At 37.0% G+C, this 72,089-nt stretch overlaps 2 protein-coding genes and 1 pseudogene across 3 annotated transcripts; 1 reads left to right on the forward strand and 2 right to left on the reverse strand.

Moving 5' to 3' along the window:
- Positions 1–22,951: 22,951 nt before the first annotated feature.
- LOC132297858 (small nucleolar RNA R71) lies at positions 22,952–23,049 on the reverse strand (annotated as a pseudogene).
- A 26,444-nt stretch (positions 23,050–49,493) lies between these two features.
- Positions 49,494–53,805, forward strand: LOC132295533 (myb family transcription factor MOF1-like). The gene is made up of 6 exons (XM_059793828.1): positions 49,494–50,149; positions 50,350–50,426; positions 50,559–50,595; positions 51,233–51,413; positions 51,594–51,888; positions 53,389–53,805. Exons 1-6 carry the CDS (start codon positions 50,023–50,025, stop codon positions 53,665–53,667), a joined length of 996 nt encoding a protein of 331 aa, XP_059649811.1. The 5' UTR covers positions 49,494–50,022; the 3' UTR covers positions 53,668–53,805.
- An 8,182-nt stretch (positions 53,806–61,987) lies between these two features.
- LOC132295534 (uncharacterized protein At4g15970-like) lies at positions 61,988–71,772 on the reverse strand. Of its 2 annotated transcripts, XM_059793830.1 has the most exons (5): positions 71,292–71,771; positions 66,289–66,654; positions 64,044–64,525; positions 63,782–63,900; positions 61,988–62,383 (listed from the first exon to the last, which is right to left on the reverse strand). In XM_059793830.1, exons 1-4 carry the CDS (start codon positions 71,583–71,585, stop codon positions 63,846–63,848), a joined length of 1,197 nt encoding a protein of 398 aa, XP_059649813.1. In that variant the 5' UTR covers positions 71,586–71,771; the 3' UTR covers positions 61,988–62,383; positions 63,782–63,845. The 2 variants fall into 2 exon arrangements, with proteins under 2 accessions (XP_059649813.1, XP_059649812.1); XM_059793829.1 differs by lacking the exon at positions 63,782–63,900 and having other exon boundaries at positions 71,292–71,772.
- Between the last annotated feature and the right edge of the window lie 317 nt (positions 71,773–72,089).

Consider the following 72,089-nt stretch of genomic DNA (forward strand, 5'->3'; position numbering starts at 1 on the left):
GAACTGAAGATCAAGAATCTGATGGCTTATAGTGATTCACAACTAGTTATTCGACAAGTCAATGGGGACTATAGGGCCAAGGATGAGACCATGGAAGCATACCGAACTGCGGTTCTGCGTGAGGCGAAAGCCTTTGAGCAGATCAGGTTTATCCAATTGCCGAGGGAGTGTAACGAAGATGCCGACCGCTTGGCTTGTAGTGCATCCAGTTCTAGAGATACTTTAGCTAGGGTCATCCCGGTCGACATACTGATCCAACCTTCCATTTTTGAAGAGCTGCCTAATCCGAGCACTCAACATGTTAATGTTATACCATATGAGCTGAGCTGGATTGATCCAATCATGGCTTACATACGTAATGGTACACTCCCAGAGCGTAAGGACGAGGCAAGAAGAATTAGGTCCAGCGCAGCAAAGTATGCCATTGTGCACGATCTGTTATATAGACACTCCTTCTCGGGTCCATATTTGAAGTGTGCTACCCCTACAGAAGCTAGACAAATTATGCGAACCATTCATGAGGGAGTATGCAGAAATCACTCCGGAGGAAGATCTTTAGCACACAAAGCAATGACACAGGGGTACTTCTGGCCAAACATGGCACGAGATGCAGAAGAATTCTCTAGAAGATGCGATAAATGCCAGAGGTTCGGGTCATTGATACATCAACCACCTGAAGACCTGCACGTAATAGCCACCCCATGGCCTTTCGCGCAGTGGGGGATGGATGTGGTTGGCCCTTTGCCGACTGCAAGATCGCAGAATAAGTACGTTCTGCTAGCTACTGATTACTTTACCAAATGGGTAGAAGCAGAGCCGTACCCTAGTGTCACCCAAACTCAAGTAAGACGCTTCATCTGGAATAATATTATCTGTCGTTTTGGCGTACCAAGGTCAATCGTGATGGACAATGGAACCAACCTCGATAGCAAGCAAGTGAGAGAGCTGCTTGAGGAATATGGAATCAATCAGAAGTTAGCAGCAGTCAATCATCCCCAGGCTAATGGTCAAGCCGAAATCACAAATAGGACAATATTTGCTTGTATCAAGAAAAAGCTGGAGAATGAAAAAGGCAAATGGTTAGATGAGCTACCGAACGTCTTGTGGGCTTACAGAACAACCCCAAAACGGCCAACTGGAGAGAGCCCAATCGCTATGGCCTATGGCACCGAGGCGATGATACCAGTCGAGCATTTGGTTCCAACTGTAAGGAGCTTGGCGTGGGATCAAGAGCAGAATGATAGAATGCTGAGGTTCAATCTTGATTTGTTGGAAGAAAAAAGGGATGCGGCTGTAGTGAGGCTTGCCTCTTATCAACAGACACTTGTGAATAGCCATAACAAGAAGGTGAGGCACAGGGTTTTCGCTCTTGGCGATCTGGTTCTGAAAAGGAAGGTGGGAATAGTCAAAAAGATGTTCTCCCCATGGGAAGGTCCGTACAGAATAGCAGAAGTCATAGGGAAGGGAGCATACATCCTAGAAACTATGACAGGAAGGGTGGTCAATAAGCCATGGAATGCCACGTCTCTGAAAAGGTACTACCAGTAAAAGTAGAGTAATTTCAAGCAATATGTACGCTCTAAATTGCATGCTTGCAAGTGTACGAAATTTCCATGCTTTATAAAAAGTCTCTTCTTTGTCAAAAATTCACACTCTTCCCATTCAGCAAGTTAGTGGCAGCTGGCACCTAAAGCCGAACGCCAAACACTTGCTCGAAAAATGAAAAAGCCAAGTGGCAAGAGGCGTTCAAGCCGAACGCCAAACACTTGCTCGAAAAATGAAAAAGCCAAGTGGCAAGAGGCGTTTAAGCCGAGCGCCAGGCATTCAGCAAGCTAGTGGCAGCTGGCACTTAAAGCCGAACGCCAAACACTTGCTCGAAAAATGAAAAAACCAAGTGGCAAGAGGCGTTCGAGCCGAGCGCCAGGCATTCAACAAGTTAGTGGCAGCTGGCACTTAAAGCCGAACGCCAAACACTTGCTCGAAAAATGAAAAAGCTAAGTGGCAAGAGGCGCTCGAGCTGAGCGCCAGGCATTCAGCAAGTTAGTGGCAGTTGGCACTTAAAGCCGAACGCCAAACACTTGCTCGAAAAATGAAAAAGCCAAGTGGCAAGAGGCGTTCAAGCCGAGCGCCAGGCATTCAGCAAATTAGTGGCAGCTGGCACTTAAAGCCAAACGCCAAACACTTGTTCAGAAATAAGTAAGAAAAGGACAGAATAGTGACATGGCCGAACGTTAAACACTTATAAAAATACACTGCAAAGCTGAAAATAGAAAACTCAATGAAGGAAAGTGATGCTGAGTAAAAACATTATCATTCATAGCCAAAAAGGCCCCAAGGTACGTAGTACCATACATGCAGATTTAAAAAAAAAAAAAAAAAAAAAAAAAAAAAAAAAAAAAAAAAAAAACTGCTGCTATTGGGTTTCAGTTTTGATCTTCCCTAGACTGTAGCTTGTCATTCTCGCCACCATCTTCCTCTGGACCATCGAGATCTCCATTCCCATCTGCCCTATCATCCTTAGAAGGGGAGTCGAGATGAATCACCCCCTCAGCAGGCATAGGTCTTTCGGCAGCAACAGAGGAAGAGGGCACGATGGTAGAAAGGGGAAGAATGTTCAGAGGATGAAAGGGTGGGACAATTCCTGAAGATGTGACCTCTATGCATTCAATAAAAATGTTCTCGGCTGGGTCTCATGGTGGATTTTGATAATTGTTTGGGGGGTGGATGTCCAGAGAAGCGTCCAGTTCATCAGGACCTGCGCAAGAACATGATTCACCTTCAGGGGGGGAACGGTCAACAAAACCGTCTCTGTACCCTTCAGCATACCGGATGTTCATCAGGGAAGACCGTTAGTTTAGAAGTTTTTCTTGGGAATTCGCATGCGATAACCGTTCAGCAATGAATGAGCGCTGAAGGTCTCCCTTTTCGACTCTGAGAGAGTCCCTTTCTGTTAGAGCCACACTCTTCTCAGGTTTTAAGATGTCAACCTCATCATGAAGAGAATCCCGCTTGGTCTTCAGGGAATCCCGTTCAGCTCTGAGGGAATCCCTCTCGTTTGCCAGACTATCTCTCTCTGCCTTTAGGTCAGCAGCTCCCTTCTCTGAGTCCCTAAGCTTAGACTCCAGCTCAGCAACTCTAGCCTCAAGAAGAGTCTCTACTTCAACAGACCTTTTGAGTCCTACAGAGAGGGACTTAAGTTTTTTGTTCAAAGTTTCAATTATTTTTTGAAAAGTGAACATCCCGAACAGAGTCTGCATGAAGAAAAAGAAATTCAGGTCAGACTAATTACTAAGGAATTATAATTGAAAAGGAACACAGTTCAGTAGAAGAAGAGTCACCTCCATAGCAGCGGTCGGGAACCGTTGGAACATCTCACCAAAGGATAGCTTGTTCTGGATTTCAAGGTCTTTGGGGGTCCAGAAGCCCTTGAAGAAAGCAAACGAGGTGAGGGGGTCTTTGTATATTGAGTCAGTGGGGCCAATGGTTGATCCATCTTCACGACTGAGCAAAGGTCGCCATGGAAGAACGGATGGAATTGGACCAGAGGTTCTGGCCGACTCGCCTTCAGGAATGAAGAACCGGGCAGGGGGCGATGGTTCAATAACCCTGAAGAAAGACATCCTGATCCTTCGGGTCGGTGGGATATCACTCTGATAATGACCGCCCTCAGGCATTGGCCTTTTTCCCAAACTCTTTTCCGATAGAACAGCATTAGCTGGCCCCCCATTGTCCTCAGAATTTCCAGCATCCTGAGTGCTCTCTGAAGAAGTGTCGGACGAAATGCTTGATGGCATAATGACGGGGGCAGCAGGACGGACTTCAGCAATATAGCCCACAACAGGGTTCTCAGTATGGGTGAGCTCGGAGGGCGCATCAGCAGAACGGGTTGAGACTTGAGTCGCAGCTGGGGCAACCACAACTTGCTCTGGGGCAGAGACAGCATGGAGAGATGATGTGGAAGCAGGTGTAGGTGATGGAATGACGGCAGGAGCGTTAGAAGGGGTGGAAGCAAGACGCCTCCTCCTGCTGAACAATGGGATCTGAATGTTCTCCATTGTAGACCCTAAAAGAGAGATGTCAGAAAGATTATCAAATGTAAGCAAATCAGTAGCTGAAGGGACATCGTTCAGCACGTTTTCTTGCAAGGTTTCTAGCCTAGCCCTGCAGACGCTATAAACTAATTCATCATGGGGAATTTGAAGGCATCTACAAAGAAAAGTGCAAAAACGGGGAAGACAACTTTCACAGTGGCATTCGGAAGGATGTGTTTTCAGCTTTTTATAGCCAGAGACAGAACATGCTCCGAAGGAAGAAGGGATAGGGAAGGAATGGCCGAGCGGAGTCCGCCAATTCCCGCCAACCACAATTAAATTCCACCTCCAACCTTTTTCAAATGAGCTTTTATCAGTACAGATTGACCGTTTGTCAATAGGAAAGAAGTGATAGTACAAGTCGTTTTGTGAAATCTTGTTAATCCGATAGCAGAGGAGAAGGTCAATAATGTCAAGATTGAGAGCCCTATCACGATTCAAGAGCAGGAGGACTGAAATTACCCTAAGAAAGTTTGGGTTAACTTGCAGGGAGCATAGCCCCAATTTGTTGAAAGCATAACAAAAGAATGGGTGTACGGGGAACCTAATGACGTTCAAGTGAACGGCAGAGAATAAAACTTCCCCAGGAAGAAGACCCTCACCGGATCTCTCGTCTAAGTTTGTTGGGTAGACTCTGAGAGAAACATCGCGAGGGATACAATTCTTGGATCGAATGGCGTTCAGGTTAAGGGAAGTCATGAAAAAGGGGAAGAGTTCTAGGCAGTAAAGGCGTCTCTTAAGGAGAGTTTTTTTAAGAAAAGAAACTAACCTTGAAAGTTTGTGATGGACTCAGTAACGGCACAATAGCTAAAAATCGAAAAGGAAGGACTTGCCGGAAGAACTTGCTGGAGAAATTAAAAAGGATCGCCGGAATGTGCAGGAAAGCAACGGGGAGTAGAAGCAAGAGGTAAGAGAGAGGGTGAAGGAGAGAAAGATCAGAATTTATAAAGAGGAGAAGTAAAAGCGACATGGAACTCCAAAGGTCAAGGCAAAAAGTGGCGCTGCAGATCTCAAAACCTGGGTTCTCGTGCCAGCCGTTCGATTCCTCGAGTTATTGCTCCAAGCCGTCAGACCAAGATCGTGTCCTTTCAATAATCTCACCCTCATTAATGAGGAAAGAGATTATTGGGGGCAGATGAGGATACCAAAATGACCCGGGTTTGGTGTGATCCACATTGTATAGGACGGGTCGGATGTGGACGAACGAGATAAAGCAAGTTCGCGCCGTATGGGCCCAGGTCCATAAAGTCATTTCAGAAGCCCATGATAAAATGAGAGAAGTCGAGTCCAGCCAAAGGCGAACAAGATAGGACCAGCTCAGTGGAGGTTGTAACCGTCTATAAATAGAAGGGATTGAGAGGGAAAAGGGGTTGAAAAATCATTGGAGTGTAAAGTTTCTCTCTCTACAGTTAGGGAAAAATTCTTTGTACTTTCAATTTTTAAACATATTGGTGATTATATTTACATTCATATGTTAGGAAAAACTAATCAAAATTAATTATATATACATATATATAGGAAAAATACATTATTATTTTATTGTCCTATCTTATAGTATTCTTATTCTATTTTTTAAATTTTTTTATTTTATGTATCACTGTATCCTGTATTCGTAGTTCATAAAATAAAAGAGAATTCTACAAGAGTAATGCTTCTTCTATGATAGCTTCCTCATGATAATAGATAGGAGTTCTCCACATTTAACCAATGAATTGAAAGATGTATTAAATAATTCAATTGATTTTTCACATATCTCAAAATAAATTATTTTGATTCAACAATTAAATATGAAGAGTTCATAACTCTTTTAAGTTTTAAGTGAGCATATTACTCTTTCTATAATGTAAAAATATGACCACTTGGTAGCTTGTTAATAATTTTTTAGGCTAAAAAGAGATTTATGGGGACTTGTCATTTTACTATTTTGCCCTTAAGTTATTTTAATACTATTTAAATAAATATTTAAAATAAAATTTGCATTATAAACATAAAATTACAATTTGACTTGTCTAGCTAGTCATGGCTAAATGTATATAATTAAATAACTAAGTTGTTGAAAAAAAAGAGAAGACAATTGCAAAGACAAAATTATTAATAGGTATAAGAATACTAATATTACGCTCTGTCTGGTGTGCGTTTTGTTTTTGTCAGGTATTGCAGCAGTGAACATTAGAAAAACGCGTTTGATAAAAACTGTTTTGTTTTGCATAGTGTTGAAACATTTCGTAAATAGTAGTGAAAAATTGATGTTTTTGCATTGTAACATTTAGTACTATAGCGATGAATAATAATTTTTTTGTTTTTTGTCTTATAAAAAAAAACTCTAAAATGATATTTTTAAACTAACCATTATATTTTTTAAAATTGCAATACTTTTATACCAAATATGCTCTTACAATTTTGCTTATAAACATTTTGCAACAAATATCGTTACCAAATATATTTTTGATTATTATTCAAAATACTCTATAACAAAATACTTATTTTATATTGAGTTAAAATAAAAGGTTAAAAATAAAACGCATATCAAATAACCCTTATTTGATTTTGATATTAATATATGCGTGTGCGCGCAAACGTGTTTTTATTTATTTTCTCCAATTTTTTGGGTCACGCCTATGAGTGACAAATCCGAACTTTACCGATTTGTGTTGAGGGAGCATTTTAGGCTATGTCTCGAGAATTAATGGGGGATAAAATCTTGAATATTTTGATTTTAAAAAAGAAAAGGAAAACGAAAAATGAGGGGTTACCATGGTGGTTATATGATTTTTCCTGTGCTACTTGGTCTTACCAAGGAAAAAAACAATACTGTACATACAGATATTAAATATTTGGTTTGGAGTTACGTGGAGGAAAGAGTTGGCTCTTTTCCATTTCATCATTCCATTGTGCAGGAATTTTCATCATTCCTTCTCTGCCATTATTATAAAGGCTCTTGCCTCCCAATTCCAATCCCCTACCCCTCTGCAGTCCGCCTGTTCCCCTCCCCAGCCCCACAAATATTTATTGTTTTGAATATATCGGAGTATATATTTCAAAAGTCAATTTAAAATGTATTCCAAGTTATTGCAGTGTCCTTTTTGCATTGGGGTGCTCAGTCCTAAATTGTTAGATACGTCTTGTTATTGACACTTTTAACCTTTACAACTGTTCATATTTTTTTAATTCATTTTTCATTTCTTCTCTCTATTTTTATTTAATAGTCGAGGTTGAAGTTCTGTAAGGACAAAATAGCATGCCTGAGAGTGTTTTTTGCAAAAAAAAAATAATAATAATAACAATAAAAAATAATAAACAATTCCATATTATGATGTAATAATTTTCCTGAGTGGGGTGTCGGCCCACCGACATTCTCTTTATTTGTATTATGTACTTACAAACTTAGTTAAATAATTATTTTTTTATAAACACCTTGAACATTACTTAGTCGACCCTACTAATTTTATTTATTTATTTATATAATGTGCTAAAAATTAGCTTGATGATAATCGAAATGAAAGTATTTACCAAAAAAAAATACTAATTGAAATGGCGAGTACGAGCAAATTTTAATTAAAATATTAATTATCAAATATTGTATTGGTACTTTTTTGTTTTTTTAAAGTAGAAGTTAGTTGAGAATAAATGAAGTGGGTAAGTATATTTTTTTGTCAAAGTATTTATTATTATTAAGGAAATTTAAAATTTATTTATATTTATTATGTTCATCTGCACATCTACTTCAACCACTCATAGTTTTAGATTAATCCAAAATCAAACGATAGTCTCACTTCAAATTAATGCACGTGGAGATTATTTAATTTTTTTAAAATCTATGGGCAAAAACGTCAAGAATTACTTGACCCCTTAAGGAAAAGTTAGTAAATAGTTGAACTAACTCAACACCAAAATTAAAAATTAATAGCGACCAAAATGATGGCACCTATGAGGTTTATACAAATTACCTTCTGTTTTTTTTTTCTTGTTTTTTTTTTCTTGTTTTTTTTTTTGGTCCTGGCAACAACTACAACAAAAAAACTAAAAGTAGACAGGACTCCTAACTCTCAAACAGCAGCATCCTCCTCCAAAAACTTAAGGATTGAATAAGGCATGGACTAAAGCCCCAAGTTCGCTTCCATCTCAGTAGACAATGAACATGCCAACGCATGAGCAATCTGATTACCAACTCTTCTCACATGCATAAGCGATAATGAAGGAAAATCCTGAAGCTCCTTTCGCATAACAGACACCAAAGAAGCAATTGCACCCTCGCCAGATCGAACACCCGCTAATGCTTCCACCACTATTTTAGCATCCGACTCAAAACAGACATCCTGAAATTTAAACACTTTAGCCCAATAAATAGCACGGCGAAAGCCTAAGCCTTCGCCTCAAGCACAGACAAGGAAAAAGACGGTTTAAAAATCACAGCTTTCATAACCAAACCAGCTGAATTCCGAAACACCACCCCTCCACCCCGTGACTGAGAAATCTTTGAAGAACTGGCATCCACATTACATTTAATTGTGTTATGCAACGGACGATTCCAACAGTTATAGGACACAATAGAAGATAAAGGAAAAATCTGCGGCTTACAGATCGACTGCACATTCAGAAATTCCCAAAAACGGGTCGTAGCTAAAATAGCTACCACTAAAGGATCCCACACCTCCTTCTCAAAAACCATTTTATTTCGAGCCTTCCAAATCATCCACACACAGAAGGAAGCTAGCCCAAGCAAAACACCTTTATGTTCCGTTGAAGACAAAGCGGCACTCGAAATTGTATCCCACCATTCAACAAAAGATACAGGAGAAGCTTGAGAAAAATCCCAACGAAGAGGTGTCAAATTACTCGGATCCTATATTATCTTTATTGTTAAAAATGTGTAAAATGTCAATTTCATCCTTAATTTTTTTTCTTTCTAATATTATAATGTTCTGACACCACCAACAGGTCAATAACCTAGCTAGATTTTTACTTTTCAAAAGGAAATTAAGGATTTAAGTCTCAATAGAGGTATGTATGTATGAATACCGACTAAGAAAAAAATATATTTTGACACCATTGAAAATTAACGTTTGTGGTGTGAATAAAAAATAAAATAAACTTTATAATATAAGTGATAATAATTTTTAAAATGTATCTTTAAGTAAAATTTATCCAAACATAGAAGAAAGTCATTAAAATGAACAAGGATTCTCTTCAGCGCACGAGATATCTAGCACAGAATTCAGTGGTTAATTTTAAATTAATAAATAGGTCCCACTGATGATGATGCAATCTCAACTATTGGATTCAGTGTTGGACCTCTCCTAAGCTGACAAGGATTCTCTCTAGCGCAAGAGAAATCCAGCATAGAATTCAATAGTTAATTTTGAATTGATAAATGAAACCCACTAATGATGATGTAATGGGACAAAAATCATCTCTAGCGTAAGAAAGGTACAACACAGAATTTAGTGATTGAAATTATATTATTATTAATGGGTTCTATTTATTAATTAAATTAAATACTGAATTCTGTGCTGAAACTTTTCCAGAGGATATTTGTCCTGTTAAAATTAACCCAAATGTATGTAAGGGAAGGACGAATCAGTCGAAGGAGAAGGATAAAGATAAATAAAATAGGAAAGAGGAGGAATGGAAAGGATTGAGGGATAAGTCATCCCTTCTAACCAATCATTTTTCTTTTGAAAAAGTATCATTATTCTCAACTTAATGCATTAATTTATATAATTAAAAATATATTAATAGAATAATAAAAACAGTTATTTCATCCTCTTCTTTTAAACCAAACAATAAAAAGTAGAAAGGTGAACGGTGAATACCATCTCTTTCATAGTGATGCTTGCTCCATCCCTTCCTCAGTCTCTCTCCCCTTCCATTTATTTCTTCATTAGTCATGATAATTAGGAGGAAAATAACGAGACAGAAAAAACTTTTAACAAGAATGCGCGTGTAGTTTTGGAGTATTGTTACGGGCGTTGTCCAAGGAAGTAGAAGTGAAGCACAAAAGCAGCTAGCTAGCAGTGTCATGATGAGTTCTTTGCATGAAACAGAAAGTTTTGGATATTCTCACAGGCGGACTGTTTGGTACTGCAAATTACTAAATGCTTTTTGTCTCCTTCAGACGCCCCCCACCACCAATACCCACTCTACTATTTCAAATTTAATTTGTACTAGCATTGAACATATATATATATATATATATATATATAATTAATAGGACAAATTTTTCAAAACTCCAAAAACTATTAAAAAGTGATATAAAACCTCAATCAATTTTAAAAACCCTCAACAATATAGTAACGTTATCATTTTACCCCAACTCTGGCAATTGGCCGTTAAAGGTATGTGAAATGACTAAATTACTCTTATTATATTCCCTTTTTATTTAAAAAACTAAAAAATCATATTTTTGAAATTACAATATTATTCTTTAGCACAAAACGACCGCGTTTAGTGCCAATATAGTTGTACATCAAAACCCCGTTATTTAATTCAAGACAATAGTTGTATTTTACTTAAAACTTTGTCGTTTGATTCATTGCAGTTGTCGTATATATATTGTTATACTTGTATATTTTTGCTTAGAACCCTAAAACACTGAATACACTCAGACAGCTAGGATCTGTGTTGAGGCGTTTCATTATTCAAACTCTTGGGTGCGTTGCAATAGAATTTGTGTTGTGCTTTTCATCTGTGGGTCTCATCCGTGGGTCAGTGAAGAAGCTAAAGAATGGTCTATTCAAGGTTGTTGTCTTCAACTTTGGTGGACAATATGTCAACAGGTATGTCTTTATTTGATAGTTTATGACTTTTAGTTGGACAACTTTTTTCATGTGGGTCTTTGTCGTGTTGGGTATGATTCCAACTGGTTGGGACCATTGATTAAATTAGGGTTATTGTTTATTAGGGTTATTGTAATTTTATATTAAGGCTAATGTTAGCGTATTGTAATTTTATATTAGGGTTAATGTAATTTAAAATTTTATATTAGGGTTAATGTAATTTTATATCAGGGTTGTGGTTCCCATTGATTAAATTAGTGTTTTGAATTTTATATGTTGCATTCTGTATTAGGGTTAGTTGTACGTGCGGTTTTGTGTTTGGTTTTTAGCATTATAATTAGTTAGTTGCAAGCATGAATTTGTGTTTATTACAATTTGTGTTTTGATAGGTTATACACCTATTTTCAACAAATTATACTGTCTTCGAGTCCATCATGGTGGTGAATTTGTTAAGACATAGCAAATGGAATATATTGGTGGATCTGTTACTGAGATTGATGGAATAGATATTAACCGTATGTCAATAATTGATTTCAAAGCAATTTCACAAATAATTAGTTGTCCTACAAATAGTGTTTTGTACTACAGAGATCTGATTGATAGGAGTTTATCAAAATTGGTTACTGACAATGATTATATTGAGATGGTTAGTAAGCATAAAAAGTTCTCATTCATGAGAATTTTTGTGGTGCCACCAACTGGAGATGATGGGAAAGAAAATGATGATGGGATAGTTGATGTAGCTCCAGCACATGGGACTATAGTTGAGGAGAGTATAAACACTAGTGAAAAGAATGCTAATAGAGTAGAACCTAATGCTGGAGATGATAGGAATGCTAATGGAGGACAACCTAATGTTGTAGCTGAATTTTGCATGGACTTGAGTGATGACAGTTTTCAAATTGAGGATAAACCAAATGATGAAAATGATGATGAAGATGTAACATATGCAGTTGATAATGATGAAGACTTCAATTTTAATGATGCAGATGTAGGTGATGATGTTGAAGATGCAGGTCTTGAATATGAAAATGATGAAGTTGGTAATGATACTGAGTGTGAGCCAAGTGAGGAGTTGAATGTAGATGCATGTGATAATCATACTAACTATGCAGCTGAATTGAATGGAGATTGTAATGTTGAGAATGAACATGCATGTGCTAATGATGCACTTGAATATGCAGGTCTTGAAGATGAAAATGATGAAGTTGACAGACAAACTGAGTATGATCCAAGTGAGGAGTTGATAAGTTTAGCCAATGAAAGTGATGATGATGATAGGAATTGTGTAACTTCTATAAACTTGAACTTTAATGTAAGGAGGGACTTGGGAATCAAGAAACTACAAGTTGGACAGAAGTTTGGTTCAACAACTGAATTTAGAGAAGCAGTGAGGGATACAACAATTAAAGGGAAGTTTGACCTCACTTTTGCAAAGAATGATAGAGATAGAGTGACTATTATATGCAAACAAGAATGTGGATGGAAGATTCATGGATCTTCCAACACTAATGATGACTCATTTCAGGTAGGAGAATTCAATGATAAACATAATTGTACAGGTGTAAGGGTGAATGGATAGGTGACATATAGCTATATTGATAAGCATTATATTAGGATAGTTAGGGCTGATCCTGGTTGCACAGTGGCTGGAATAGCATATACAGTTGAGAAAGATCTTTATGTTGTTGTGACTAAGCAAAAGGTTAGAAGGGCAAAGAGTTTGGCTGTACAACTTATCGAGGGTAATCATGAATAACAATTTGGAAGAGCAAGAGATTATTGTCAGCTGGTTCTTCAAAGTAATCTTGGAAGTGTTGCTCATGTAAGTACAATGGCATATAGTGATGAAGGTCATGCATTCTACAGGATGTTTTTTTCGTTAGAAGTAATGTGGAGAGGATTCAAAGAAGGAAGTAGACCATTTATTGGTCTAGATGGAACATTCTTGAAGGGACCCTATGGGGGCCACATGTTGGTTGCAGTTGGTAGGGATGCCAACAATGGCTTATTCCCTATTGCAATTGCTTATGTTGAGTCAGAATGTAGAGATTCTTGGGAATGGTTCTTGAATGAATTGATGGGATTGGTTGGCAACTACCTTGACTTCACATTTATCTCAGAGAGACAGAAGGTATAAAACTTTTAAAAGTTTATATTTATCACATTTTATGAAGCTTTATCCAATTATTTACATTAATTTGCACTTATATATAATTTACAGGGCCGAGTTGAGACATTTGAAAACATGTACCCTAGAGCAGACATAAGATTCTGCCTGAAGCACTTATATGACAATTTCAAGCTAAAATACAAAGGTACAAGACTAAAGCACTTATATTTGGATGCAGCCACTACATATACTACATCTGAGTTTGAGCTTTACATGCAAGAAATAAGGAATGTCGACAAAAATGCATATGAGTGGTTAATGAAGATTCCTAAGAAGGTATGGGTAAGGTCATCATATAGTGGCAAGAGTAAGAGTAGCCTATGTGTTAACAACATGTGTGAGTCTTTCAACAATTTCATTGGGAAAGCAAGAGAAAAACCTTTAGTGTATATGTTTGAGAGCATAAAAAAACAGCTAATGATTAGGTTTGAAAAGAATAGGGCATGGCAAGGGTAAATGGATTGTTGTGCCCAAGAATTATGGACAAGTTACAAAAGATTTCAGAAAAGGTAAGAAGGTTGCATGTGGAGCCTGCTGGGAATGACAAGTATGAAGTGGATAACATCTCATACCTAGATGCAGGAGTTAGCGATTATATGAATGTGGTAGAGAGAACCTGTTCATGTAAGTATTGGGACATAAGTGGAATACCATGCAAGAATGCATGTGCTGTGGCAGTGTTCAGAAGGGAGAATCCAGAAACATATGTGAGTCCTTGGTACTACAGGGACACTTTTTTCAAGTGTTATGCCCATGTGATAACTCCAGTTTCATTGAGAAATTTGACAAGAGAAGTAGGAACTACTCCTATTTTGCCACCACCTCATAGGCCTTGACCAGGAAGGCCTTAAAAAATTAGGAAGAGAGGTCCAGATGAGGGCCCTTCAACTACTGCTGTGCCAAAGAAGAAGATGAAATTGAGGTGCAAAAAATGTCTTCAAAAGGGCCACAATGTCAGAACTTGCAAGGTAGTTGAACCTGCTACAAGACCACCTAAAGGTAGAGTTGGATAACCACCACTTCAGAGGGGTACAGGTGGACTAAGTGGTGGCAGGGATGAGAATGTTATCGGTAGGGGTGGTGGAAGACCTGCAGGTGGTGGTGGTGTTGGAAGACCTGTTGTTGCTGCTAGGGGTGGAAGAGGTGTTGGAAGACCTATTGTTGCTACTAGGGATGGAAAAGGTGTTGGAAGACCTGTTGTTGTCATTGCTAGGGCTGCAGGTGTTGTAAGGGGTGGACTTCGGGATACAGGTCATTCACAGGTATAAATGCTATTTTTTTATATATAAATGCACTGACATTTCTTGATATAAATGAACTGACATTTCTTGATATAGATGCTTGTTTGTTGTTATAAATTCATTTTCTTCATATAAATGCACTAGCATTAGTATTTTATATGTTTGTTTAGGCTAGAGATAGGGGTATTAATAAAGGTCATGGTGTTAGTGTATGAGATGTCTTAGGTCATTCACATGTATAAATGCATTTTGTTGGAATAAATTCATTTCCTTGTTATAAATGCACTGACATTAATATTTTATATGTTTCTGTAGGTATCATCATCCAACCAACATCAAGTGTTTTATATGGATTATCCATCCACACATGGCACACAAGATTGAAGAACCACTTACTAATTTTTGTGATTCAAGTAAGTCCCATGCCATAAGACTAATTCATGGTTTCATTAACATGGAATATAAATTCATGAAATGTTTTTATTATTTTTGCAGGTTGGTTGATGGATGATCGGTGACAATATATTTTATTGATTTGGGATATTTGATGGATAATGCACTGACAATACTATGATAATGCATTGATTTTTGGTGACACTTCTTTTTGTAAAACTTGTGTTGGACAAGTGCTATAATAGTGCTTGCACTTTTTTGCAACCTTTAATGGTGGATAACAGTGCTATGACAGTGTATGGGACTTCACTATTTATTTTGTAACCCTTAATGGTGGATGACAGTTCTATGAGTTTTGTAATCACAACCAAACTTGATCACTTAATGCATAACTATTATTTTATGGTCTATATGTTGTATTAGGGTATCATTTTGTTGTATGGACAGTTATGGTATGGTTTTGTGAATATGTTGCTTGTGGATGGATTTCATTTCTCAAGTACAGGTTGTATTACTTTATTACATGAACAAGTTATATGGATAGGTTATGGTATGAACATGTTGCACTACTTTTTGCATTATTGGACAGGTTATGGTATGAATGTTGCATTTTCCAATTTGGTATCAATATTGTGAACATGTACATTTAAAATAAACAGATTATTTTAACATCATAAATGCTGCAACAAGTTTAATACTGTCAATGTTGTACATCATCCCTAAATCAAAGACAAAAACCTTCAACTCCTAAACAAGTTAAATACCAAAAAAACTAACTTGCACCTACTTCAATTCCATCCCAAAGTTGACATAAACACAAAACCACAAGTAGTCACCAACAAGCACTTTACTTCCCCCCACAGTTCTTATAAAAGCAGCAATAGAAATGATGATGCATGCTACAATAAGTTTCTTCATCAATTGAAGCCTTCCTTTGATGGCATACAACTTAGTCTTCAACTTTGCAATATCTTTTTTATCAACACCTTGACCAACCTCAAACTTCTTCCTATTTTCATTTGAAGTTCTTGTTGAAATTGGTTCACACCATTCCCAAAATCCACATCTTTGTTTTGGACATCTATAGTATAGCTTTCCCAAATTTTCATAATCATCAAACCCTGTTACCAGAGTTAGAGTTGTTTTGCCACAATCATATGGAATATTAGTATACCTCAAATCAAAACTCCCATACTGTATGCTTGAAGAAGACATTCTGGAATTCAAATCTACAAATCAAAACAACATTTAATTTTGATAAAAACACTAAAAATCAACATCCAATTTTAATAAAAAAAAAAAACTAAAAATGAACTCAAAACAATATCTAATTCCGACGGTGGTTATAGTTGGACACTAAGGTAGGGATTGTATTGTATGTATGATTTTGAAGATAAAAATTAGAAAATGGGTTTAAACAACATCTAATGTATGATTTTAAACCTCAAAGCAATTACATTTTCAGAATTCCTCAAATAAATTAGTATTAATTGTGCTTGGGTAGGGCTACTTATTAGATTAAATTAGGGTAGGAAATTACCTTAAATTAGAGTAACGATTAACCTTCAGGCTTCAAAATCACTTCCACTGGTTCCTATAATGGAGGAAACACGGTGGCTCGGGCGGCTTCTAGGGCTTTCTGCAACGCGCATGGAAGAGGAAGAGAAGATGAGTAAAACGTGAAGTAACTTTTGTGGGTTTTTACTATTACAAGCTTAGGGGTATTTTCGATATAACACATTTAAATACACATCACTTCTTTGGCACATGTGACAACAGGGGTATTTTCGTCACAAAAGTCAATTTGTCAAAGCATTTGTTAACCACGCGCTAGGTTAACGGGGCCAATTGCCAAAGTTGGGGTAAAATGATAACTCTGCTATAATGTTGGGGGTTTTTAAAACTGGTTGGGGTTTTATGATCACTTTTTAATAGTTTTAGGGGTTTTGAGAAATTTGCCCTAATTAATAATGAGAATATATATACACATATATAGCTTGATTCAATAACGACACTATGAAATTGCTTTCATGCATTAGAGATACCGACCACTTCAATACTAGAGAAAGTCTGTGTTTTGTAAAAATTTTAATTTTTAGTTAGATATATATTGTAAATATAAGAAATATATAAAGTTAAACTACATCAACCAATTGTGTATTTAAGTTGCACATCAATTCTTGAAAAGTTCCATTCAAGTTGGCTAAACATTTTATATTTTGAATACAATCCTCTTTTCCTCTTTCACTATCAACCTTGAACCAAGGGATTGGAGTCGTACTTGTTTGTGGAATCGCTATTAGGGTTAGTAGGTTGAGTGATCAAAAAAATGGTTCGTTGGTTGATTAAACTAGAAAGCAAATTAAACTAAATAATTGAATGCAATAAAGAGTAAGTAAGAGAGAGAGAAATCTTAGGGTTTAGAGGTCACCACCAAGCAATACTTTTCTACACCCTTAACTAGTGACTAATGAGGGTAATGTGTGTTGCAATATTGATGTGTGTGGATGTTTGGTTGATTCAATTAGCAAGGGTGACCAATTAAGCATACATTGTTTAATCAACATGTGAAAAGCACAATATATCTACCAATTAAGTATATATTTTCTAAATAGCATGTGAAAAGCATAATATATTTAGCAAGTCATTAATCATTTCATTAAGCTCACAAGCTAAATACACCACAAGGTTAGAGACATATGTTACTTGCATTCAAAAGTATGGAACATCAAACAACAAGCATGGATTGTCCCCCCATCTAACAACTAAGCTACCACTACACTACAATTAAGCTAATGACATGAAATTAAACTAATTAAACTAAGGGAGAGGCACAATCCATCAAGAAATGAGCATGAACCATCTAGAAAATCACAAGAGCATTCATTTAAGCACTATATTTTGACAATCTCTAAATCTATAGCATTAATACATATAGACATGCATCAATAACACAAGAAATAGAGACAAACATATGAACATCTATTCTAGCATACATAGACATATGGATAGAATGAAATGATCAATTGGAAGCAGTAAACCACATAAATCATTGAATAAACAAGATTTATATATATATAAGTGCCAAAACATGCATCACAACACTAATCCCTCAATAATACACAAAATCAAGATGTAGAAAGCATGCTTGGGGCTAACTCTAGCCCCAAGAGGATGTCTAGCCACTCATAGTAGTGCTTTTCCAACCCTCAAGGGCTAACTCCATGGTAAAGATTTGCTCCTTGGTTGATGAAGAGTCTCCAATGGTGTCTCTAGCCTCCTCCTCCTCTAAGTTTGCTCTCGAAGAGATAATATGATATGGTATATAATGTCCTCTTTGTAAAAAGCAATCCTTATCCTTATATAGGTAGGTCAAATGACACCCAAAATGAGCTGGGGTCGTGCACACAATATTTCCCAATGATTGGATAAAGGACAACTTTCAATGAGTAGGAAATTTAACTTTTTCACACTGGAGGAAGTTCGATCGATCGAACCTTGGACTTGGATCAATCGAAGGATCGATCGAACATGGCTGAGATCCATCAAACTTCGGCTGGATCGATCCTCACTGGTGGCGCTTTTTGGATAAAGACAAATCTGAGATATTTTGAAGATATTTTTGGGAAATGGACAAAAGTGGTTGGTAGGGTGGTACAACTAGATAAGATCAATCATTTGGATAAGGACAAAGCAGTTCGATCGATCGAAGAATGATGTTGGATCGATCGAACTTTTGAAATCTCTGAAAATGTCATCATGGCTCTAATCCATCTTGAAGTGCTGAGATCGATCATGTTGGATCGATCGAACTTTGATCTGAGATCAATCGAAGATGTTGATTTCCACCTTTTTCTTCCTTTTGCTTCCACTTGGCTCCTTTCTTTGATTAATCCCAGAATTGCTTCATTTCTGCTCTTATTTGGCTGAGTTAGCTTATTTTCGAGATAAGTGCCTAAAAATGGAAATAATACGAAATCAATCTAAAATGGTAAAGTAAGATAGATAAAGGTACTAGAATGCCTAAGTTTAAGGGGTTTAAATTCGCACTTTTCAGCGCTCATCACACCCCCAAACTTAAATATTGATAGTCCCTAGCAATGAACTGGAAAGTAAAGGAATAAAATGAACAACTATACAACTATAAACTAGAAAATAATAAATGGATAACGCCACTTTCGTAGGGAACACGATTGCACTTAGCACATACAACAAGCCTTTTAAACCCCTAGGTTACCCCTAGTGGACGAGTGAAGTCTCGTGAGGGTTTCCAGAAATGGTACCCACAAACATTAAGCTCATTCTTTCAAAAGAGGTACTAATATTGCAAACAAGCATTGGGAGAAAACTACCTCAAGCATGCAATTTTTCAAACATTTCTGAGCAATCTCCCAAAATCTCAACATCAAGCAAGTAAGTATGGTCCTCCGCACATCAGGAAAATGATCATACAAATCAAAACAACTTTAAAATCCTTTTTGAGTGGACCGGCTTCAAATGTGTTGCTATCTTAGCCAACTAAAGAATTAATCACATCCTTACCCTCAAACTAGCACACAAATCTAGTACCGATCATCAAGACAAAAAGTGGACCTTTTATTAAAGCTTTATTGTTCTAAGTGCGCTTATTCTATCCGCTCGAATTTTTTTTTTTTTTTTTTATAGGATCAAAGATGGAAGCATGGTGCAATATGTTGATCTATTAAGCTTTCTAGTGATTCATGAGGTCGAGCGTTAGGTCAATGACTCCCAAACCAAACGGCTTTAGGGCATTAGGTATTTAAACACCCCTACGGACTTACAAGCTCAAATCAACTAGGCTACAAATCAAAACAACGTCCATCTAATCATTTTCTACTTCTCACCTTTCGGGAGAAGTTCTCACTTTTTATTGCTTTTTCTTTTGCTCTTTTTTATTTCTTTTTTTTTTCTTTTTTTTTTTTTGAATAAACAAGTTCAATTATTAACCTAGAGTTTGGGCCCTCCACCTTTCGGCGCGAGAAGTTCAGTGCTTGATGAGGCTAGAATCTCGGCTACTTAGTGAAAAGGAGTTGTTATCCACCTTTATCAAGAATGAAAGTTTTCAATGCACTACTAGCTCAATTAGGACATAACCAATTCAATAATCAACAAAGCATGTGATGAGCGCTGAAAAGTGCGTATTTAAACACCTTAAGCTTAGGCATTCTAGCACCTTTATCTATCTTACTTTACCGTTTTAGATTGATTTCGTATTATTTCCATTTTCAGGCACTTATCCCAAAAATAAGCTAACTCAGCCAAATAAGAGCTTAATTGAAGCAATTCTGGGATTAAACAAAGAAATGAGCAAAGTGGAGAAAGAAAGAAGCAAATGAAGCTAAAGGTGGGAAGCAGCATAGTTCGATCGATCCAACTTCAAGGTTCGATCTATCGAACACTGATCGATCTCAGCACTTCAAGATAGATCCAAGCCTTAGCCCAAAAGCAAAAAGTCCAAAGTTCGATCGATCCAACACCACCCTTCGATCGATCGAACACTTTTGTCCTTATTCAAATGATTGATCCTATCCACATTTGTACCACCCACTAACCACTTTTGTCCTTTTCCCAAAAATATCTCCCAAAATATCTCGGATTTGTCTTTTCCCAAAAAGCTCAACCAGTTGGATCGATCCAGCCTAAGTTCGATGGATCTCAACCAGTTCAATCGATCCAAGTCCAAGGTTCGATCGATCGAACTTCTTCCAGTGCGAAAAAGTTAAATTTCCACCTCATTGAAATTTGTCCTTTATCCAATCATTAGGGAATGTTGTGTGCACGACCCCAGCTCATTTTAGGTGTCATTTGACCTACCTGTATAAGGATAAGGATTGCTTTTTACAAAGGGAGCCAATATCATTTTCATATCATCTCTTAGAGAGCAAGTTTAGAGGAAGAGGAGGCTAGAGACACCATTGGAGACTCTTCATCAACCAATGAGCAGATCTCTTCCATGGAGTTAGCCTTTGAGGGTTGAAGCAACATCACCATGAGTGGCTAGACATCCTCTTGGGGCTAGAGTTAGCCCCAAGCATGCTTTCTATATCTTAATCTTGTGTATTATTGAGGGATTAGTGTTGTAATTGATGTTTTGACACTTTGATATATATAGATCTTGTTTGTTCAATGATTTATGTGGTTAAATGCTTTCAATTGATCATTTGATTCTATCCATATATCTATGTATGTTAGAATAGATGTTCATGTGCTTGTCTTTATTTCTTATGTTATTGATGCATGTCTATATGTATTGATGCTATAGATTTAGAGATTGTCAAAACATAGTGCTTAATGGAATGCTCTTGTGATTTTCTTGATGGTTCATACTTATTCCTTGATAGATTGTGCCTCTCCCCTAGTTTATTTTCATGCTAGTAGTGTAGATGTAGTGTAGTTGTAGTGTAGTGTTAAATGGAAGGACAATCCATGCTTATTGTTTGATGATCCAAGCTTTTGAATACAAGAAGCATATGACTCTAACCTTGTGTTGTATTTGGATTGTGAGCTTAATGAAAGGATTAATGACTTGTTTTGATCTATTGTGCCTTTCATATGTTGTTTAGACAATATATGCTTCATTATTTAGATATATTGTGCCTTTCACATGATGTTTAGATAATATATGCTTAACTAGTCATCCTTACTTGTTGAATCAACCAAACACACACACACCAATATTGCAACACACCATTTGCCCTCATTAGTCACTTGTCAATGGTATAGAAATGCATTGCTTGGTGGTGACCTCTAAACCCCAAGATCTTTCTCTCTCTTATTTACTCTTAATTGCATTCTTTTGTTATCACTTAGTTTAATTTAGTTGCTCTCTAGTCTAATCAACCAACCAACCAATTGTTTGATCACTCGACCTACTAGCCCTAATAGAGATTCCACGACCTTGTTCAATCCTCATAATCCCTTGGGACGATCCCTACTCGCCCTAGCTATATTTATAGTGAAAGGTAGTAGTGGCTTTTATAAATGTAAAACCCTTGGCCCTCGCCTTATAATGCACACTCTCAAACTTGGTGGTAGTGCGGCCTATTGAAAACACCATCAGTTTTTGGCGCCGTTGCCGGGGATTGATTGATTTGATTTGGCAACGTCGGATTTGTGGAATCAATTAGGTTTAGTACTCTTTTGATCATATCTTTACTTTATTTTTATTTTTCTTTTTGGTTACTTATTGTGTTGTTCTTACTTAACTAGGTGCGTTGTTGGAGAGGAAGCAAGCAAAGGAGCATTCAAGCAAGCAAAGAAAGTAAAAAGCTAAAATTTAAAAAAATTGCTAAGCTAAGCTTTAAATTTAGAGTTGAAGTGCTAAAGGACCTTTGTGAGACTTTCTTTACTCAATCCCTTAGTTAAATTGTCGGCCCGTGTGGAGGCATGTTTTTATTTGTTCTTGCATCATTATTGTTAAAGCATGGGAGTATGAATTAAGTGTTTGTGGAAGAAGTCTAATTGCATTGTTGTGAAGGCATAGTGTTTGTCATTCTTCATGCTAGTTGTGTTTTGCATTGTACATGCATGGACGTCGTTCATTGAGACCCACCCTTGTCCCTCTTGATTTGCATCTTGAATTCATCGTTAGAAATCCTAGGGGAAGAGGAAGTTCAAATAGAACCAATCTATCAATGGATGACCATAATGATGATCATGTTGAGGACCTTGGTCACATAGACCAACAAGGTATCCTTCATCCTAATGTGCACAATGAGAACATACAAGTACCATTAGCCATGCCTAGGCTATTCATTCGCTAACCACCACAACAACAAGACCAAGTTCCATAGGAATGCTAAGGCCGATGTATGCTCCACAACCTCCCATCATCAATCAAGGAATTCAAAACCAAGGTGTTCATGTTGCACCTCAAGTAGCTAATCCACATCTTGCTTTAAGAGACCATTATGTGCCTAACAAGTATAATGCACCTACGTGCATCCAATTGCCTCCATTTAGAGCACATCATTATGAAATTAAGCCACAAACCATTCAAATGCTTCCTAACTATCATGGACTTGCAAGTGAAGAACCTTATAAGCATTTGGATGAGTTTCTTGAGGTATGTTCCACCGTAAAATATACGGACATGCCAGAAGAGGTTTTAAGACTCAAACTTTTTCCATTCACCTTAAAAGACAAGGCAAAGTATTGGTTTAACAATCTTAGGCCTTTTTCAATCACTTCTTGGGCAGAAATGCAACAAGAGTTCTTGAAGAAGTATTATCCGTTTTCAAAGACACATGCCATGAGGACCTCAATTTGAGAATTTTCACATGGGATGGAGAAACGTTTCATGAGGCATGGGAACGCTTCAATGAATTGCTTAGGAAATGTCCACATCATGACATGCCCAAATGGCAATTAGTTTAATATTTCTTTGAGAGCTTATCAGACAATTATAAGGGTATGGTTGATGCTTCCATGAGTGGATCATACATTGATAGGCATAAGGATAACGTGTGGCGTCTTTATGAGAGCATGAGTGAAAATTCTTTGCATAGAACACTATCATCCAATAATGGTAGAAATTCACAAGGTAGGAAGAGTGTTGGCTTACATCAAGTCGACCATTCAAATGAAATAGCCGCCGAAATGAAGTCTTTATCTCAAAGGTTTGATCAATTTTTGATTAACCAAAACTCAGTGAACCAAGTATCTTCATTCCCTAACCATTCTCATCGTGCATCAAATGAAACATGTATGACTTGTTCTAGTGTTCTTCATTCTACTTCTCATTGTCCTCACGGACAAGTGCAAAATGAACCTAATGAACAAGTCAATGCAGCTTTTGTGAACCAAGGGAACAATCCTTATGGTACTCACTATAATCCAAGTTGGAGGAATCATCCGAATTTCTCTTGGAAAAACCAAGGAGAGGGCTCAAACCCTTCCCAAGGCGGTTTTCAAGGGAAGTACATTCCACCTCCACTTCAAAACTAAGGATCCCAAGGTTATAGACCTTATCAATCACGAAGGAATCAATTTGCTAATTCTCATTTTCCCAACCAATCTTATTCCCAAGGAAATACTAGAAATCCCGCCTTTGAAGAAAAAGTTTTAAACGCTTTGGGCACTTTAGAGGCTAACACACAATTGCTTCACTCTCACTCTCAATCTATTGCGAAGCTAGAAACCTAAGTAGGGCAAATAGCAAGCACTCTCAATGTAAGAGAGAAGGGAAAGATGCCCATTAATGCCCCACCAAAGTAACAATGTGTTGTGGAAACCCATTCCTTATTGGAAGGCCACACCATTGAACATGTTAATGCGATGACTACCTTGCGGAGTAGTAGGGTTGTGGACAATCAAGTAGAAATGTCCAATGAAGAGAGTGAACCGGTGCGACCTCAAGTTGTCACCCTTCCCGTTTCACATCCCATTCCTCATTCATTGCATATACATGATCTTGTGAATGAGAAAGTTTTGAAAAATGTGTTTGAAAAATGTGTTTGAAAAAGAAGTTTTGAAAAATGATGTTGAAAACGTTTTGCTGAAAAATGACTTAGAATACAATGATTTAAAAACTTCTTGTGTTGAAGAGAGTTCAAAAGAAAATTCTAAAAAAGTGTTTGAACCAAAAGTTCCATTTCCGGATGCCTTAAAAGGTTCCATTTCAAAAGACAAGCAAAAGGCAAAAACCAATGAAATCATGGAAATGTTTAGGCAAGTAAAAGTCAATATTCCACTATTGGATGCAATCAAGCAAATTCCAGCTTATGCCAAATTCTTGAAAGACTTGTGCACCCAAAAGCAGAAGAACAAGAGCCAAGCACCAAGAAAAGTGGTTTTGACCAAGCAAGTAAGCTCAATTTTGCAACATAACACTCTTCCAAAGTTTAAGGACCCTGGTTCACCCACTACATCATGTATTATTGGTGATCATATCATTAATCGGGCGCTTCTTGACTTAGGAGCAAGTGTCAACCTTCTTCCATACTCGGTTTATGTCAAATTGGACCTAGGTGAATTGAAACCAACGTCGGTAGTTTTGTAACTTGCCGACCGATCCATTAAGAAGCCTAGGGGTATAATTGAGGATGTTTTGATTAAAATTGATAAATTCTTCTTCCCGGTTGATTTCGTTGTCATTGACAAGGAACTGGTCCCCAATCCTAAAAGCCAAATTCCCGTTATCCTTGGCCGTCCTTTTTTGGCAACTGCTAATGGCAACATCAATTGTAGGACGGAGATAATGAAGATCTCATTTGGCCACATGAAGGTGAAGTTGAATATCTTTAATCCCACACCCAATTCATTTGACGAATATGAAGGAGAGGTTAATATTGTAGATAAATGTCATGATCTTCAATGTCAAGGACATGAGCTTTTGTGTAAGACCAAAACTTCCAAAGGAACATCTTCAACCTTGCATTCTCAAAGTCTTGTTTCAAATTCTTGCTTTGAAAGGGCATGGAAGCCCAAAGGTTGTAATTGCATAGACAAAGGATCAAAACTTTCTTTTGAGCTTAATCCAACAAGTTCTTCAAAGAACCATTTGTTGGGTGGAGTTCAAAGCATTTATCACCCCAACAAGGAGGGGATGCATTATAAGATCTTTGATCCGGGCTAAAAAAGCTCAATGTCTTACTAGAAACGTTAAAGACTAGCAAAGACATTTCGTAGGGTGTCAAAACCCTATTCCTCCCTCATTTCTATCTTTCATTTCATTTCTTGCGAAGTCTAGATACTTGTTTTTGGTTCATATGCATTGAAAGGAACTTTGGTGAGGATTGCATGAGCTTTCATGTCATTATTGAGCATTTTGCATAGTTCGATCGATCTCAAACCTGAGTTCGATCGATCAAACTCCATTCTGCATCCAACACTTAGAAAAATTTTCGACCTGTAAAAACCTGCATCCAAATCACCTCTCTGTCCCATCGTTCGAACTAACTCTTAGATCGATTAAGAGACATTCGATCGATCCAACCCCAAAGTTTGATCGATCTCATGATTCAACACTTAGAGAAATTTTGAGCCTGCATAAACCTGCATATTTCACCTCTCTATCTCATCGATTGAAACATTCCAAGATCGATCTGAAGTTCTTCGATCGATCCAACTTCCAAGTTCGATCGATCTTCAAGTTCCAACACTTAGCCAATTTTCTGAGCCAAAAACCTGCATATTTTTGCTCTCTGTCTGATCGATCGAACTCTTGTTTCGATCGATCTCAGTTCTCCATTTCATTATTTTAACTTTGTTTTGACTTTTCAAATTTTAAAAATCCAAAAATATTTTCATTTTTATTTTATTTTCATTTTATTTTATTTTTCAAAAAGTTTTCAAAAATTCAAAAATATTTTAATTAGTTTTTAATTATTATTGTTTATTCAATTAAATTTATAAAAAAAAAAAAAAAAAAAAAAACAAAAACCAAAAATTTTTTATTTTATTTTATTTTCATTTTATTTTATTTTTCAAAAAGTTTTCAAAAATTCAAAAATATTTTAATTAGTTTTTAATTATTATTGTTTATTCAATTAAATTTAAAAAAAAAACCAAAAATATTTTATTCTAGTTTATTTTATTTTATTTTAATTCTAATTTTTAATTTTAGTTTTGCATTTTTCAAAAATTTCAAAAATCCAAAAATACTTTGAAGAGAGTTCATCAAAGTTCGATCGATCTTAGTTAAAGTTCGATCGATCGAACTCTGTCGGGAATGTTTTTTAAAATAGACCTGGAAGGTCTCAAGATCGATCATTTAGATCGATCCAACCCTCCAAACCCCAACCCTCTTCGTCGCCATTATGCAATCTCATCTCCCTCATCTCCGGCGAGTTCTCCGGCGAAATCTAAGCGCCAATCTCTCTTTCCCTTTTCGGATTCATCTTCACTCGTTCATATCTCCACTTCTCTCATCGATTTGGGTAAGATTCGAATCCATCCTCTGTGATTCAAGCTTCAACCTCGTGTATACATGACTTAGATGTTGCATCCATGCTTTACTTGTTGCATCCATGATATTGAGATGACGAAACCACCATTTTTTAAGCTTTGAAACACTGTGTGCACATGTATATATATATATATATATATATATATATATATATATATATATATGTTTTTATGTATTTGTGCATTCCGATTTAAATTGGGAGTTTGGGCTTTGAAAAGTGATGGAATTGATTGATGTGTTGTGTTGATGGGCCCACGAACACGTTCGTGTGGGCCCCATGCTTCCAAAGTCACAGATCTGTGACTGTTTATATTCATCGCACAGTTCGATCGATCAAACTTGTACCTCTAATCGATCTTGAGAGATCGATCGAACTCATGTCTCAGATCGATCGAAGTTATGAGATCGATCTCACTTATTTTCGATCGATCCAACTTTTATAATCGATCTCACTTCTTTTTGTGATCGATCGAACTTCACAGATCTCACACACACACTTCATTCTTCACATCTTATGTTCATGCTATCTCATAAATGCCCAATGCCTGTGATATTCCACATTGGATGCATTTCATACTTACATTATTTAGCATATTTCATATCCTGCCACTTGTATAGATTCATGTCATATCTATTTTGTCTATTTTTACTTGACATACATGTTTCTATATTGTGCTTAAATTTTCTTACTCTGGTACTAACTCCCATTGCAAGTTTTTCTTTTTCTTTTTGTAGGCCATGGTTAAGAGGAAGACCGTTGCCAACAGGCAACACGGGCCTCAGCGCCACATTAGACCATGGACAGAGGAGCCAGCAGAGCCCTCTCATGCACAAGAGGAGCCAGCACAAGCTACCCCACCTCAGTCACCATCTCCTGAGGCTGAGGATGACCATATGCCATCCACCTCTGCGACTCATCTTGCATTTACTCCATCACCATCTCCACCGCATACTGGAGCTAAGCATTCACCAGTACCAGCTCAGGAGCGTGACAGGCCCGTGCCTAGATATGCGCATATGGCATGAGTCAGTGTTCGACAAGGCCTTTTTCTCTGGATCGGTGCTGACCCGATCAGCTTACCATGACATCATTCAGAGGGGCCTGACAACTATTCTTGCCCTAGTCACAGAGCCAGTCTACCCATGGCTGGTACGGTTGTTCTACCAGAACCTTCGACCATCCCTGCCTACCACAGCAGAGCTGGTCACTTCTGTAGATGGCCATCAGATCACCATCACAGTGGACTCGCTAGCCCGCTCTTGCCACTGCCCACACCGCTGTCCTCCAGAGCTTCAGGAGACATATCAGAGGCTATACAGGCCTTCTTATGCCGACATGGCAGTTTTTCTTACAGGTCACCATGCCGTTGGGAAGACTTTCGCCACCCGGACATTCCTTCCAGATAACCTGTGGTTTACTGATTTCGTGCTCTTTCGAAACATCTATATGGCAGGGCACAAGATTCAGAGGAGGGGTGATTATTTGACAGCCCTCTACACCTTCTACACCGGGCACTGGGTGTCCATTCTCGGGCTCATCTGGAGCGTGATGAGGAAGCTATATGACGAGTACATCAGCAAGGAGACGCCCGGACGGGCTAAGTCTCTTCCATTCAGCCACTTCATCACCCAAATTCTTATAGACCAGCGCTCCCCTATTCATCCTCGGGAGCACCCCGAGAGAGGTTCCTGTCACTTTCTGAAGAAGGACTGGACCAAGAGCTACAACGCCATTATTACTAGACTGCAAGACCACGCGGTAATGGCTGCAGAGGAGCTAGAGGCTGAGGAGGAGGTCGAGGCAGTAGCTCAGGCAGCCGTAGCAGATTCCGCAGCGGACGACGCACCAGTCGATCCAACTGTCGAGCATATAGATATTGACTTAGAGCGCCTTGCAGATGCACAAAGCAGTACTCTCCAGCTGGGTCGCCCATTCACGAGCAGGAGCAGACTCAGGAGTTTTCTTCTGATTCATCTATACCTAAGGCTCCAGATCTGACCCCCGGCTTTGGAGTACGCCTGCAGACTCTTGAGGATGTTGTTGCTACCATACGAGCTGATCTTACAGCCCATAGAGCTGATTTTGCTGCCTTACGCACGAATGTCGCGACTATGTTCCGAGATCTATCCAGAGATATCCGCGGAACCCGACCTGCCCGTCCTACCTCATCCTCCTGAGTTCCCAGTTCCTTCTATCTCATTATCCCTCTCTCCTATTGATACTTTACTTTTGTCACTGTACATTATTATTTTTGTAGCCGGTCTGTTGGCTTAGATCTTTTGATGTATTAGTACTTTATTTTATATATATATCTGTTTTTATTGTGGATGTCATATATTATATTCTCATATCTGTATGTTTGACTCCATCAGGTGCATCACAGTGACTTCAGTGAGAGAGTACTACCCAATTTTCAGGACCACCCTTATACCTCTCTCATTTATTTATCTGTTTATCCCATTTACACTTGCATGTCTACTGTGCACTAATTATCCCATTTTGTTATCTGATGAGTTTATCCAAGTGCCAATTTTCAGGACCTCAGTTCATCCCAAGTTTGGGGGGGCCATGCCACCCACTTTGGATACTTCAGTCCCGATCATTCTATGCCTTAGTTGCACTGGTATACTCTTTCCTTTGTTCTCTTTGCACATTGAGGACATTGTGCCATTTAAGTTTGGGGGGAATGGTGTTTTGCAGTGTTAGTTTTAAATTTAAAATTTTGAGCATGACTTGTGTATTTGAGGGATATTTCTATGATTGGTCCATATCTAGCTATGATTTTGATCTTTTAAGGACTATATTACTTAAAATTTAAAAATTACTTGACTTAAGAGTCCAATACTCCTTGTATGCCTTGTGGAAGCCATTTAGGAGTAAATTTTTCGAAAGATTGATATCTTGCTTGCACTTGTGGTCCACATCATCTTGATTTTGTGATTACTTTGGGATTCATTTTAAGATTCTACACTAGCACCGGCGCACACTAGCATTCATTTGTGGGGTACATGCTTTGTTGATTATTGAATTGGTTATATCCCAATTGGGCTAGTAGTGCATTGAAAGCTTTCATTCTTGATAAAGGTGGATAACAACCCCTTTTCACTAAGTAGCCGGGATTCTAGCCTCATCAAGCACTAAACTTCTCGCGCTGAAAGGTAAGTTGCAAAAAGCAATAAAAAAAGTGAGGACTTCTCCCAAAAAGGTGAGAAGTGGGAAATGATTAGATAGAGGTTGTCTTGATTTGTAGCCTAGTTGATTTGAGCTTGTAAGTCCGTAGGAGTATTTGAATGCCTAATGCCCTAAAGTCGTCTGGTTTGGGAGTCATTGACCTAACGCTCGACCTCATGAATCACTAGAAAGCTTTTAATAGGTCAACACATTGCACCATACTTCCATCTTTAATCCTTTAAAAAAAAAATAATAAACAAATAAATTAAAAAAAAAAAAAAAATTTGAGTGAAAAGAATAAGCGCACCTAGAATAATAAAGTTTTAATAAAAGATTCACTTTTTGTCTTGATGATCGGTACTAGATTTGTGTACTAGTTTGAGGGTAAGGATGTGATCATTTCTCTAGTTGGCTAAAATAGCAGCATATTTGATGCCGGTCCACTCAAAAGAATTCTAGAGTTGTTTTGATTTGCATGATCATTTTCTTGATATGTGGAGGACCATACTTGCTTGCTTGATGTTGAAATTTTGGGAGATTGCTCGAAAATGTTTGAAACATTACATACTTGAGGTAGTTTTCTCCCAATGCTTGTTTGCAATATTGGTGCCTCTTTTGAAAAAATGAGCTTAATGTTTGTGGGCACCATTTTTGGAAACCCTCACGAGACTTCACTCGTCCATTAGGGGTAACTTAGGGGTTTAAAAGGCTTGTTGCATATACTAAGTGCAATTGTGTTCCCTACGAAAGTGGCGTTATCCATTTATTGTTTTCTAGACTCGTACTTGTATAGTTGTTTATTTCATTCATTTCCTTTTTATTTCATTGCTAGGGACTAACAATATTTAAGTTTAGGGATGTGATGAGCACTGAAAAGTGCGTATTTAAACCCCTTAAGCATTCTAACACCTTTATCTATCTTATTTTAACGTTTTAGATTGATTTCGTATTATTTCCATTTTCAGGCACTTATCCCGAAAATAAAGCTAACTCAGCCAAATAAGAGCTTAATTGAAGCAATTCTGGGATTAAACAAAGAAATGAGCAAAGTGGAGAAAGAAAGAAGCAAATGAAGCCAAAGATGGGAAGCAGCAAAGTTCAATCGATCCAACTTCAAGGTTCGATCGATCGAACACTGATCGATCTCAGCACTTCAAGATAGATCCAAGCCTTGGCCTAAAAGCAAAAAGTCCAAAGTTCGATCGATCCAACACCACCCTTCGATCGAACGAACACTTTTATCCTTATTCAAATGATTGATCATATCCACAGCTGTACCACCCACTAACCACTTTTGTCCTTTTTCCCAAAAATATCTCCCAAAATATCTTGGATTTGTCTTTTTCCAAAAAGCTCAACCAGTTGGATCGATCCAGCCTAAGTTCGATGGATCTCAGCCAATTCGATCGATCCAAGTCCAAGGTTCGATCAATCGAACTTCCTCCAGTGCGAAAAAGTTAAATTTCTACCTCATTGAAAGTTGTCCTTTATCCAATCATTAGGGAATGTTGTGTGCACAATCCCAGCTCATTTTAGGTGTCATTTGACCTACCTATATAAGGATAAGGATTGCTTTTTACAAAGGGAGCCAATATCAATTTCATATCATCTCTTGGAGAACAAGTTTAGAGGAGGAGGAAGCTAGAGACACCATTGGAGACTCTTCATCAACCAAGGAGCAGATCTCTTCCATGGAGTTAGCCCTTGAGGGTTGAAGCAACATCACCATGAGTGGCTAGACATCCTCTTGGGGCTAGAGTTAGCCCCAAGCATGCTTTCTATATCTTAATCTTGTGTATTATTGAGGGATTAATGTTGTAATTGATGTTTTGACACTTTGATATATATAGATCTTGTTTATTCATTGATTTATGTGGTTTAATGCTTCTAATTGATCATTTCATTCTATCCATATGTCTATGTATGCTAAAATAGATGTTCATGTGTTTGTCTCTATTTCTTGTGTTATTGATGCATGTCTATGTGTATTGATGTTATAGATTTAGAGATTGTCAAAACATAGTGCTTAATGGAATGCTCTTGTGATTTTCTTGATGGTTCATACTTATTCCTTGATAGATTGTGCCTCTCTCCTAGTTTATTTTCATGTTAGTAGTGTAGTGTTAAATGGGAGGACAATCCATGCTTGTTCTTTGATGATCCAAGCTTTTGAATACAAGAAGCATATGTCTCTAACCTTGTGTTGTATTTGGATTGTGAGCTTAATGAAAGGATTAACCTTGTGTCACATGTTGTTTAGACATTATATACTTCATTGTTTAGATATATTATGCCTTTCACATGATGTTTAGACAATACATACTTAACTAGGCATCCTTGCTTGTTGAATCAACCAAACACACACACACCAATATTGCAACACACCATTTGCCCTCATTAGTCACTTGTCAATGGTATAGAAATGCATTACTTGGTGGTGATCTCTAAACCCCAAGATCTCTCTCTCTCTTATTTACTTTTAATTGCATTCTTTTGTTATCACTTAGTTTAATTTAGTTGCTCTCTAGTCTAATCAACCAACCAACCAATTGTTTGATCACTCGACCTACTAGCCCTAATAGCGATTCCACAACCTTGTTCGATCCTCACAATCCCTTGGGATGATCCCTACTCGCCCTAGCTATATTTATATTAAAAGGTAGTAGTGGCTTTTATAAACGTAAAACTCTTGGCCCACGCCTTATAATGCACACTCTCAAACTTGGTGGTAGTGCGGCCTATTGAAAACACCATCAGCATGTACCCCCACAAATGAATGCTAGTGTGCACCAGTGCTAGTGTAGAATCCTAGAATGAATCTCAAAACAATCACAAAATCAAGATGATGTGGACCACAAGTGCAAGCAAGATATCAATCTTTCAAAAAATTTACTCCTAAATGGCTTCCACAAGGCATACAAGGAGTATTGGACTCTCAAGTCAAGCAATTTTTAAATTTTAAGCAATTTAGTCCTCAAAAGATCAAAATCATAGCTAGATATGGACCAATCATAGAAAATCTCTCAAGTACACAAGTCATGCTCAAAATTTTGAATTTAAAAGTAAACACTGTAACATACACCGTTATCCCCAAGCTTAAATGGCACAATGTCCTCAATGTACAAAGAGAACAAAAGAAAAGAGTATACCGGTGCAATTAAGGCAAAGAATGATTGGGACTGAAGTATCCAAATTGGGTGGCATGGCCCCCCCAAACTTGGGATTAACTGTGGTCCTGAAATTTGGCACTCGGATAAACTCATCAGATAACAAAAAGGGATAATCTGTGCACAGTGGACATGCAAGTGTAAATGAAATAAAACAGTGAGAGAGGTATAATGGTGGTCCTGAAAATCGGGTAGCACTCTCTCACTGAAGTCACTGTGATGTACCTGATGGAGTCAATCATACAGAGATAAGAATATAACACATGATATCCATAACAAAAGCATATATAAATAAAATAGAGTACTGGATACATCAAAAGATCAAAGCCGGCAGACCGGCTGTAAATATAATAATGTAGCAGATTAGCAACATAGAGATAGAGTATAAAAAGATAGAGAAACAGGGAGTCTCAGGCAGAGGATGTAGGACTAGTAGGGCGATCTCTGCGGATTTCCCTGGATAAGTCAGTAAGTGCAGCCATGATCTCTGCACGGAAGGAAGCAATGTCAGCTCTAATGGCGAGCAGGGTATCCTCCAAAACTTGCATTTGTGCTTCAAGGCTAGCTATTTGATTAAGAGCCTCAAATGCAGGTCAAGCAGAAGAATGGGCAGTCTGAGCTTGGGAGGACTCTACAGGCTCCTGTGTCCGAACATACTTTTGTTTAGTCATGTCCTACAAAAAGGAAGGTGAAACTTGTAATGGGAATTGGTGCTAAAATTAAGAATTGAAAGCACAAAATAGAAACATGCAGGTCAAATAAGATAGACAAAATATATAGATGACATGAATCTATGCAAGTGGCAAGATATGAAACATGCTAAACAATATAAGTATGAAATGTATCCAATGTGGAATGTCACAGGCATTGGGCATATATGAGATAGCATGAACATAATGCATGATGAATGAAGTGTGTGTATGAGATCTGTGAAGTTCGATCGATCACAAAAAGGTTTGAGATCGATCTCAAAAATTTGATCGATCTGAGATATGAGTTCGATCGAATTCTCAAGATCGATCTGAGATTGAAGTTCGATCGATCGAACTGTGCGAAGGTGAAAACTCAAAGGTCACAGATCTGTGACTTTGGAAGCTCGGGGGCCACACGAACAAGGTCGTGGGCCCCTCAACACAACAATCCAATCAATTCTACTCACTTAGCATGGCCCATACTCCCAAAAATTAATTCAAAAATCAAAAATATAAAAACATATATATACACATATATACAAACATGCTTCAAGCTCATCAATGGTGGATTACATCATCAATATATCCTAGATCTAGCATGTAGGCAACATGTATTGTCAAATTGAAGCTTGAAATGACAAAGTGTGGCTCGGATCTTACCTCTAGTCGCAAGAGAAGATGAGAGGAAGATGGTGATGCAAATCCGAGAGGAGAGAGAAAAAAATTGAAGTGTGGATCTCGCCGGAGAGTCGCCGGAGAAGATGATGAAGATGGATGAGTGCAGTGGTGACGGGAATAAAGGACAAGGGTTTGGAGGATTGGATCAATCTAATGAATCGATCGTTAAACCCTCCAGATCTATTTTTAAAAACATTTTCTGAATAGTTCGATCGATCGAACTGAGACTTCAGATCGATCGAACTTTGATGATCTCTCCTCAAAGTATTTTTGGGATTTTTTTTGAAATTTTTGAAAAGTTAAAACTAAAATAAAAAATTAAAATTGAAAAATAGAAAATATTTTTGGAGTTTTTGAAAAATAAAATAAAAATAAATAAATAAAAATATTTTTGGCTTTTTGAAAATTAAAAAGTCAAATAAAGTCAAACAAGGGTCAAAATAGAGATTTGAAGAACTGAGATCGATCTGAACAAAATGTTCGATCGATTAGACAAAGGGCAAAAATATGCAGGTTTTTGGTTCAAAATTTTGGCTAAGTGTTGGAACTTGAAGATCGATCGAATTTTGAAGTTGGATCGATCGAAGAACTTCAGATCGATCTTGGAATGTTTTCGATCGATGAGACAGAGAGGTGAAATATGCAGGTTGATGCAGACTCAAAATTTTTCTAAGTGTTGGATCATGAGATCGATCAAACTTTGAAGTTGGATCGATCGAAGGTCTCCTGATCGATCTAAGAATAAGTTCGAACGATGGGACAGAAAGGTGATTTGGATGTAGGTGGATGCAAGTGGAAAATTTTTCTAAGTGTTGGATGCAAGTGGAAAATTTTTCTAAGTGTTGGATGCAGGTGGAAGTTCGATCGATCGAACTCTCATTTGAGATCGATCGAACTTATGCAAAATGCTCAATCATAACATAAAATTGCATGCAATCCCAATCACAGTACCTATCAATGCATATGAACCAAAAACAAGTATCTAGACTTCGCAAGAAATGAATTTTAAGATAGAAATGAGGGAGGAATAGGGTTTTAACACCCTACAAAATGTCGTTGCTAGTTTTTAATGTCTCTAGCAAGACATTGGGCTCTTTTAGCCCAGATCAAAGATCTTATAATGCATCCCCTCCTTATTGGGGTGATAGATGCTTTGAACCCCACCCAACAAATGGTTCTTTGAAGAACTTGTTGGATTAAGCTCAAATGAAACTTTTGATCCCTTGTCAATGCAATCTTCTATGTGCTCATACACCGGGTCAACTAGATGTGCAGCTTCCAAATGTCTTTGAAAGACTTAACCCTCGATGTAAGGTTTCAACCTCTGTCCATTAACCTTAAAAATGTTCTCCTTCTTCATATTTCCGCCCCATGAGGTGCAACAGAGATGATTTCATAAGGACCCTCCCATTTGGTTCTTAATTTCCCAAGAAAGAGTTTCAGTCTAGAGTTGAAAAGCCAGGCTTTTTGACCAGGTTCCAAAGACTTTTTCACAATATGCTTATTATGAAAGGCTTTGGTTCTTTCTTTATAGAGTTTGGCATTATCATAAGTATTGTGTCTCAATTCTTCTAACTCACTCAATTGAAGTAGCCTATTCTCTCCGGCTTTAACAAGGTCAAAATTGAGCTTTTTAACCGCCTACAAGGCTTTATGCTCTAACTCAACCGAAAGATGGCAAGGCTTTTCATAAACAAACCTATAAGGAGACATGCCAATGGGAGTCTTGTATGCCGTCCGATAAGCCCACAATGCATCATTTAGCTTCCTTGACCAATCCTTCCGAGTGGTGTTAACCGTTTTCTCAAGAATATGCTTAATTTCCCGGTTAGACACTTCAACTTGCCCACTTGTTTGAGGATGGTAGGGAGTGGCTACCTTATGAGTGACGGAGTACTTAAGAAATAAGTGCCTCAAGAATTGGTTGCAAAAATGTTTTCCTCCATCACTTATTATAGCCCTTGGCATACCAAAAAGAGCAAAGATATTGGATTTAATGAATTGAATGACTACGGAGTGGTCATTTGTTTTGGTAGCACATGCTTCCACCTACTTAGAAACATAATCAACGGCAAGAAGAATATATTGAAAACCATAGGACATAGGAAATGGACCCATAAAATCAATGCCCCATATATCAAAGATCTAAACAACAAGTATATTGGTCAAGGGCATCATATCTCTTCTAGACATTGTCCCCATCTTTTGACATGTCTCACATGATTTGCAAAAATTGTAGGCATCTCGATGAATAGTGGGCCAAAAAAGCCCACTTTGAAGAACCTTCAAGGCGGTCTTCTTTGCACTAAAATGCCCACCACATGCAAGAGTGTGACAAAACACTAGGACGCTTGGAATTTCACTCTCTGGAATGCATCTTCTCACAATTTGATCCGGACAATATCGGTATAAGACAAAGTCTTCCCAATAGTAATTCCGGATGTTGGCAAAGAAACGATTATTTTCGTTCTTCGACCAAGAAGTTGGTAGCTTGCCTACTGCCAAATAATTCACAATGTCGGCAAACCAAGGCATTTTTCCATTAGAAATTTGAAAGAGTTGTTCATCTGGAAAAGAGTCACAGATTCGTAGACTAGGGAAAGGCTCTATCAATAACCTAGAAAGATGATCGGCAATCACATTTTCGGTGCCTTTCTTGTCCTTGATCTCAAAATCAAATTCCTGAAGAAGCAAAATCCATCTAATTAGCCTAGGTTTTGTTTCCCTTTTTGTCAATAAATGTCTCAAGGCGGCATGATCAGAATAAACAATAACCTTAGACCCTAAGAGATAGGAACGAAATTTGTCAAGAGCATACACTACGGCAAATAATTCTTTCTCGGTAGTGGAGTTATTCAATTGAGCTCCCGAGAAAGTTTTACTTGCATAGTAGATGGCACAAGGAAACTTACCCACTCTTTGTCCCAAAACTACCCCCATGGCATAATCAGAAACATCACATATGATTTCAAATGGCAATGACCAATTGGGAGGTTGCATGATAGGAGCAGATGATAATAATTCACGCAATTTATGAAAAGCGTCTAGGCATGCTTGGTCAAAGACAAAAGGAGTTTTCTTGGCAAGAAGGTTGCACAAGGGTCAAGCAATTTTGCTAAAGTCTTTGATAAAACAGCGGTAAAAGCCAGCATGACCTAGAAAGGAGCGAACCTCTCTCACCGTTGAAGGTGGAGGTAATTCAGAAATAAGCTCGACCTTCGCTTTATCTACCTCTATTCCTCTCCTTGAGATAACGTGACCCAAAACAATAATCTCTTGAACCATGAAATGGCTCTTTTCCCAGCTAAGTACAAGGTTGGTTTCACGACATCTCTTAAGCACTAGATCTAAATTTTTGAGGCATACATTAAATGAAGACCCAAAAACAGAAAAATCATCCATGAAAACCTCTAGATACTCTTCCACCATATCCGAGAAAATTGACATCATACACCTTTGGAATGTGGTGGGTGCATTGCACAAGCCAAAAGGCATCCGTCTATAAGCAGATGTGTCGAATGGATATATAAAGGTGGTTTTCTCTTGGTCTAATGGGTTAAGGGCTACTTGATTGTACCCTGAATAGCCATCAAGGAAGTAATAATATTGTTGCCCGGCCAATCTCTCTAGAATTTAATCAATGAATGGCAAGGGAAAGTGATCCTTTCTAGTGGCGGCATTCATTTTGCGGTAATCAATGCATACACGCCATGAATTGGCGGTACGCTTAGAGATTTCCTCACCCTTTGCATTTTCCACCACCGTAATCCCTGATTTTTTGGGAACTACTTGAGTTGGACTCACCCATTTGTTATCGGAGATTTGGTAAATAATCCCGGCATCTAAGAGTTTGACAGCTTCCTTCTTAACTACCTTCTTCATGTTTGGATGAAGTCACCTTTGGGCATCCCTAAAGGGTTTTGCATCATCTTCCATAAGTATGCGATGCATACAAATAGAATGGTCAATTCCCTTAAGATCTGTCACGCTCCATCCTATGGCTTCCTTATTTTCTTTAAGCACACTTAAGAGAGCATCTTCTTGGTCTTTTTCAAGACTTGAAGAAATGATAACCGAAATAGTCTTTTTTGGTCCTAAGAATGCATACTTGAGATTGGAAGGTAGAGTTTTAAGCTCAAGAATTGGTAGAGAGACTAAAGATGAGACCGGTGGAGTGCTAGAGAGTGGAGGAAGAGGTTCTATTGGAGTTTTCCAAGATGGAAAATCTAAGCTTGCAACAGATTCCATGAGATTGCTTACTTCATTCATTGATTTTTCATCATCAAGTCCATAACTTCCATACATTTCAAGAAGACAAGAAGCAAAAGGATCATCAGATAAAAGAGATGAAAGACTATCCTCAATTGGTTGTTTCATTACCATCGTTGGAATCGATTCCTCAACAACCTCATCTAACACATCAACAAGGCAACACTCATCTTCATCTATGGGATGTCGACTTGCATGGAAAACACTAAGTTTGATCATCATGTTGCCAAAAGAAAGGTCCATAATCCCGGATCTACAATTAATTGTTGCATTTACGGTGGCAATGAATGGTTTTCCCAAGATGATTGGGATGTGGTTGTAAGGATTAGCATTCGGTTCGGTATCAAGAACTACAAAATCAACCGGAAAGTAGAATATATCCACTTTAACAAGGATGTCCTCAACCATGCCCCTAGGTGTTTTGACGGATCTATCGGCCATTTGAAGCACCACCGAGGTTGGCTTCAATTCATTCAACCCTAATTGGACATATACGGAGTAAGGAATCAAATTAACACTTGCACCTAAATCAAGAAGAGCTCTACGAATTTCACGGGTCCCGATTACACAAGAAATAGTCGGAGCACCGGGATCTTTGATCTTAAGTGGAGTGTTTTGTTGAAGAATGGAGCTCACTTGCTCCGTGAGAAACACTTTTTTAGGGCTTGGTCCCTTGCTCTTCCTCTTTTGTGTGCAAAGATCTTTCAAGAATTTTGCATAAGGTGGAATTTGCTTAATGGCATCCAAAAGAGGAAGATTGATGTTGACTTGCTTAAAAACTTCCATCATGTCATGTGTTTTCCCTTCTTGCCTCCCATAAGGTGAAGTTTCTTTTAAAGCATAAGGGAATGGAGCTTTTGGCTCATAGGACTTTGTAATTTGAGAGGATGATGGAGAAGATTGAGAATTTTGGTTAGAAACATTTTCATTCAAAGGAGTAGGAGTGGAATTGGGAATTGGATGGATGACAACTTTAGGTTGCACTGATTCACTATCTTCCTTTGGTAGTTCAACCTTATTATCCACTTGCTTACCACTTCTCAAGGTGGTGATGGCTTGCGCTTGAGCTTGGGAAGAACACCCCAATGTAGGGTTTGCTTCCACACAAAATTGGGTTTTTGGATTCATCTCGGGTTGACTAGGCAATTTTCCAATTTCTCTTACATTCAATGCATTAGCTATGGTCCCAATTTGGGATTCAAGCTTTGATATGGATCGAGAGTGGGAATGCAACAAGTTGGTATCCTTCTCTAAGCTACCTAAGGCCATCAAAACCTTATCTTCAAATGTAGAATTATTAGAAAGTGCTTGAGGATAATGAAAGCCAACTTGGGAATCATACATTTGAGGATGTGAGAGGTCATTTATTCTTTGATGATGGAAAGAAGAAGAAGAAACAAACCCTTGAGAACTTCCATTTCTTTTATGAGGTGGAATGTATTTTCTTTGAAAATTTTTAGCTTGATAAGGGCTTGAGCTTTCATTCCACAATGGAACATATGCATTTGAATAGGGGAGAGCAAATGTAGCGTTAACTTGTTCAAAGTGTTCATTAACAACATGTCCATGGGGACAATCGAAAGCAGTATGCAAAACACCTGAACATGTCATGCAAGGCTCACAAAGATAAGTTGTATGATGAAAAGGAGATACATTGATAGCCGGTTTTTTATTCAACAAGAATTGATCAAGTTTTTGAGAAAGAGTTTTAACCTCGGCTATAATTTCCCTTGAACTTTCAATTTGACACACTGTTACACTTTTCTCCTTTTTATTAAAACCATGATCAAGCCGAGAAGTGTAATATTTGTGCAAAGAGTTTTCACTCATTTTTTCAAAAAGGTGCCAAATGTCATCTTCATGTTTTCCAAAATATAAACCTCCACATGAGGTATCAACTATGTCATTTTGCATGTCGGATAGGCCTTCATAGAAGTATTGGACAACTTGCCATTTTGGAATACCATGATGTGGACACTTTCTTAGCAAGTCATTCAATCTCTCCTAAGCCTCATGCAACAACTCTCCTTCCCTTTGAGAAAATTCTCTAATTGAAGCGCATATTACATTGGTCAAACTTACGGGGTAAAATTTTTTTAAAAACTCATTTTGCATTTGTGCCCAAGATGTTATTGAATTTACCCCTAAAGTATTAAACTAATGCTTTGCTTTATTTTTAAGCATGAAAGGGAAGAGAAGTAATTTAAGAACTTCTTCTGGGACATCCATGTACCTCACGGTGGAACATAGTTCAAGAAATCCATTAAGATGCCTATATGGTTCCTCTTCATCCAAGCCATAAAAGAGAGGACACATTTGAATGGTCTCGGGCTTGATTTCATATTGATTAGCCTCAAAATTAGGCAACACAATGCAAGTAGGTGCATGGTATGCATGAAGATTATAATAATCATGAAGGACCATTAGAGGAATTGAAGCTTGAACTCCGAGGCCATGTTGATTAAGAGATAGGTTTTGCATGAAACGTGGGTCTAAGTAGCCAAGATTACCCTCTAGATTTTCCATGTGAATGCCTAGAATGAATGATATGACAAGGTCTATACAAGACTACAAGTGACACACAAATCACAACAAAACAAGCAAGCACTCCTCCTTCGCAACAAATCAACAATCAACAAACTTCCTCCACATACAATGATCCCATACTCCCATGCTCAAACAATATGCAAAGAACAATTAAGAAAGCCTCCACGCAGGCTCACGATTTATCTAAGAAATTAAAAACAAGCCTCTACGCGGGCCGACAATTTAACTAAGGGATTGAGTAAGAAAAAGCTCACAAAGGTCCTTTAGCACTTCAACTCCAAATTTATAGCTTAGCTTAGCAATTTTTAAAAAAAATTTAGCATTTTTCCTTGCTTGCTTAGCTCCTTTGCTTGGATGCTCCTTGTCAAAGATGAACAAACACAATAAGTAATCTAAAGAAAAAAAAAAGAGTAAAAACACGATCAAAAGAGTACTAATTCCTAATAAATTCCACAAATATGATGTTACCTAATCCCCGGCAAGGGCGCCAAAAACTGGTGGTTGCTTCTCGTCGTCCTACACCATCAAGTTTAAGAGGGAGTGTGTGTACATCAAGGCGAGGGCCAAGTTTTACATTTATAAAAGCCACTACTACCTTCACTAAAAATATAGCTAGAAAATGACCATGGACCATCTAGAAAATCACAAGAGCATTCCTTTAAGCACTATGTTTTGATAATCTCTAGATCTATAGCCTTAATACATATAGACATGCATCAATAACACAAGAAATAGAGACAAACACATAAACATCTATTCTAGTATACATAGACATATGGATGGAATGAAATGATCAATTGGAAGCATTAAACCACATAAATCATTGAATAAACAAGATCTATATATATATAAGTGCCAAAACATGTATCACAACACTAATCCCTCAATAATACACAAAATCAAGATGTAGAAAGCATGCTTGGGGCTAACTCTAGCCCCAAGAGGATGTCTAGCCACTCATGGTAGTGCTTCTCCAACCCTCAAGGGCTAACTCCATGGTAGAGATTTGCTCTTTGGTTGATGAAGAGTCTCCAATGGTGTCTCTAGCCTCCTCCTCCTCTAAGCTTGCTCTCCAAGAGATGATATGATATGGTATATGGTGTCCTCTTTGTAAAAAACAATCCTTATCCTTATATAAGTAGGTCAAATGATACCCAAAATGAGCTGGGGTCATGCATACAATATTCCCCAATGATTGGATAAAGGACAACTTTCAATGAGCTGGAAATTTAACTTTTTCGCATTGAAGGAAGTTCGATCTATCGAACCTTGGACTTGGATTGATCGAACATGGCTGAGATCCATCAAACTTAGGCTGGATCGACCTCACTGGTGGCGCTTTTTGGATAAAGACAAATCTAAGATATTTTGAAGATATTTTTGGGAAAAGGACAAAAGTGGTTGGTAGGATGGTACAACTAGATAAAATCAATCATTTGGATAAGGACAAAGCAGTTCGATCGATCGAAGAATGATGTTGGATCGATCGAACTTTTGAGATCTCTGAAAATGTCATCATGGCTCTGATCCATCTTGAAGTGCTGAGATCGATCATGTTGGATCGATCGAACTTTGATATGAGATCGATCGAAGATGTTAATTTCCACCTTTTTCTTCTTTTTGCTTCCACTTGGCTCCTTTCTTTGATTTATCCTAAAATTGCTTCATTTCTGCTCTATTTGGCTGAGTTAGCTTATTTTCGGAATAAATGCCTGAAAATGGAAATAATACGAAATCAATCTAAAACGGTAAAGTAAGATAGATAAAGGTACTAGAATGCTTAAGCTTAAGGGGTTTAAATACGCACTTTTCAGCGCTCATCAGGATCTTTCATGCTTTCTTTGGTATGGCTGGTTCACACAATGATGTGAATGTCATGGATCATTCCCCAGTATTCAACCGTATCATTAATGATATAATGCCTCCGGTTAATTATAAGATAAATTGGCATCAACATACATTGGGGTATTATTTATCTAATGGTATATGCCAAAAGTGGGCAACTTTAATGCAAACAATCCCTCACCCAATTACTAAAAAAGAGAAACTTTTTGCTCAAATATAAGAAACTGTTAGGAAGGATGTTGAATAGGCATTTGGTGTGCTGTAGCCTGTAGATAAGGTGGGCTATATAACACATATACCAATGTATTATTAAAACAAATAAGACTTAGAGCAAGACAATGAGAATGTGCATCATATTACACAATACAATCATAGAAGACGAGTACAACACCAACATTTGGAATGGACGCCTCCGATGGATGAGCCGATTTGCCTTCCATACTATAATTGAGACTAATTTTTTTTAACGGCACACTTCTTCACTCACTTCAGTAGGATTTACAATGCAGAGAACAATGAGGATCTCATGAGAGACAACCGGAGGAAAAGAAGATGACAACAGCACCCATAGTTGACGGCGTAGCAACCCACGGCCGGAGAAGAACACAATTCTAACACTGAACCCGCAAGCGATGCAAAACAGCGACCAACAAACCATGGCCGGAGAAGAATGCTACCCGCGACGCCCGACAGACCCAATCAACCATGCCCGGAGAAGAATCTCGAACCTGGTATCGCACCCCGTCGCTGGAATTGGACACCCACTGTACCGCAGAAGAGAAGAACAGAAAGGTGAGGGACGTTGATGGAGAGATTGAGAATGGAGGTTGGGTTTAGGGGCTGATCGTGGATGGACCCTTAATCGGGGATGAGAAAGATGAAGAGGAATGGGAAAAGGATAGATCAGTTAGTGAGTCAAATTTTTTTTTTTTCCATTTAGGCAACGCTGGGAAGAAGATCAACAGTATAAGGATGTGTTTGGGGTTTATAAAAAGAAGTATGGATTTAATAGTTGAAATAAGGGGCATTAGTGTCTTTTTCATGGTCATGAGGGCATTATGGTCATTAAAAATATAGTATGTGTCGTGTGACCATCACGTGATCACTTAAACGGCAAGATCCGACCAGAACAGTGACAGATGGGGTGATCTGCAACTTTTTTGCATTTTTGAAAGTTCAGGGGGTTAGTTGCAAATTTTCTCATAGTTCAGGGAGGTTTTTTGCACTTAATCCTATATATATATATATATATATATATATATATATATATATAAGGAAATGTGCATAAAACACCCATATTCTATGAGATTAGTGGCATATGTATTCGTTGAACATTTTCGAAAGAGTTAAAGGACAAAAAAAAGTATTACAATACTAAAGGTATTACAACACTAATTTATATCATATGCCATATTTTTATATAATGTGAAAAGATTAAGAATATTTTTTTATATAATTTTTAAATATGTGATAAAAGTATAACACAAAATATACTTTAGAGATTTTTATGCACCTGTCCCATCCATATCTTCCGGTGACAAATACCGTCTTCTTTTATAACTAAATTGACTCACCATCTAAACCAAACAACTCCCATGGCGATTGCTCTTGGTATTTGTTTTAGATTGTCTGTCTTATCACATGAAATATCGGTCTTCCTCCTGTTTTAGTCATCCCTCGCACTGTGCTTAAGTTCTGACCAATACAAATTTATTGTAATTTTCAATATTTGTTTTGGATTTTTAATTTTCGCTTATAAATAAGGACTTTTTGTTGTGATATTGATGTCATGTATGTTATGATTCATAACTTTATCAAAAAAATTTGCTTTGTACTTTATTTTTAAATTTTCTTTTTTGATTTTCACTCGTAAATAGTAACAAATTTGTGATACACATGTTTTATATATTATAATTCATTATTTCCTTGATACTTTTAACTTGTATTATCTTTTTTTTTTTCTAATTCATTTTTATATTTTTTTTATTTTATATTTTTTAAATTCTCACATAATATAAAATGGTATGAATTTTCACTTGTTTCGTACTTATTATTTACTAATTTATTATAAATTATAATTATTAATATTTATTAGTAACAATAGCGACTTTAATTTTATAAGCAGGTTATTACTTCTGTTAAATAGTTTTTAAAAATTCAAGAAAAATTATTAAAATTTACTAAACATCTATATATATTTTTTTGAATTATATATGTTACAAAAACTAATATATTGATGCATTTTGAAGTTTATGCGTAAGGTTAAATAAATCCACGATTAAGCTAATTGATTTTGCGTTTGTTATACTATATTTTGACGGTAGGGTCTATGTTCCCAAACCCAAAGCCATGACCTATCCATGGAAGTAGACCCAAAATAAATTTCTATATTCGAATTCGGGTCAATAATTAGGTTATAACTCGAAGCATTTTATGATTCAAATATAAAATTAATCATAAATAATTCATTGACTTATCCTTGTGGATCAAATCAAAGATACTCTTATTGAATTTGAATCAAATGCTACCTAAATCAAATTCATTTACGGCCCGAAAAGTTTTGTTTCACGTCAAATTCGCTTAGATGAATTTAAATTTTTGAATAGAATGCCAAACACCGCCCATTACCCGTAGCACTAACTTCATGACCTATATACATACCATTTAAATACTAGAGTAAACAATTATAGCAAAAGTGTATATATATAACTCATAAAAAACGGATGGGTAATTCCTTTGTCTCCATCTCTGTATTGCGAGTTTTTCAATAGTCGGCACCGTCTGAGTATGTAGACCTTTAAATTACTGCACAAAAACAAAACGTGATTGATTTGATGTGAATGTGATTTGTGTGATATGATGTGTTCTATTTGATTGAAATCGAATTCTACATACGGAAACATCTTTGATATTGCCTTCCTGTCTTGTTTCTCTCTCCCAATTGCAACCGTTGATTTTGCCTAAAACTTTGTGTTTTCTCCTTTTGGGTCAGCAAATGGACGGTCCTGATTTGAAAGGAGAAGTTTCGTTGGAATTTAATCCTTCTTGTTTGCCTTTTATCAACTTTGCCTGTACAGTTGACTTTTGGTTTTGAACTTTGACATGAAAAGCCAATTGTTCATGACAAGAAAAGGTTATATAACTTATATACGTATGTATATATATATATATACACACACATTGCTTTGACCGGTTCTAGAGAGAGAATCTCACAGAGAGAATCTGGATGAAGGTGGATGGTAACCAAAACTTTTCGAGGTTTGCAAAGGAAATCATACTTTTCGTCAATATGGTTTTACAGGGCGTGCACATCACGTGCGGTGCGATGTATGTTAGAATGCGGTTGGGCTAGAAATAGATATATATGTTAAGTCGCATAATCTTTATATGCACGTATCCTTCTTAAGCTTCAAGCTCGCTTCCCACTTTCAAATTCGATTATCCCGTTTTATGTGACTTATAAATGAACTAATAATTGGCTAACACTTTATATTCAAACTATTTCATTAAAAAAATTTGACAATTAGTTGGACTCAATTTAGGTGACAATTTTTTTTCTAGTTTTAAATAGATTTATACACGCATAAAACGATCACTTGTTAAAGTTCAAAGACCAACTAGACTAGTGATTTTTGATAATATATTTATTAGAAAGTTGAATTTGAATTTTATTTTACAAATTTGCTAAGTAAGGATGGAGGTACATGGATGCCCCTTCAAATTTTTTTATTTATTTTATTTTTAAATTTTTTTAGCATTCAATTTAATCTCACAATGATCAGTTAGACACTATTTATTTTCCCAGCGATGGATCATAATTTCTAAAATTGTACCAAAGAAAAAAAATCTTAAATAAAATATCATTGTCACTCCATTTTAAATTTACATATATAAAAATAGATATTAAATTAATGGTATTGTGAGATGGAAAGAGAATACTATGAGAATAGAATAGAGTCACTTTGAGTTTTCTCATAAAATGAAACAAATAAAGAAACTATTGGAACGAAGTTTTGCGGAATTACAATGAAAGCTTCGAATTTTTTTTTTATTTTTTATTTTTTAAAACATTGACAAGAAATTCACATGTTCATTATTTTAAAAGAACAATTTTTAAAAAATTTATATTAATTTTCGGTTGAGATCTGACTTAACACAATTATATTTAAGGTCAATTATTTAGCTGAATCTTTAAAAAATATTCTGAAGCACTCTAATGCTGCTTTTGATGTGCAGGAATAGAATAAAATGCAAGTAAGAATGGAATGAGAATGGGAATGGAATGGAATGGAATGACCATTGTCATTCTATTGTTTAGTTGTAAAATATGAAATCTATAAGAATAGAATGATAATAACCATTTAAATATTTGATTGGACCAATTTTGACTTTAGAATGGAATCAATTTCAAATTAAGTTCTCCAAAATATCCCTGTTAGTAATAAATAAATTAAATTAACAAAATGAAATCCTTCTATAATTTTTTAAAAATAAATCGTGATAGTGGTGGTGGTGACGATGATGGTAGAGGTGAAAAACGGTAGTGGGGCAGGTGGTGGTGTTGGAAGGTGGCGGCGGCGGCAATGGTGGAAGGCGGTGATAGTGAAAGGCGATAGTAGTGGAAAGCGATGGCAGTAGTGTGGTGGTGGTGGTGGAAGGAGATAGTGGTGTAGGGGCGGTGGTGGAAACTAATGGAGGTGACTGTGGTGGTGGTGGTGGAAGGCAGTGAAGGTGGTGATGCTGGAAGGTGGTGGCGGCGGTGGCGATGGAAGGTGGTAGAAGGCGATGACGGTGATGGTGGTAGAAGGCAGTGGCGGCGGTGGTGGTGGGAGGTGGTGAAAGGCGGTGGCGGTGGGGGCGAGGGCGGTAGTAGTGGAGTTGGTAGTGAAAGTGATGGTGGTGGTGGAAGGCGATGACGGTGGTAGTGGCAACGGCGGTGGTGGAAGGCAGTGGAGGTGGTGAAAGGAGGTGGTGTATGGCAGTGGTGGTGGAAGGTAGTGGTGGTGAAAGTCAATAGCGGCGGCGGTAGTGGTGAAAGGCAGAGGTGGTTATGGTGAAATGTGGTGGTGATTTTTATGGTGAAATGTGGTGGTGATTTTTGGGTTTGAAATATGAGAGTTTTTTAAAAAGTTAATTTTTAAAAAAAAATTACATAGGAATGAATTTTTATTTGAATGGAATGACTATTTCCACCTTAAATATACCAAACAAATGAATGATTGGAATAAACATTATATTCTATTTCATTTCTGCACACCACGCAATATAAAAGTGAAAACCAATTTTTAGATAAAAGTGTCATGTAAAAATATATATATTTTTTTTCTAATATATTGTAAATAAATAAATCTAAAAATAAGATTAGTGGTTCTTTAAGAAGCAATTTCACACGGTATTAATGTTTCTCACGCGCCTTAAAAAGGAATGTGGGGTACGTTTATCATTTAATTCCAATATGAAATCCGCCTTAAGAGGTTTGTTGCTACATTCTTTATTCCTTACTGAGAAGAGAAACCTTTGTTTTTTTTTTTTTTTTTTTCTTTTTGTTTTTTTCGGTAATTAAATAATAAATTGCAAAAATAAAATATTTACAGAAATAAACCTTTCTTTTTTTGTTCTTTTATTTTTTATTTTTTATTTTTTATGGAATTTATTTTTGACAGCTATTTAGGCACCGTGTCTTAAATAAAGGCATTTACAACTTTACAAGTCCACATTACCCTAATATGTCGGGTCTAAATAGACCCTACCCAACTATTAGGAATGCAAATTGGACAAGTATCTACTTTTGAATTCAATTCCAACTTATTATTAAAATATTTCTAATTACAACAATTTACATTTAACTTGATTAATTCATCAAGCCAAGTCTAATCCACCAAACTCTATTCTAAAGGATAGTTCACATCCTGAGGATCAAAAGTTCAAATTAACATAAAGGTTGGTTTCAAATATGTATATTTTTAATAGTCTTGTGCATGTTCCACAGAAGACGGTATGTTTCGGGTGAAAATTTATAAAATGCTATATATAATCGACAAAAGGAAAAAAAAAAAAAAAAAAAATGAATCTAAGCATAATAAAACTTTAATTTGACTAATCAGTTGGAATTAAGTTTGTTTAATTTAATTAATGTTACATTTGATGATACTGATTCAACGTCTTGAATTTAAGATTAAAAAAAATTGTAATATAAATTTTAAATTAAAAATTTTCAAATCCCAAAAGAAAAGTTATAAGCAGAATTTTTTTTTAGTAATAAGAGAGTACAAATAATTCTTAGATTTATGAGATGCTTTGAGAGTGGTCCGAGAAAAATATAAATAAATAAATATAGAGTGAGTTGTGCGAAAACCAAAATAGAAGGGTATAAATGTCTTTTGAGAGATGGGTAAATTTGTGAAGAAAAATGGGAGCGCCCTCTTATCCAACAAGAAGGTGGGCGGGCGAATCACTATTGCTGTCCTTAATTTGTTTTTATCATGAATACAACACAGCATTTATTATTTACAGAGAAAAATATATAGGACTGGTACTAATTGATTCATGGGCTTTTGTGATCATGACGACGTTGGCGTATTACAAATTCTAGAGAGAGAAAGTAGGAGAGAGAAGGGTCAAAGCAGCAGCAGGAGCAGCGCAGCAGTTTGTATTTGTAATGATTTCGGGAAGAAGATCAGAAACTCGTGATGAGAATTTTTCTTTGCAGGGTTAGAAGCAGATTAAGCAGTAGACCAAAGGAATTTACAGACACCCTCTTTAGTTTCTTATTTGCTCCTCTTTCTCTCGTGATCTTCTCTTTCTCTCTCCTCACCTTTTCCTTCCTTAATATCAAATACCCATCTTTTCTTTTCCTTTCCTCTCTGCATATACTACTGTAGCTTTAAAACCTAGTAGACAGTTGAAGAAGTGTTGTGATTGTGAAGATAGAGATATATACCCATTTGGGTTTAAGTGGTTTTTTTGAAAGATAAATATATATTGTTGTGTGTGTTAGTTAGAGATTGATATATATATATATATAGAGAGAGAGAGAGAGAGAGAGGGAAATGGGTAGTTGTGGAAGGAATGGAGCTGTGAGGCAGTATATAAGATCAAAAGTGCCTCGTTTGAGATGGACTCCTGATCTTCATCACTGTTTTGTTCATGCCATCGATAGGCTTGGTGGTCAAGATAGTAAGTTTTTATATATGCTCACCCTCTCTTTAGATTTTTTGGGTTATTATTTTTTTGATCTTATAGTGTTCTTATTATCCCTCTCTCTAATTTTTGTTGGTTCACTCTTGTTTTGGTCTTTAGATTTTTATTTTTTCAGTTTTTGATCACAAAAGATTGATAAACTTTTTTTTTTTTCTGGTGTTTGTGCTTATTTGTAGAGGCCACACCTAAGCTTGTTCTTCAGATGATGAATGTGAGAGGACTCACCATTTCTCATGTCAAAAGCCACCTCCAGGTTGGTTTTTGGTTTTTTTTCCCCCTTTAATTCATGACTTGGGTTTCAATTTTCTCACCATAATATGTTATATATGATCTTTTTACACAACTACTAATTTCTCTTCTATTTGGGTTTTTTTGTTCTGATCAGATGTATAGAAGCATGAAGAGTGATCTTACCAGACAAGGTGTCCAAAGTTTGCAACTCCTTGGCCTATTTTTTTGTATTTAAGAAGAAACATTATTTATCCCAACTACTACATATATATTCATATTAATGTTGGCATTTGTTTCCCATCAAAACCTCATTTAATTATTGATCTGAAGTGGGACGTTGTATTCAATTGACCATGTGTTTTTATATATTCTGCAAAGACCACTTTCTACTCATACTTCCAAACTTTCCCCTACTAGTACGTATCCATGTCCAGAATCAAAGTTTAATAAATCAAATCTTCATGTATCTTTTGGAAATGAGTAACTATCTTTTCTTCATTTAATCTCTCTTTCCCAATATAGTTACTCTTTAGCCAAAATATAGTTACTCCCGCTATCCTTTTAAATCTTCCAATATTGGCATTTCTATATGAAACCACAAACCCCATTTCAAACTGCACAGTTAATTTTCCCATTCTTTTCTTTTCCTTTTTCGAATCAAAACCTTTATAAATACTATTCCCATTTTCCCTTTACTTGCTTGGCATAAGACACAAAAACAACATAAAAAGGATACTTCGTAAAAAAATTATTTTACTCTTAAAACAAATCTGTATTTAATTTTGTGTACTTGTCGCGTTTGTGTTTTTGTCTTATGGCAAACAACAGATAGGGGTTCCATCCAAGAAAGAAAGCAACAATCTTTTGAAGATCATGATGATGATGGGTGTGTTGATCAAGAAATTGACCATGTGGGTGGTAATTACCATCATCCGTCATCTTTGCTGCTGCAGCAGCCCATTGAAGAATCAGAATCCAAGTTCATTTACACTCCTCTCCCTACAAAAAGGTGATCCATCATGCCCTCAAACCCCAAAAAGGGTGGTTGTTGTGCTGCTGCCAAGAATCAAAAAAGGAGATTGCATTTATGTTTTATATATATATATATATATATTGTTTGTATGTATGCATGTAGTTTTTGATCTTGATGTTCTTTTTGTTTGCTAACATGTAATATTCCTTTCCTCAGAGCTCGAATCGAGACGATGAGTTCCATTTCAGAGAAGCATCTGCAATGCAGCCAAAGAATATGTGAGACAGTCGCAAATCCGTACTGCTTTGATGATTATATGGGTGAGAAAAGTGAAGAAGAAGGAATAAAGGAGGTGATGGTGGAGACTACTGCCTTCAGATGGCAGCAGCAGCAGCAGACCACCCATGAATTAGCAGCAGCAGCAGCTCCTCCAATGTCCGCACAACATCATTTTTACAAGCTCAAATATCCCCTCCTTCATCAAGTGGAACAAGAATCTCATTTCCTCCAGGTACACTGACCACTCTCTCTCTCTCTCTCTCTCTCTCTCTCTCAACACTATATATATATATATATATATATATAGTGTAGGAGTAATAGTATACTAGTATTTTCTTTTTCTTTTTCTTTTTACCAGCTTTATAGTTTATTGGAGTTGAGTGTAGTGTTGGTTTTCTTGGGTAACTTTCAACTCTAGTACTAGTACTTCTGAATTATTCTTTACTTTTACTGTTTGTATTTACTATAAGATGCTCATGACTTAATTGACCAGTGGATGCATGGATAATCCATGCTTTTTGGTGCAACCCTTTGTGTGTTAAGGCTTTTAGAGCTAGAGAGATCATTATAGGACAGTTTCTTTAGTACCCATTTTTAATTTGAGAGCAAAATAAGACAATTTCTGTGGCACCCATTTTTTGTTTTTATGGTAAGTGAACAAAAATGCTCCAAAAATAGAATTTTATGGAGACTGATGATGTGCCTTAAGTTCTTAGTATCATCTTAAAACCTATAAAAGACCATTAGTATCATACTCATTTTTCAAAACACCACTGTCACTTGCAAGCTTGGACTAACAGCACTGAGATTTGTAACTTTTTGAGTATGAGAGATTGAGAGGAGCAAACATTTTAGGTCAAATAATGCCAAATTTTATGTTTTTGTATTAGTGCCTTTTCATCTTTAGTTGTCCTGTTAAATATAAAACACCTTTGTTTTAAGTTTACATTTTAAAAGATAAAAGTTCTCATAGAATGAAATTAGAAAAAGCTGTTTGGTTGGTGGGAAAATGATTCACACAATAATATTTGGAAAAATCTTGCTAACATTTCTCTTTAGTCTGACACCAAAAAAATTTCTGTTGCCTCTTCCAAACGCCCTTTTAGTTTTTGTGACTGTCATTTGACTGTACATGCACAACTTAATTGTGAGTCTATTTTCTCATATATAAGCATTTTCATGGTTAGTTGCTGAATAAATTGTTATGATTGACTGGTAAAACTTTATGCGTTCAATCTGATTTTATTAAGAGGGATTGGGACCTCTCTTTGTATTCAAAGTTGAAATCCAAGATGGCCATTTAATGCACTTGACCAGTACAACATATGCCTACAGAAAAAGCAGTAATAGCAGTGTCCTCTCAAGTTGTTGGCCACCCCCATTCATCAAGTATAGGGTTGTCCTACTTTTTGTTTTTGTTTTTTTCCCTATTTGAAACTTACACTCACTTTGCCCTAGCTTATTTGGGACTTAATCCTCGACATTTCACTTCAGAACGTGACGAACTACCATTAGGTTATAGGAGAGGATCTAAGTATCACCCGAAAAAGAAAATCACTTTTTTTTGTCTTTCTAAAATTTGATTTCTGAATATAAAAACATAACCGCTCATATTATATTTATAATATTGCCTTATATCTATTATTTTATGTTTATAAGATATGAATCCATCAATTTGACAATAAGTTTTTTAATTTTTTTTTGGTTTTGATCGTTGTGTTTTATGTCACAGGCTGCTGAAGAAGATAAAAGATGTTCATCATCAAAGAGGTGCAGATTTGAGAATTACGGAAATGGACACGCAGAGGATGAAGAAGCTGGTGGTGGTTGTGGACTGTCATTGTCACTCTCATTGCATCATCCCTCCACACAAAGAAGTAATGCATCTTCAATGAGTGAGATCAGTGAGGCAATCTCTTCATATTCTAGGTCTAACTTAAATGACTGCTCTGGTTCATCTCCGAAGCATAGGGTTAACTTGGATCTATCTATTGCTCTCTGTGGCACCTGAATTTTCATCTTAAAAATTGTATGTTTTTTTGGTAAATTTCATCATTATTATGTTCTTCCGCATGGTTTAGTTTTGTATTCACTTTTGGGTTTAAATTTTATGAACTTATCTATCAAAAATTTTTTTTTTTTCGTCATATATATATATATATATACACATTGCAGAAAAAATAAATATACGTTGTGGTTGGATGCGAGGGAGTTTCAGGGAAAGGAAAGAGGAGGAAGAATTTTTTTTTTGTTTTGAGTATCACTACCCTAAAGTGGTAGAATGTGGAAGGAAATTATATAAGAGTTGGGGTTATCAATTTTGTCTATGCATTTTAGAACAAGTGACTTGAGAGGAAAAACAATAAAAAGTAAACTTTTCTTGCAGCAATATTTCCCAAAGACAATAAAAAGTTCGCACCATTCCTTTTTTTCACTAGTTATCCAAACAGAGAGCTTAAAATCCTCCACTAGAATAAATAATTAAATAAAGAAGGTGTAGGTGCCAAAATTAGTCATTTTGAAAAGCTAAATAATAAACACAACACACCCAATGAAAGTAATCAAAACAATGTAAAGTAAAGATTGAGGTTTCGATATATATGGAAGTCTGTGCCTTTATTTATACAATATTTAGTAGTGCAATTAGGGAATGACTCAGCGTTGCTTGCCCCCAACGAATAGTCCACAATCAGTGGTTCCTTTTTGTAATTCTTCCATATGCGACTCCTTCTATACCAGACTCCTTTTCATATCCTCAATTGTGTGATTGATAAATTGCAAATCAGCGGACCTTCCTTATGGCCGACTAAGGGTTGGACCAAAGGTATATGTTTTGGGCCCATCTTATTAGCTGGGATGGAAGACTAAGGAAATATGCTTGGGCCTTCTAAGTTGGGCTTTCAAAGTTGGATAACCCAAACAGAAATATTGTAAAGTCACGTATGGGTGGTAGAGCCCCTGAGAATTTGCTCCTAGCTAGTGGAACAAGTAAAGGCATGGGAGTGAAGGAGCGTTGCTTGGGCCGAGTTAAGTAAAGACTGGCTGCCTATAATAGAATATAAAGATCCCTCACTGCACACGTTATATATATTTCTCTCCATTATCGGCTGCATGCTATAGTGTTGAATCGGAGATAGAACAACGGGTAGATTACACAATTCTGAATCCGCTATGACTGTCGTTTTTGATGTCGAAACGGTCTTTATCCATGAGCAATGAGTTTCTTCAATAGGAAATAGACAAGAATCTCACTTTGATGAAAGGATAGTATTTAAGGAAGCTTTGATTTTCTTGCGCTTATCTGGTTCAGTTGATGCATGGCGAAAAGGAGCATTGGAATGGTCTTAGCGCCCACCTTGCCACCAATTCCCTCCTAAATTGAGTAATGGTTCCTATTTAGAAGGAAATTGAAATCGCACAGTCACTATTATTGTAAAGGACGGTTTGGATTGTGGCTATTGGTATTCCGACTCAACTTCCTCCAAGGCTTGCTTCTACCACCGTCGCTCCTTCGTTGCTTGGGCCACTTCATTTCTCAGGTTAGTTTGTGCTTCTTTTGTAGTTACGCATTCATGAGTTCTTCGTCTGCTCATGATCGAGTAGAGAGTATGGACTTTGAGGGCACTCCTTCTGCATCTCTCGTCCGCATTAGATCTCCACCCCCAAAATTCCCTGATTCTCGTGATATACTGTGAGAGGGGATGATTCCTTGCATCAAGTGGAGGAATCCACTTCCGGATTTGAGGAAGTATTTACCAAGGCTTAGAAGGATGTAATTTTGTCACTCCGTCGCCTCAAGTTCTCTATTGACTTTGTTGTGGAGGAGTTTGAGATTCTTGAGGGAGTGGAGATAAAAGAATATCCTTCTGATGTTGATTTTAGTTTCGGTGAGGCAATTGCCGAGGACGAGTTACTTTTATCTGTTGGTCACCTCCATGCCCTTCGTTTTCCCTCACATCCTTTCTATCATTTAGTTTTGAATAAATTGGGGATTGCGCCTCTTCAAGTAAACCCTAACTTTTTTAGATTAGTTTTCGCCCTCCTTGTTTACCGAAGGTTGGAAGGGATCGATCTGAATATAACTGATTTCTTGTTCAGTTACACAATTTGTAAGCATTAAACTAAGATAGATCGGTATTACCTTTCTTCGCCTCTTCAGAAGAGGTTATGTGCGGACCTCCTTATCTCTGAAAAGAGGTGGAAGAAGATGATGATTATTGTTCGAGGAAAATGGTTCGTGTCTCAATCCAAAGATCTCCCCATCTCTCGTAAGGTTGGGATTTTAGGTATAGAGAGACTCTCCTCTTTCCACCTGGAGTTTTTTTGTTGTTTTTCATGCCAAGTTTTGCTTTTTCGTCATATTTATGATTTTCTTGGTGTTTTTTCAGCATCATTTCTGTCCTTAGTGACTAAGAAGAGGCTTACTTTTCTCCAAGAAAAGGTTTGGAAGAACCCTCCGTCTGTCGAGGTCCTTCTTTCTTCAACTCACCTTCAAGAACTTACGTCCAATGCCTTACCAGTTAATCTCATGGATTTATCCTTTCCTTCTTTTCATGACTTAGCTTTGACTGATGAAGAAAAGGGGAGGGTTGAAGAGCTCCAAAAGAAAGCTGCGGAGGAGGAGCCCTTAGCGGTTGTCCGCTCCACAAAGCGAGACAAAGAGGTTAAAGAGGCTCCTTTGAGGAAAATGCAAAGGAAAAATTCTTCCTCAATCGTCAAAGGCAAATGTGTTGATCTTGGCAAGGGGAAGGGAAAAGAGCCTGAAGATGTTGGCGCTAAAGAAAAAGTTCGAGCTCATGTTATGGCCAACGCGGGAGAATCCTAGAGGCTGTTTTTTATTAAGGTTTGAAAAATCCTTTACTCTGGTGATTCTACAGTGTATGGCCAACGTGGGAGAATCCTGGAGGCTGTTTTTTTTTAAGGATGAGGAGCTGATTGGGAAGATGGGCTTGGGGAAACTTCTTCCCTGCACCAGTGTGAGCCATGGAGGTTCATTCTTTCCTCTTCTTTCTTTATTTTGAGTATTATGATCTTTCTTCATTCTGCCAACCTTTTATTCAACCTTAATTATCTTCGCAGCGTCTATTTCATACTATGGCTCTGTGTGCTACTGCTGAAGCGTAGTCTCTTTCCATTCAAAAGATAGAAAAATATCTTGCAGCTGTAGTGAAGGAGGCCACCAATGGAAAGACTAACCTCAAGATATGCTCTGAAGTCAGGGACGTATACAAGAGGTAGCTTTTGGCTTCCCAAAGAAGGGTGCAGGAGCTGGAAGCCGAAAATCAACGATGGAGAGAGTCTGTCTTGACATGCATAACTGCTGGGAAGTAAATGCAGGAGTGTTAATTCAGAATCGTGCGCTTATCCAGCGCTAAGGCTTCCAGATCTGGCTTCATCCAGGGTTCTGGAGATAAAAAGAGGACTCTGGAGTCCTTTGACAAAGATATGGGGATCTCATTCCCTTATGTGGACGGTCTGAAGGCTTAGGAGGCCGAGGTGCTGTTTTTGAGATGGTGAAGGGTAATCAACCAGGCCTTCAAGCTCTTAGTTCATCAGCTGCTCTGGCCAATGCCCCGGGCCATAATGTTGTTGTTTTTCCCCTCACTCCTTTTGATCCCAAGAAAAAGTGAATTTGCTCTTGAGTTTTTGTAACTTCTAAGTGGACGGATTCTCTTATTTTGAACAATATATATAATTTTTCTGTTTTGAATCTATGTGTGTGGTGTGATTCTCTTGTCTTGTTTATCCTTAATATTCTTCTATGTCATAGAAAAATTCTTTGTTTTTGTTGCCTTCGGATTCTTTGAGGTCTAAGGTTATTTTTTATTTCTTGGCATTCTTCTGTGCCTGGGAGGAAATCCTTGTTTTTGTCGCCTTTAGACTCTTTGAGGTCTGAGGTATTTTTTAATCCTCAGCATTCTTCTATGCCTTAGATGAAATCCTTATTTTGCCGCCTTCAGACTCTGTAAGGTACGAGGCTATTTTTTATTCCTTGGCATTCTTTTATACCTTAGAGGAAATTTTTTGTTTTTGTTACCTTCAGACTCTTTGAGGTCCGAGGCTATTTTTATTCCTCGGCATTCTTCTATGCCTTGGAGGAAATTTTTATTTTTGCTGCCTTCGGACTCTTTGAGGTCCGAGGCTATTTTTTATTCCTCGGCATTCTTCTATGCCTTAAAGGAAGTTATTTGTTTTGGTTACCTTCGGACTCTTTGAGGTCCTAGGTTATTTTTATTCCTAGGCACTATTCTATGAGGAAATTTTTGTTTTTGCTGCCTTCGAACTCTTTGAGGTCCAAGGCTATTTTTTATTCCTCGGCATTCTTCTATGCCTAAAAGGAAATTCTTGTTTTTGCTGCCTTTGGACTCTTTGAGGTCCCAGGCATTTTGGGTCTGATAAAAACAAAAAAGGGGATTGAAAAAAAGAGTTTCCCATGATAAGTAGGTTACCAGCTGGACGGTCAACATGCCATCTGATGACTTCTTATCATGGTGACACTTTCTTGGCGCTAACCTATAATGAGGTACGGTTATATTAACCTCCCTTACATTTAATTTCTTTTCGATGTGGGACATAATGGGAGTGAATAAAACCCCTTTTTTTTTTTTTTTTTTTTTTTCACACTGGGCCTAGCTTACAAGGCTAATGTCTTGGGGGGCCTGTGACTTTTTAGGCCTCTTTTGAAAAAGATTGTTGTAAAGAGTGCCCATTGGCGGTAAGGCTTGGGCTTAGCTTTTGCTGGGCCGCCTTTAGTGCCAATGGGCTCTCCTTGCAACTTGCTTATACAATAAAGTATTTCTATATATAAAGGAGGTTTGGATATTTTTTTTGTCTTATGTGGAATAAAAAGGGAAGTACTATTTGTGTCCTACCTAGTACGAAAGGGAAGTCACATTTCCTATTCCTAATTCATGGTACTAATCTCATTTTTAGGGTACTAGTCCTTCCCTAGATTATGAAGGAAAATGTGACTTTTTTTTTTTTTTTGGGTGAGAATGACCCGTTACTTTTACTTCCTTTTGTAGCTATTTTTATGGGAAAATGACTATGTAGAAAGCAATTTTCGTCCCACATTGACTAAAAAGTAATGTGCATGTCAAATTACATGTGTTAGGGAGCGTCTTCTCTAGTGTAATGGGGACCTTCTGGTACATGGGATCTTAACGTGTATCCGACGCTCTCCATTTTTGTTAAATCGAATTTGTGAGACACATTCTATTTATGTCACATCATACCCGTATATGTGCGGACGTGAGCGTGTACTAAGCCGTAATAAAATTTTGTAGCATAATTTATTGAAAGGGCCCTTATTTTATTGAAGAAAACAACATGTATTGATCTATCACCCATACTTGGTGGTAGTACCTTTTGAGGTGATTGTGTTCCAAGGTCGTGCAAGTGCTCACCGTTGCCTTCGGCTAGCCTGTAGGCTCCTTTTCCCACTATTTCGGCAACCTTATAGGGTCCGGTCCAGTTGGACTGTAACTTCTTCACATGAGTTGTCTCTTGCTTTAGCGCCCAATCTGCCACTGCAAAACTCCTAGCTTGACCCGCTTGTTGTCATTATTTTACAGCTACTGCTGATACGAAGCGAGTTTTATTGCTGCGGTTTCTCCCCTCTCTCTCGCTGTGCCTCTGTCTATATAATTTTCAATGGTGCAATTGGGGAATGACTAGCGTTGCTTGCCCTGCACGAATAGTCCACAATCAGTGGTTCCGTTTTGTAATTCTTAAATATGAGACTCCTTCCATATCCTCAATTGTGTGATTGATAATTGCAAATCCTTCCTTATGGCCGGCTAAGGGTTGGACCGAGTTTTGGGCCCATCTTATTAGCTGGGCTTGGAAACTGAGGAAATATCCTTGGGCCTTCTAGGCACCACACCCCCCCCCCCCCCCCCCCCCCCCCCCCGCCCGCCAAACAGAAGGTAAATTGATTTCTCTTTTGCTTCTCAAAAATGATTTCCAAAAGCTAACAAATTAGAAGAAAGTTCTTTTATCTTGTGCGGTTTAGAAAAGCCCTTCTGGTTTGAAATACTTGACGATGATGATTTCAAATTATTCACAAGATACAAAAATTTTGGGGCAAATTGGAGTCCAAGAAGTGCTAACGCCAGGTTATCATATACACATCGTCCATGTATTTATTTTTTTCCCCAATATACATCGTCCATCCAAGTCCAGTATATGCTAGACATTCTATTCTACCTGTTCTGAGGCGACTCTCGTTGGGTGGATATTGTGCTTTGTGCAATTTTCATGTTCACTATTTTCAAATTGCTTAGCCAGCTTTCCAAGGTTTTTAAAAAGCGTCTATACAATTAGAAAATAGTGAGAATGAGATATGAACATCAACCTAAACTAACTCCAAGTTTTAAAGATGGTTTGAACATGTACAAACAAAATCTTTAAATGCCCTAATTAAAAAGAGTGACGCCATTCAGAGTTACCCTAAGAGAAGAGGAAGACTAAATTAAAGCTCACGACCTTAAATATAGCAAAATAGATACTATTATAACCTTAAATATAGCACAATAGAAACATAAGATTCATGTATCCCATCCCAAATAGTAGTGAAAAAAAAAAAAAAAACAAAACCTTTTCTTATTTTCCGGTTCGGTATCTTAACTTGATTTTCCTCTCCACATACCATCCATATCCATATCCTAATTAAAAAGAGGGACATCATTAAGAGTTACACTAGGAGAAGAGGAAGACCAAATTAAAGCGAGTAAAATTAGTAATTGCACGAGATTTGATTGTGACTATAACCTTAAATATAAGCAAAATAGATACTATCATAACCTTAAATATAACAGAATAGAAACATAGGATTCATGTATCCCATCCCAAATAGTAGTGAAAAAAAAATAAAAAAAAGCTCATATTATTTTCCGTTCAGTATCTTAACTCGATTTTCCTCTCCATATATCCATATCCATGTCCACCATTCTTGTATTCTTCTACTCCAATGATGGAGAAGAGTTGTGCTGTGTGTGTGTGTGTGTGTGTGAGAGAGAGAGAGAGAGAGAGAGTGGGTGGGAATCAACCTCCATTAAATGGCAGGACACTTCAAGCTTTCTTTTTTACCACCCTTTCAAAAATTGGTCAACCAATATGACAGCAGATAATTGCAGAAAGCGTAGTGTCACGCCCCGCCTATGGAGGTTGTGCCACGCAGGCGACACGCAGACGCTGAGGAGGACGCTGTATGGCAACTACATGGCAAGTGGAGTTTCTAGAGTCTTCCGGAGTAGTCTAGAGTTGTGTGGAAGATTCTAAATATGTGTAGTATATTCTAGAAATGTGTGGAAGGTTCTAGAATTCTCCAGAATTGTGTGGAGTAGTATGGAGGGTTCTAGAATGTTGTAGATATGTATGCAGATGTGTAGAAGGTGGAAGAAGATTCTAGAGAATCAATCTCCACCGTTGGTTAGAATGCATCCTAGCCATCCATTAGGGATGGGGATGCCTATAAATAGGAGTAGGACTTCATTTTGCAACCAACAAGTCCTGGAGTGAGTCTTGAGAGCCTTGTAGAGAGCTTGAGTGTTAGCCTTGTACAAAGCATTCTTTGAAGTAATAGAAGTGTTCTTTCCTTGCCAACTTAAGTGCCTTAGTGTGTGTGAGTGTGCAAGCCAAGTGAGGAGAGGGCGAGGGCAACTACAACACTAGTAAGCGCACGAGGGGAGTGTGTTGGCTAAGGTGTGCACAGGAGTTAGGCTGACCAAGAACTTGCGAGAGTGAAAGCAACGTCTTGGTGCCGCACGGGAGCAGCTAAAGTGGTGCTGAAACTCTAAGCCCGTGACAATAGGCTCTATAGCGTGCCCTTGGTCAGCTACACAATTTAACATTCCATCTTCTACTACAATCAACTCACAACCACCAAATCAACCCAGTATTTGCAATTCAAGCTTGTTAATCAAAACTCTGCTCAAGCTCCAATAGTCTTCAGCTATAAGTGTATAAACTCGGCCGCCCCGTTTTCTGCTCACTTAAATGCTCACTTAAATCAAACTTTGTCCTTAATCCCATATGAACGAGGTTGGTTACATGAATTCTCTCTCCAAACACCTCGTCTAGTCTTTCTAGACCTTAAACTCAAGCTCAAATTCAATCAATATTGATAAAAAGAGGAAACTGGAATCAGTTATAAAGGCAAACAAAGCCTAACAAACAACCCATGCCACCAAGATGTTTGTGATTTGTTTGACTCTGATTCATGAACTTAACAAGGTAAAAAAATATTGTAGTAACTCGGCTCACGAACAGCTCCATTCGTTTCCATCACTATAAAATTTACAAATCAGAAAAGAGGAGATTGATAGAGATACCATGAAGTAGGAGCTAAAATTTTATTCATTGAGAAACATGTGACATCTTAACATTCTGCCACCACCAAAGAAAAGTATAAAATAAAATAAATAAATAAATAAAACCACTAAAGATAGAAACAGAATACAACATAGGTCATACAACACATGTTACCCTACCTGACTGTAAATAGTTCTCCGGAGTCCAGAACAGAGAATAACAAAGCTACCTCCTGACTGTAAATAGTTCTCCGGAGTCCAGAACAGAGAAAGAACAACAAAGCTTTGGGCCGATTAATCATCTTTTTTCTTTCTCATATTCTTCCTACCTTCAATGCCTCAACTCAACATATAGACATAGTGTTGTCCAAATATGGTGACATGCTCCTGTAGAATGCTTTGCAACCATAAAACCTTCCAATGCAAAGTTAAAATCATTATTAGTTCAAATCTAGCCAAAGCGTATTTTGAAGGAATACCTACCCAAACTATCAATATTGTTGTGCAAACCCAAGAAAACTTCGATTTCAAGCCTGACACAAAACCAATTCAAAAGCTGGTGTTTGGACTAGGATGTTCTGCTAACATATTTAAATCTAATTATGACTTTTAACAAGAAGATTTACACTTATTTGGCTCTATCTACTTTCACAAACCAATTCAAGTGTTTGTTGATGTTGGTAAGTCAAGTAGACAACCTTTAACTAAGATAACCCTGCAACAATCATGAAAAATAAAAAATGGAAAAAAGAGTGAAAGAATCTTGAATACATATTACCTATGAAGCATGGACACGATGGATATATGATTCAAATAGACATGATATGAACAATGCGAAGTGCCAACAAAGGATACGACAATATTTATGTGTGAATATATTTTTCAGTGAGAAGAAAAACGAGTATAATTGTAGATATGTATAAAAAGTAAAATATTATGCATGTGCTAAAATAAAATAATATGTGCTAAAATAAAATAATGATTGTTCGCCATGTTATATAAATTATAATTAATGTATAAAAAAGTTATAGCAAACAAGTTGAAACTAATATTGTGTGGACATAAACTTTGAATTATTAGACATGATATGTTCTCATCATATATATTCTTTTTTGAAGACATTTCAATTATTTGGAACCCATATTATGCTTTTCCTACCAATTGTGCTATGATATCAATATCATATTTTAAAAGTAATTAATGTTCAAGAGCTGTTAGCCAGGCTGATCATGATATATATACACACACGGTGTATACTCCGTTTTGAGATGTTCATCTCTTACGTGGTTCTGTTAGGCATAAGTATTTCAAGAATCATTGTATATGTGGCTAAACTAATCTGAGAAATATCAGATACGTGTCCGAAATAAAAAATAATAATAATAATTTCAAATTACGAATATGTTTCGGAAATAGCCAACAAGTATCAATGAGTAATCAAGGATTATTTATATCCAATACGGATATGTCCCACTTATAAAATTATCAAAAGCAGGTTACATTATTCAGATGGAGTCTCTGTTCATCATATTATTTAGTCATATAACATTACCACTAAAAAGGGCTTAATTTCAATATGTCATTAGGTTTCTTATCTCTACTGTCCCTCCTACTGGTATTCTAAATCATAGATATTATAACTTTTGCGTTTTATCTGCAGAAATATCTTTACAATAACCTTTGCCTATTTATGATGTACATCCTGTAAATATTCCCCAACTTGGTAACAAATTATTTAGAAGTTTATCTTCTCACATTCACCAACATTGATACAAGTGATACTGTTGAAATTCTTTGAAACTAAAGACTTACCTTAAATTGTTTGATTCTTAGAAAAAAGGACCTGCAAATATATACACAGTTCAATTCAATCTTCCTATCCTCGTTCAACGTCCTTATTTAGGGGGTTGTGGTGGCGGAGAGCATCGAGACTGGAAGAAAAAGTTACAATTAAAAAAGAACCACGTAAGAGATGAACATCTCAAAACGGAGTATACACTGTGTGTGTGTGTGTGTGTGTGTGTGTGTGTATTAAAGACAGACACATATCATGCCAGAAAAGCACCCACCATACCTGCAGTTATGTGGAACCCTCCAGGTTGATATCAATGATCTTTTCAAGCTTAGTGGCAAAGACATATATAGTTTCCAATCTTGTAGCATAATTCTAAGATCATGAAGTTTGCTATCCAAACCAAAACAACAATTTGCATGCATCGTACACACTTGATTGAAATCTTTGCTCGGTTCACAAAGCCCACCGAAATAGGCAGTATTCAAGAATCTCATCTTCAGGTCAATGTCTATGATGAAAGAATCATATTTGATATTATTAAGGACATCCTGATCATGATATTCTGGATATGTCTCTCGTTTGGAATACCAGAACTTGTAAAATTCTATTGACCGGTTATTAGATCTTACAAACTTAAATCCTCCATTAGGTTTGTTCCTATTATCGGACGAGTTGCCTGAGAATGAATCACATGCAATCTGAAAATCAGCATCTGAATAGAAGTGTGGAAATGGGTCCCTGAACCACATGATATCAGCATCCTGGAGGAGAAAAACCAACAAAAAAACAGTGACTGAATTTGGAGAAACATTTTTCCAGAAGGATGAGCATGTTTGGATAAGATAAATGACGTTAAAATGGAGGTCAGCATGCAAAAAGACAAAATAAGTTGGATAATGATGACTGAAGAAATCAAACAATAAATACCAATCTTTCAAAAAAATTGTCAAATAATCCATAAATGGATATCATAGAGAAGGTCCAAACACCAGTGCTGAACACTGCCATTGATGCGGAAAGGATCTAAAAAACCAGCATATTTTGAGAATCAAATTTCATTTCTTTTCTCAACGGGCCATTTTTAGTTTATCCACGGGGGAACAGGAGGTGTTAAAATTTTCTCAAAATTTCATTTCTTTTCTTAACGGGGCATTATTAGTTTATCCACAGGGGAAGAGGAGGTGTTAAAATCAAGCTACAGAAAAGTGAAAAATCGAAAAGACCAAAGGCTACATCCTAAAATGACACAAGACTGTCGACACTTCTGAAACTTTGTAGCAATTCAATGTTGAGCACAACCGTAAATTTTTTTAATCAAATACTTATTGGTTGCTTCCGGATTCTTAACCACTCCAAGCTGTTCCACAACTGCAGATTAACTGTATACCACATTTTCTTTCGCAATTCTCATTTCCTCCCTAGTCCTGTACTGCATTTTCTTTCACATCCCCTAATTATTTTAGTTTCTTTTCTTTCTTTCTTTTTAAACTTATGAAATGATGAACAACAGTAACTCTATAAACTATATGTAATGGTATCTAGAAACCAACAAAAATATAAATAACTCATGCCCAAATAAAATAAAGAATATCATAATCAACAGCTAAAAAATTATAAATATGATCTCTAGAGTAATAAGCCTTTGCATATGCCACAATAGTACAATCCAATTTCGGTGATTAATAAAATAACACAGTTCAGAACTTAATTCTGAAAAATTAAGTGATATCCAATTAAATGCCTTTGATATCATATTTTGGATATACGTTCCACTTAAAATGAGGTACGCGGAGACTTCGGACACTTAAATTTTAATAAAATTCAAGTTTCTTTACAATTAACACAAACTTCAGTTCTTCAAATTCTTTCTTCAATTTTCAGTACTGAATTTTCAATTTTATTAAAAGCACCTTCATTTTGTGCTTCTTTTATAGAGCAAAATGAAGCCCTATGAACAAAAGTGGGAAGACCTCTAGTATGACAGATATGATGAAGCCCTACCTGTGTAGAGCACAATTTCCATACAATTACAGTATCAGACCATAAAAATGATTTCACTCAATGTCCCTAATCAACGCCATTAAGATTCATCTTCATATGTTGATTTAGTCTGTTTTAACAACAGTTGAATTGACATCGTCAACTTCAAAGCATTTTTTATAGAACAGGAAAACAGATTATAATCATAATTCTCACAATAAATCAAATAAAGAGGAAATAAGAAATTACATCCTCAGTACTAATGGATTGATGTTTCCCTACCGGGAGAGCACAATTTCCATATAGAACTACAACAGCTGACACTAAAATGGTTTAATTGAAAGCTCCTAACCAGTGCTGTCAAGATTATTAGATCTTCAGATTTTGAAATCTGCTTTCACAGTAGTTGAATTGACATTAAACAACTCGAACAGGAAAACAGATAATTACCAATAATCCTCATAAAAATAAAAATAAAAAATTACATCCAAATTTGGCTTTTTCAATCAATTGTTTTTGCATCTACAAAAGAGAGTGAGAGTACCGTGAACACAAAGTTGTATCCCATCTCAAGAACAGACCGGAGAAAATCGATCCTCCTCCACATCATCTTCAAGTAGTCAGGGGTCATAAAATATGCCTCTTGAGAGAAATCAATCCCTTTAGTCACAAGGGCAAAGCAATGGGTGTGTACAACCAAACAACGAGCAAATGCCTTCTTATCCAAGGCAATGATCACCAAATGGTTCAAAAGTTTACGGGTGCGATCTCCAATTCTAAAACTCTCAAGAAAAAGATCAATGATTGAATTTGGAGCTGCCCACGCTTCATTTAGAGTTGTTAAAATAACTGTTCCATCTTGCATAGCAGCATCCTTCAAAATGCTTTCAAGCCTATACTCGTCACTATCCTACAATAGTTACAAAAGTTTTGACACAGGAAAAAATGTTCAAAACAACATTCTAGACAGAATCAAAGAGATAGATATATAGTAAGATCTTGAAGTGAAGGAGAAAAGTATTGATGTGTTTCATCTAATTTCATGGCAGCATCAATTCAAATGCAAGATTATGTAAGGTATAAAACGAATATATATATATATATATATATATAAAGAAAACATAAAAAAAGAAATCAAACACCCATGCCTCCATTGAGGCTCGAACACCCGATCTCCCATTTCGGGAGGAGGGCTTGTACCAGTTGGTGAAGCAGGACAAGTAGTGCTTTGATAGGAACCAGAAAGAAAGAAGGGGATGAGAATGAGAAGATGAGATGTGACTAACGAAGGAGGTGAGAAAATAGATGAAGGAGATGAGAAATCAGATTGAAGGAGGTAGGCTAGAGAGACTAAGGGATTTTTTTTTTTTTTTTGTGATAAGTAAATTGTATTAAAAGCGTTTAAAAGGGGAACGCGTCCCAAACTATACAAAGACAAAACGGAGCCTATGAACTCAAAGAGCTCATAAAATCAACAATATCCTCAAGAGAGGAGTAGTCTCTCCCCTGACCCCAACAAAACAAATTACAAATGATAGAAAATTTTAACACCCCAATGGAGGATTTCTTCCCCTCAAAAGATCTTCCATTACGCTCTCTCCAAAGGCTCCACCAAATACAAAAAGGGGTCACCCTCCAAAAAACACTCTGGCCTGAGCCCCCACCCATTGGCCCCTCCACATATCTAACAACTCCCGAGAGGTCCGAGGCATGACCCAATGAAAACCAAACAGGCCAAACATCAAACTCCAACAATCATGAGCCATTAATCTTGCAAAGACAACACCTATTAACAATGATATGCCTTCGCTTCCTCAAATTGTCCAAAGTCAAAATCTTACTCCAAACTGCAGTCCACACAAAAAAGGCCACCCTAAGAGGCGCCTTAGACATCCACACCGTCGTCCATGGGAATGAGGTACTATGAAAACTAGAAAGGCACACAAAAAAGGACCGGACCTGGAACATCCCCTGAGAAGAAGGCACCCAAATCAAGGAATTTGCCCCAGATCCCTCCACCTCCTGTCCGTAAAGGAGAGCCAAAAACCCAGTGACATCATCCAGCTCCCAATCCTGAAAAGCTCGCCGAAAACGCACATCCCAAGACAACCTTCCGTTATCAAGGCGATAGTAGTCAGCAACCATAGCATGTTTGTCAACAGCAATCCTGAAAAACCTGGGAAACAAAAGGGCCAAAGGCCTATCATACACCATGGATCCTCCCAAAACCGGACATTTCTTCCATCCCTAACTCTGAATCTAATATGTTTGGAAAAGGCACCCCCATCCCTTACCAATGGCCCTCCACACCCCCACTCCGCTAACAGACCTAACTGGTCTAACTGACCAGCCTCCTCTCTCCTCCCCAAAGCGACATGAGATAACCCTTCTCCATAATCTGTGTCTTTCCTTACCAAATCTCCGAAGCCACTTACCAAGAAGAGCACAATTGAAAGGGGCCAATCTCCTAATTCCAAGCCCTCCCAACCGAATAGGCCTGCAAACCTGTTCCCATTTGACAAGATGATACTTGAATTCTTCTCCACGACACCCCCAAAGGATATTCCGTTGGAGCATTTCTAGTCTTCCAACAATAGAGGCTGGAATACGAAAAAGCGAAAGAAAGTACGTTGGAAGGCTTGACAAAGTGCTCTTCACTAACGTAACTTTACCGCCCTTTGACAGATATTGTTTTTTCCAACCCGCTAAGGGATTAAGAATAGCAAGAACACGAGGGAGAAGAGATACAAAGAGAGAGGGTTCGCAAACTCAACGATAATATTCAATTTCTCAAAACTTAATTATCATATTACAAAGGAGCCTTTATATAGGCAAAATCATAACAAAACCCTAGATAATTTTTTTATTTTTATTTTTTTGATAAGTATAACAAAACCCTAGATAATAAAATCCTAAAATATCCTTCTTCTTTTTTTTTTTTGATAAGTAATAAAATCCTAAAATATCCTTAAAATTAAAACATTACTAAAAATAACCATAAGCATAAGTAAAACCCTAATTTACTAAAATCCCTAATTCTATCTTTCTTTCCCCCTTTTCCAAAAGTAGAGCTTGAACACGTGAGACTCATCATCCATGAAAATCATTATAGCTCGTTCCCCATCAGTTGGGTTTTTGCCCATTTAGTAAAAAAATTTCTTGTTAGTCAATTAATGCTGCGAAAATATTTTCAAGTACCTTACCCAAATATATATATATACATATATATATATTCAAGTAGTATAAGTTCAGAATAGATATAAAAAATCAAGGGCTGATAGCCATTATATCATAAAGAACTGGCAAGCCAAAAAAGAGAATATGAGTTCCACAACCCTGTCACATATGAAGTAATGCAATTGATTTCCGCAATGGAAGAAACAAAGTTCATAAAGCAGAAGAGAAGCCTTCCACAGCTTTGTTACGAATAGTAATGTAATAGATTTCCCAAATAAAATGAGCAAATATTACGGGCATGTGTTTGTGGAAAAAAAAAAAAAAAAAAAAACAAGCTAGCTATAAATAATTGATTTCATTCATGATTATAAGAATAAAATGAGCAAATATTATTATTTATATATATATAATAATATATTATGCTATTATTTTTTAACGTATTCCTGCCATATCCGTATCCTATTTTTTTGAGATTTGTCGTATCACCGTAGCCGAATCATGTTCTAACCGTGTCCATATCTGTGCTTCCTAAAATTAAGCCCTTGTTGGAAAAAATAGTCTGCCTCTGTCGCTCTATCCACGCACGCACACAGAAGGTGAACCCCATGGGAGACATTGCTGGTGAAACCCTAAACATATAATTAAACTACAGCTTTGCCGGAAATAGTGTAGTCAAATGGTCAAGGACAGCCTTTTTAACTTGTCTTGATGTAATTTCAGAGATTGACTGAACCGAGTTAAGAGGTGAGACACCTAGCATTTTCGGGCTTTGCTATAGAGCTAGAACCGTGAATTGTGAATAGCCAAAACGTATTGAGTGGTAAACAACCAGGCTGAAACATTTTTGACACAGAAAAAAGAAGAAGAAAACTGACGTTTTTAAATCCAGCCATTTTTTGGGGTTTACTTGACAAAAAAACAGGGTGATTGATTGGCGCCGTGGTCGAAACACCCAATCCAATCCAGTTTCTAAAACATGGTTTCAGCAACCATTTTGTCCATAAACTTTGCAGTGGCTCAATCTATAAAAATCTGCTCCAAAGTACCCTGATAAATTGGTTAGTATACATTCGAAGAGAAATCTCATCCAAAGTATGGTTTTATTAAAGTGGGCCAACCCTGAACATGTAGGGGCTCAAACTATGACCAAAATAACATTTACTCTTCCCATAGATTGTTTGTTTATTTTAGTGACATAACCTCAAACACCATGATATGCTCAATAAGGCCATCATCATCCTTGCTTTTATCCCGTACAAACGGGGTCGGCCACATGCATTCTCCTAACCACACCTAATTTCTCCCTAATCGTTTGATTATTTATCTTATCTTTGATAGCTTTTCCTAAAATCCATCTTATCTGTATTTCTGCCACATGTATGCGTTATTCATGTTTCTTTTTTAATGCCGAACATTCCGCTCCATACAGCATAGCCAGTCCAATGATTGTTCTATATACTTTTCCTATTAACTTATTTGGTATTCTTTTATCGCATAAAACCCCACTACCGTTCCTCCACTTTGTCCAACCTATTCCAATTCTACTACTTACATCATCATAAATCTCTCCATTTGCTTGGACAATTATAATTACCTTTGAATAATGCTTTGGTCTTGAATTTTTAATGCCATATTATCGTTTCTGTAACAGAACTAGATTTACATGCCATGTATTCCATTTTTGTTGTACTAATTTTTAATCATTTTGAATCTAGTGCCACTCTCCAAGCCTCTAATTTTATTTCTAAAGCTTCTTTAGAGCTATCCAATAGTACTATGTCATCCACGAATAACATGCACCATGGAAGGTCGCCTTGTAAGTCTTTGTTATTTCATCCAAGATTATCATAAATAAATATGAACTTAGCGCCGACCCTTGGTGTAATCCTACCCTTATTTCAACCAAATTTACTGAAATATGTATACTTTTTTTCCTAGTTGATACTCACACCCTTAAGGAATTGTTTACACCATGCTTCATGAGGCACGGGGACCAGGTGACTTACCCACCGAAAAGCATACTTCATAGGGTGAAAGAAAATGAAGACAAATTCTAGGTATTCAGAAAAGGAAATGATTTTAATTTCTAAAAGAATAATTCCTCATAGATACTTAGCTACAATCACAAATTCAAATTGTCAAATAAAAAAACTCTGTAAAGTAAGCTAAATTTCTTCTGCAACATTTATTTCATAACTAGAAACTAAAAATTAGCTTCAGTTACAAAATGAGATGAAACTCTGACCAAAAAGTAAAAAAATAAGTGACTAAAGACCTCAAAACTGATTCAGTAGAATGAAACTACTCATCCACAATTCCTACTTGAATCGCCACATAAAGGTAACAATGAGAGTGCGAAATCAAACTCACCAGCCGGGAATCGTCCGTAATAGAAGGAAAAACGTCGCGGAAGCGAGAGGTGGGATCGAAGTAGTTTGGAAAGAGTATACCGACAGAATCGGAGGCTCTGTAGAGGAGGAAGCAAGAGAGTGAGACGGCGCCGAAGAAGAGAGCGAGAATCAGAGTGCGGCGGAGGAGGGGGGCGGAGGAGGAGTCCGGCAGCATCTCGCCGAAACACTTACGGGCTACGGACCGGGAAAACGTCACCTGAGATCGCCTTCTGAGGAATGCAACTCTTCGGTGTCCCGAGGGTTTCAATCTCATCTATAATACGCAGAGATCGGAAGAGCATGCGTCAATATATGTGTGTATATATATACTCCGTGTATATATATAGAGAGAGAGAGGGAGTGATATTTGGAGTTTGAAATTGAGTTGACGATTCCAATCGATTTCAGTTCTTATTTTGAGAGAGAAAAATGTGGGGGTCGGAGTGCGTGAGCTAATCATACGATTCATATGGCTTCTATTTCTACAGTTTCTGGAACGGACGGACCTACAAGGACTGTTTCGACTTTTCAAATTTAATTAATTCAATTCTGTAATTTTTTTTTTTTTATATTTCATATGTGTAAAAATAAAATATGTTTTTTCTTTTTCGCTCTATCAATTTATTTAGTTTTTTTTATCTTAAGAGATAGAAAAATATAATACATTTACTCAAAATAACCAATCTAAATCAAATCTGGATCAAGACGGTTTGGATTTAACTAATTTTCTTTTTTCATTCTGAACTTGTTTGGAACCTAAACTCAAATTTGATCCCAA

Source organism: Cornus florida, unplaced genomic scaffold (assembly GCF_030987335.1).
Source record: "Cornus florida cultivar Cherokee Brave unplaced genomic scaffold, ASM3098733v1 CherokeeBrave_3.0.0_Hap2_Chr02, whole genome shotgun sequence".
In the NCBI taxonomy this organism is placed as follows: Eukaryota; Viridiplantae; Streptophyta; class Magnoliopsida; order Cornales; family Cornaceae; genus Cornus; species Cornus florida.

Bases quoted from the DNA above. Each gene is read 5' to 3' on its own strand.
- LOC132295533 (XM_059793828.1), top strand. From the start codon at position 50,023: ATGGGTAGTTGTGGAAGGAATGGAGCTGTGAGGCAGTATATAAGATCA. The intron at 50,596-51,232 runs GTGTCCAAAGTT...GGCAAACAACAG, and splicing joins GAGTGATCTTACCAGACAAG to ATAGGGGTTCCATCCAAGAA. The intron at 51,889-53,388 runs GTACACTGACCA...TTTATGTCACAG, and splicing joins AAGAATCTCATTTCCTCCAG to GCTGCTGAAGAAGATAAAAG.
- LOC132295534 (XM_059793829.1), bottom strand. From the start codon at position 71,585: ATGAGATTGAAACCCTCGGGACACCGAAGAGTTGCATTCCTCAGAAGG. The intron at 64,526-66,288 runs GTACTCTCACTC...TTTCTCCTCCAG, and splicing joins GATACAACTTTGTGTTCACG to GATGCTGATATCATGTGGTT. The intron at 62,384-64,043 runs GTATGGTGGGTG...TTGCATTGGAAG, and splicing joins AGGGTTCCACATAACTGCAG to GTTTTATGGTTGCAAAGCAT.